The 59,564-nt window shown below is 49.1% G+C and overlaps 2 protein-coding genes and 1 pseudogene across 2 annotated transcripts in view; 1 reads left to right on the plus strand and 2 right to left on the minus strand.

The window, feature by feature from the left end:
• The window catches only part of NXNL2 (nucleoredoxin like 2), a 7,631-nt gene extending 1,038 nt beyond the window's left edge, over nt 1-6,593 (plus strand). Inside the window, exon 2 of the mRNA XM_032427475.1 lies at nt 6,425-6,593. Coding sequence (XP_032283366.1) covers nt 6,425-6,593 — 169 coding nt within the window. The remainder of the gene's footprint in view (nt 1-6,424) is intronic.
• Nucleotides 6,594-24,850: 18,257 nt separating this feature from the next.
• On the minus strand, nt 24,851-25,214 carry LOC116646727 (putative protein ZNF720). Its single transcript, XM_032427638.1, has one exon. The coding sequence runs from the start codon at nt 25,188-25,190 to the stop codon at nt 24,903-24,905; it is 288 nt and encodes a 95-aa protein (XP_032283529.1). The 5' UTR covers nt 25,191-25,214; the 3' UTR covers nt 24,851-24,902.
• A 4,353-nt stretch (nt 25,215-29,567) lies between these two features.
• Nucleotides 29,568-48,038, minus strand: LOC116646636 (annotated as a pseudogene).
• Between the last annotated feature and the right edge of the window lie 11,526 nt (nt 48,039-59,564).

Raw genomic sequence — 59,564 nt, forward strand, 5'->3', positions numbered from 1 at the left:
GGACAGAGAAGGTGGGAGGGAGGAGGTGGGAGGGAGGAGGGAGGACAGAGAAGGTGGGAGGGAGGAGGCAGGACGGAGCATGGTGAGGATCAGCAGGGCTGGCCGGCTGGAGTGAGCTGGGCACTGATTGTCGCTGGGGTCTGTGCTGTGGTGACAGGCTCCAGACTTGGGTGTACATTGCTCCTCACAACTGTGTTACCCCGGCACCCCTGTAACAGATGTGGAATGAGTTTCTGGGTGTGTTTTCTGGGGGCATGCTTCTTTTCTCTGGGGGCGGTTATTCAGTGGTGTAACAAGTGCCCTCCCCTCCCCTCCCCTCCCCTCCGCCTTAACACACGGGGTGGGTGATGCTGAGGAGGTGAGCCTCAGGCCTTCCAGGTGGGCGCCCGACTCTGGGAAAGTCTTACTGACGCCTGGTCTGCGTGACAGTGAAAATAAACCTGAGTGGCAATTTAGTGAGGATGAATCTCAGGGATTTGCTCGGCAAAGGATTCATCGTCGGGTCTCTAGTGCCTCTGGTTCGCTTAGCACTCAGGTCATGAGCAGCTTTTTGAACAAACACACTCAGTTTTGAAAGTGACAGGGGGACCGTGTTGGTAATCAGGCAGAGCTGGGGGTCTGGGCAGAGTCCAGCTCTGGGGTTTCTCGTGCGGTGACGTAGGCGAGGCATTCGCTGCCTGGGGTCATGGCGTTCCTGTGTCGTACGTGGGCTGCCCCGATTCGTGAGTTTGGAGCCGCGGTGGTGGTTGTGTCCATTTCACAGATGTGTCGCTGAGGCACTGAGCAGGCCGGTGCTCCGGGCTCTGGAACCTGACTCTGCCCTGGCAATCCTCTTCCTCTCCCTCTCCGAGGGGTCCCAGGGGACCGCAAGCCTCAGCCCCTCTGCTCGGCCTCACCCCGGGAGGGCCTGGCCCAGCTCCTCCTGGTTCTCCTGGGATGCGGTCACAGCCCTTGAGGTCCACTCCCTGCAGCCGAGGAGGTTAGGGCCCGGGCGGCCAGCCTGGTTTCCGGAAGAAGCCAGCCTCTGTTTTCCTTCCGTTAGGTTAGCTCCTTGCCCTTCTGCTTTCCAGAAGAGACCTCATGAGCTCTCCTTGCAGTTTCTATGGTAGGAAATGGGCTATTCAGTGGGAATATTTGGAGCTACGCCCTAAGCTCTGCTCATTGCAGCCTGGATACATGGAATCAGATCACGAACCCCATGGAAATAGCCACCAGCATGGAGCACTAAGGAATGTGGGATGCATGCGGGCGGCCTTTGGGGAAGTTTCCGGAAGTGTGTGGAACTCGGCGCTCTGCGTGGTGCCCTGGGGAGGTGGGGCCAGGACAGGAGTCACCTGGGCCCCGCTAGGTCGGTCATGGTCAGGGACCCCAGGCTGTCTTCCCTCAGGGTCCACCCGCTGGATGACTGCTGACCCACTGAGTCCCAGGATGAGGAGGGGAATTCAGCAGAGAGCCCCCACGGGGGTGCCCTGGGCATGGCTGGTGGCCGGATGGCTGGCAGGGACCACAGCCCTTCTGCCTGGGCGCACATTGCTTACTGATGTCCCTGTGGCGGGTGCCTGTGTGCAGGTGGGTGAGCAGCCTGAGCGGGGGGACAGCACCGAGGACGGGGTGTCCTGCCCGTCTTCCTGCCCTTTGTTATGGGCCCAGCACCCAAGCATCAGCTTCTGCTTCTGCCTGGAGGAATTCCTGTCTCCTGCTGTCACATGCAAGACCCACTCCATCGTGATTTTCCTGGACTTTATGATTGTTTCTTTTTTTTTTTTTTTTAAAGATTTTATTTATTTATTTGAGAGAGAGGATGAGAGGAGAGAGAGAGCACATGAGAGGGGGGAGGGTCAGAGGGAGAAGCAGACTCCCTGCCGAGCAGGGAGCCTGATGCGGGACTCGATCCCGGGACTCCAGGATCATGACCTGAGCCGAAGGCAGTCGCTTAACCAACTGAGCCACCCAGGCGCCCTTTATGATTGTTTCTTAACAACACTGGGGCCCACTTGGGCTCTGGAACCTCTGACCCTCCCTGCCTCCAGTCCGCTCGGCTCCGACTGCCCCCGCTATGGGCCAGGCGGATGATGCCTCAGCCTCCAGGCTGACAGGTTGGGGTTGGATGGAGAAGACAGCTGGCCGTGGCTTCGTTTCTCGGGTAGAGAACGGCTCCATTAGAGCTGTCCACTCGGTGGGGCCGAGCTTCTCGACAGGCCCGTGCTCCCTGCCCTCTGCCCAGCCCTGTGTTCCAGCTCCCCGGCCTCCTGACTCAGCACGTCCTTGTCAGGCACCGATTCTGCCGAGTCTGGGTTTCTCCTCTTTGCTACTTCCTTCCCTTAGGCCCTGGACCATTGGCATGTTCTCACTCATCCCCCCCGCCTCAGTGTCCACATCTGACGGACTCTTGTTCTGGAACCCGCCTCCTCTCGTCAAAGGCAGTCTGGTCCCACCGGGGATACCCCAGCTTTCCGGGGCTCAGTCCATGTCTTGTCTGCCCACACTCACCCCGTTACCCCCTTTGCACCCGTGTTCCAGCCAGACAGGGCAGCTGGTGTTCCAGACTACCCCATATCTTTCCCACCTCCAAACCCTGGAGCCCCCTTCCCCTCCTGGCAGCCCCAGCTCCTCCCCCGAGCCCCTGGGGATGCCAGCCCGTGTGAGGAGCGTCTCTGCAGTCTTGAAGGTTGGAGCAGACACGGTTCCCTGCTTGCTGTCTGGGGGCTGCGTCTTGGGTGGGGGCTGGGCCAACAGTCTGCCGGTGGCCAGGATGGGAAGAGGCCAGAACCAGAGTTGCCATGGCAACCCAGAAGGGTTGTGCCGGGGAGGAGGACGAGCTGTGTTCGGTGGAGGAAGGGATCCAGGATTGCAACAGCGCCCCATGCCCAGGGCAGGGAGGAACTCGGATCCCCCCAGACAGCCACAGCGCCCAGAGTTCTCACACCCGCGATGTGCACGGCCACAGGGCTCTCCTTTCCAAGCCACAGCCTGTTCCCTGGGGACACAGCGCCCGCAGCAGGTGCAGGTGCTTATGAGCCTCTCGGCCGGGTGGCTCCAAGGTGACGGCTGTCCCCAGGCAGAGGCTGCCTGGGCGGGGATCGGAGGGCCCACACGGCTGACTCTGAAGATGTTCTGGAGCAAACGTCTATTCCAGACTCCACCTCACTCCCCTAAGCCCGGCTGGCTTGCCTTGCGCCCCCCTGACGGTGTCAGAGCTGATTTTATGTCGCGAGGGATGAGAAGAACAGCAACGGCCCAAAGCTTAAACTGTGAAGGTTGTTGATTGGCTTAACTTAAACAGCCTGCAGCCAGGAGCTGGTCTCGAGGGCGGGGGAGGCCAGAGAGGACAGTTTCCTCCGCTTTCTGCCAAGCGTGCTCCGCGCTCAGGCTGCAGCCAGCGGCCACCTGGCAAGTCCAGTCTCCCCTCAAGGTGGCAGAGGGGCTGCCGCGTCTCAGGCTGCACATCCTCACGCCTTCCTCTTTCCTAGCACACACCCAGCGCTCTGCGGAGTCTCAGGGGTTCTGCGTCTGCCGGGTACCCATCAGCATGGCTGGGCTGCATTGGACAGCCCAGCTGGAACTGGGGGGTGGGCCCCCCATCGGTAACAGCCAGTGTTTTTTGAGCATTTCTGTGCCCATCCCTTGGCTGTGCCGTATGTCTATTCACCATCTCATCCTCCCAGCAACCCAGGGAGGTGGGTTCTGTTTCTCCCACCGTGTAGGTGAGGGCTCCGGGGAGGAGTGGCTAGCTGGCCCGAGTCCCTCAGCCAGTTCATGCCAGAAAGTGCAGGGCTGTGGGCGCTGGGCATCAAGCCGCAGGCTGTACCCCCCAGACTGTCAAGGGCATGGTTCTCAGCTTCCCTCCCCGGGGTCCCTGGACGGCGGAGGGAGGGGGGTGCAGGTGGCCCTGGGAGACTGGGGCTCCACCCCCACCACCAGGGCAGGAGACGCTCCCTGGTGGGGTGGCTCCTGCTGGTCTGGGGACCCCATGCCTGGAGCACCGCTCCTGCAGATGAGCTACTCCACGGTGGGGCCTGGACCAGCAAGCCGCAGTCACCACACGGGGAGCCTGGCAGGGATGTGGATGCAGAGTCAGGAGTGCGTGTGGGCTCCGCCAAGGGGTCCCCTCATCACCTCCAGGAGCCCCAGGGCCTCCGCCCGGCCTTGGGGGTAAGCCCCAGCGGGACCGTGGTGACGGGGTGCGCGCTGCAGGCCCTGCCATGCTGTTCACAGCGGAGGCCCGGACAGAACCTATGTGCCCCGGCTGCCGGACAGAGCCTCTCGCGGGCCACCGCCGTTTCCTGCAGCCGTTACGCCAAGGGCTACTGGGTGGGTCCTCTTTTCTTCGTGTTTGTTTTATGCTTTGGGGGAAAGCTAATTTCTTAGGCATTGCAAATTTCTGGGGTTGTGCGGGATTCTGAAAACACTGGGGAGGATGTCTCCCCGCAGTCACCTGGGTCACACCCCGCACCCCCCCCGAGTTGCCAGACCTGCGGGCTCGTGAGTGAGGCCCGTGTTGGTCCCCAGGTTGGCGTCTCTCCATGACCGTGCTTTGGGTTTGTCAGCCCTGGTGTCTGTTTCAGTAACGCTCACGTTTGTATAATAGCTGACTTGTTTCTCTCAGACGTTCGTGTCTCCTTCTCACGTGAGTAACTAGGGGACGCCGTGCAGACCGGCTTCTAGAAGCTGCTGGAGGGGCAGCCAGCCCGGTGCGGGGGTCCTTTGGGCACTGGCGTCCACGAGCAGGGCAGGGTCCACCGCGGGCCGGGACTGGCCACCGCCTGACTCCCGATGCTCCCGTGTCTTCCTTTCTCCCTCGGGCAGTCAGGGCCCTGCTCTGTGCACCTTCCCTGGGGCCAGGTCCGGTTTGTCTGTCCGTGGCTTCTGTGTTCGGCGTGCCTTTCCCAGTGTCTGCGCATTGGCACCGGGCCCGCTTCTCGGATCAAACCCACGGCTCGTCTACACAGAGGCCTGTCGTTCAGAAAAGTGTGTTTAAGACCACAACTTCCTGCGTCTAGTGGTGTCTGCAGCTGGGGATCCAGAGTGTATTCTGCATCGTTCTCTTCTAATTAGGTTGTAGTCATGAGTTGCTGTTTTACGGGTAACATATGGATATTTAGTTTTTAAACTCATTCCAAAGATTATTTCATATTGGTTACCAATTTCCATTATGTTATGGTCTGGTTAAGTGGTCTGTGTGCTATTGATTATTTGAAATTTATTTATTTTTTAAAGATTTATTAATTTATTTGAGAGAGAGCGAGCATGAGCAGGTGGAGGGGCAGAGGCAGAGGGAGAAGCAGGCTTCCCGCTGAGCAGGGAGCCCGATGCGGGGCTCAGTCCCAGGACCCCGAGATCATGACCTGAGCCGAAAGCAGATACCTCACCGACTGAGCCCCCAGGCGCCCCTGATTATTTGAGATGTATTAAGATCCCTGCGTGGCTGAGAGCATGCTGGCTTTGTCACCGCCTCACGGATGTTTGAAAACGAGGCCATCTCTCTTTGTTGGGGGGAGGTGGGATATATTTTTTCCTGCTTGATTTATGCGTGTGTGTTGGTCTGGGTTCCCCAAAAGCAGCAGGAAGGCCGTGGTGGGGGTCTCACCAGGAGATGTGGTAGCAGGAGGGTCTCAGGTACATTCTTCCTTCCACGCAGACCCACAGTCCTGAGGGTGAAGATGAGGGAAATCAGGTTACTGTTTATGGGAGGCCCGAGCAGGCTGGCCTTGGAAATGGGGAGGGCTTTTCATCAGCGGTCCTACCCTGAGGACAGTAATCCCGCGGACGGTTACAGGGAGAAACCAAGAAGGTGGATGCTCCTTCCCCTAAATGAACACAAATAATTTTGTAAAAAGGTCTCTCACAGGGTTGCACCTGACAGGAAACATAGCCAAGAAATGTGTCATCATGTTGATCAGCCTGTCCTTGAGTTTGCTGGGCAGAAAGTCTCACACGGCTTTGCAGTGGTCTAGAACCCATGGAGTTTTTACCTGGACCACTGTGTGGACCTGATGTTTTTCTGCTTCTTGAATGTAGGAGGGATATAAATTTATTGGGGGGGATCTGTGGGTTTAAAATTGCACTGTCCAGTATGTGGCTACTTAAATTTAAATTAGCTGAGATGAAAAATTCATTCTCTCAGGCCTGTAGCACCTTTCGGGTGCTCCGGGGTCCCACGCAGCTGTCGGTTCGGGCAGCTCAGGTTCAGAGCTGCTCCCTCCCTGCGGACGCTCCTCTGGGACAGCGCTGGCTTGGACAGGCCCGCAGCAGGGAGAGCAGGTGCCGAGGAGGCCAGCGTGGGGGAGGGCGCACCGGCAGGTCTGGTGCTGAGGCTTGGCAGGGTCTGCCAGCCCAGGGAGGCCCTGGTCCCCTCCGACGTGCACGTGGTGGTCCGCCCGGCCCCCTGCTGACCCGGCCCTCCCCTCCCTCTTCTCTCCTGCAGCGAGCTGAGGACCAGGTACCACATCTCAGTCACCCCCAGGCTGGTGGTTGTGAAACCGAGCGGGGAGGTCATCACCGACAAAGGGCGGAAGCAGGTCCGCGAGCGGGGTCTGGCCTGTTTCCAGAACTGGGTGGAGGCCGCCAACATCTTTCAGAATTTCTCCGGATGACTTGGGGGGTTCCAGGCTGGGGCAGGTGCGCGAGCACGGGAGAAGGGGAGCGGGCTGGTTTCCAATCTTTGCCCGCCCCGGGGGAGCTCATGTTGGAGCAGAGATGAAAACAGCGCCCAGGAAGAGTGCCCCCCACAGCCTGCGAGGAGTTACTGTGATTATTCTTAGCATAGCTTTCTCCGCGGGAGCTTGAGCAGGTTCACGTCGAGCTCCTGGAAATCTGTGGAAACGTGTATTTATACCCGCTCTTCAGGTGAGATAATATATTTATTGATACGTCTGGAGCTCTGTTTGTGTTGGTGATTTGCTCTCACCCCTGCATTTATTACTGAGGTTTGCGGAATCCACATGCTTTAATAAAGAAACCTGTTTCCAGCGGAGCCCCCGATCTCCTTCTTCCTCGCGGCAAACCAGGTGGTCTCACAAGGAGAGACAGGTGCTGCGGGAATACCGTTCTCAAGCGCTTGGTTCTGTGTTTCGAAGTCCCAGAGCTTTCCCAGGCTGTGGGCTCGGGTCTTCAGGATCCGATGCACATCTCTGAAAAGCTGCTGGTGGCTCAGCGAAGCAGAGGCCCACGCGCTGTCTTGGCAAAGAAGAGCAGGAGGGGTTCTGTCGGGGGTCCCCCACCAGCCCCTGCCCCCCTCGCGCTGCCTCCCCTCAATGCCTGTCACTCCCGTGCCTGGGGTCGGGAAATACCGGGTCCCCTCTGGCCCGGTTCCCACCCGCCCACCTGCTGGGACCCGGGGCTGAGGATTTGCTGCACGGCTGTCCCTCGGAGAGCACCGCACGCACACACACACACACTAAACACACACCACAGGACAGACACACGTAATACAAACAACACACGCACAGAGCACACGCCCCACGTGTGTCTCCTGAGCCCCTCTCCGCCTCCCTCCTCCGTTGCGTCCTGCGCTGGGTCCATGAAAGCACAGGAAGTGTCTGTCTGTCTGTCAGGACAGGTGTAGTACTTTTTTTTTTTAAGATTTTATTTATTTATTCAAGAGAGACACAGCGAGAGAGGGAACACAAGCACGGGGAGCGGCAGAGGGAGAAGCAGGCTTCCCGCGGAGCAGGGAGCCCGATGCGGGGCTCGATCCCAGGACCGTGGGGTCATGACCTGAGCTGAAGGCAGATGCTCGACCTACTGAGCCACCCAGGTGCCCCAGGACAGTAACAGTACTTTTATGTCTTTTTTTCTGTGTAGTTTCTGATAACCTGAGTTCTCTTTCCCCTCTTGTTTATTTAGGGGGACTACAGGGGACCCTGGTGGGTTTGGCGGACTAAGCAGAACCCCAGCAGATTTCAGAGACCGAAGGGGCCCCTGTGGGGTTGGGGGACTGTGAGACACAGTGGGGTTGGGTTCTGAGCTCCCCTCTAGAGTGATCTTGCTGGTTCATTCTGAAGGTGACCCCTCCTGCACTGGCCACGCCTATCAGGACATGTCTCCCATGTCCTGTTGTGGGCAGAGGACTGGCCACGGCTCCTCTGGGTGTCCTGGGCGCAGTCCTCTAGGCGCAGTCCTCTGATTCACCTGGGCTTCCCTGCCCCAGCCCCGTCGCCAGCACGAGAGGCCCTGCTGCCACCTCTGGGCGCAGGTGTGGAGGGTGTCCCTGGGGTGGTCTGGTGACCTCCGGCAGTGGTCAGTCGTCCACGGTGCTGGCCCTGGCTCGCACGGCTGTGGGCCTTGGGGTTGGCACCACCGCTCCCACCAGGCCTCCCAGCATGTCCTACTATGTTCGCTCTTCTGTTTCCCAAGATTTAAAACCCCTACTATGATTTCACTCCGTGAAGCACGTGTTCAAACCCGCGGGTTTGTGTGAGCGGTGAGAAGAGTTCATTTTAAGGTACAACACCGCCAGGAACATTCCTTTTTAAATTTTTATTTAATTTAGTGACCCGACCATGTGCTGTGCGAGTCTCCTTTTCTGCCTTAAGCTGCATCTCTCATCCTTACAAGGCCCCCAGTTGCACCTGCGTGTTCCCTGTCTGCAGGAGCGTGGCGCAGGGCTGTGTCTGCACACCGAGGGTGGGGTGGCAGGAAGTCACCGAGGGATAAATCTGGCTGGGGCTCGACCAGACCTGGGGTCAGAATCCTGGACCACGTCCCTCTGCCCCACGGGGGACCCCCCTGCAGCCCGTGGCTCACGGGCTCAGTCCCGCCACCAGAGACCCGCAGCTGGGAGACGGTAGGATTTCCACTGGTTACCTGCCTCCCGAGACTGCGCGTCTCAGACTCCACCTGCTTCCCCCCAAATACCCCGCCAGCATCGCTGTGCACCCCGCGAGGGCAGCCTGCGACTCTGTCCCCTGCCCGTCCTCTCTCAGTTCCTCTCATACGGTGCGTTTAGTGTCTGGGTTCGGTCCGCCAGGCTTCCTGGTTCTGATGCTGCATCTCGGGTGGGCGTGCGGCCTGGTGGCCGCGGGGACCTCTGGCGGCCGCGGGCGGCAGCGCGTCGCAAGGGGCGAGGAGAAGAGGCTCTCCCGCTGCGGTTCCAGGGAGAAGGCGGGCTGGACTGGGCTTGCCTCCGCTAAGCTTCAGAGAAGAGATCTCTTACTGTTCCAGGTGGATGCTGACCAGGGGGCGGAGGCCGCGTTCTCACCCGTGTTCTTTTGCTTTTCTGCTTTCTCTTTCTGCCACAGGGAGGTCCTTACGTCTGCGCTATGATGTTGGTTTTCTTGTTACGAATAATCATCTTTGGTCTGGGGAGAAACGCGTCCCATGAATACAGGGTTTGGGTTGGTAATTCATTCGGCAGGGGTCTGGGCGGGCAGAGGTGAAGCGCGACGGGGTGTCGTCTGTGCTGAGGGTGGTGGGGACCCGGGCAGGGTGCGGGCTTGGGCCGCCCGGGCGGGGTCCTGGTGGCACCTTCAGGGACAGCTGTCACCTGACTCCACCTTCAACTGAGACCTCAACTCCGTAGCGGGAGGCAGGTCTGGGGCCTTTCAAGAGGTGATTGTTTCTCCATGCCGTAGCAGCCGTCTGCTGTGAGCTGGGCAGAGGAGATCGTCCGCACTGAAGGAAGGCCGCGAGCCGGGGCGCGATGCCAGTATGGCGGCCCTTGCTGGTTAGGGTGACTCTCCGGGGAAAGCCCGCCGGGACGGCGCCCACCTGGTGTCCGGCAGCAGGCCTGGCTCCACGCCCGCCACTCAGCACACACTCACAAGCATCCCGCCCGGCGGGCTTTCCCCGGAGAGTCACCCTAACCCACTGGCTGAAAGAAAGGCCCAGCTGGACAACAGGGGATGGGGTGGGGTTGTCCACGGAGCAGATTCTGGGGGAAGGAAGAAGCATCGTGAGACTTCTGGACGACAGGGCCAGAGAAGAACATTTTTCAGAGCCATGGCAAAGCTCTCTGCACCCTGTGGGGTCCCTCTCTCCTCCTCCCTCTCCCAGCTTTGGAAGGAACCCAGCACCTGCGGACTCGAGGGGCTCCCCTTCCAGTGTGTGTGGGGCGCCCCAAGGCTTCTGCAGTGGAGGTCCCAGCCGGAGGGCCCACCGCCTCCGGGTTCTGGGGGAGGCTCTAACAGTGCAGTTGGTTAAACCCACACACGAACACAAACCACCTCTGCTGTCAGAGCTCATCCCAATGTGCAGAATCGAAGGATTTGAGATGTTCTCTCCTGCATCCCTACCCACCGTCAGCCGGGACAGGTGCCTTCCCTGTGGCCGTGAGCCTCCCCCACTCAGGCACGCTCCACACACTCCACTTGCCGGGCGCCTGCCTGCCTCCCCCCCGGGGCTGTTGGCTGAACAGGTCCAGAGGGTCAGTGCAGGGCCCCGAGGGTTGGAGGAGGGGCAGCTCTGGGGCCACAGGGGGCTCCCTGCCTGTCACTTAGACAGCCACCATGGTCCCTGGCTGGGCTCAGGGCGTCCACTCCCCACCTCCTGGAATGTGCCGTCCACACAGCAATGACGCCCATCCTTCACGTGGAAATCAGGTCGTGTTTTGTCCCTCCTTCCCAGCACTTCAGACTGTGGCCAGGTCCTCCTGGGACCGCCCTCCCATTTCTCTGCGTCCGCTTGCTCCTCCCAGACACACGCCCCATCCTTCCTCTCCCTGAGTGTCCTGGCCACCTCCTCGCCGTGCTCACGCTGCCCACGTGGCTCCTCAGAGGCTCCTTCCCTGACCCTCCTATCCAGGTGGCACCCCGCTCCTTCTGTGTGTCACTGGTGTGGACGGCCTTCTCTGGGTTGTCCGTCTGTCTGTCTAGCTGTCTGTCAGTCATTCATCATATCTAGCATCTATCACATCGATCTGCCTATTCTATCGTGTCTGTGTCATATCCGTCACCCATCTATCTATCTATCTATCTATCTATCTATCTATCTATCTATCCATCCGTCCATCCACCCATCATGTCTATCTACATCTTTCTCCCTGACCAGCAAGTAACTACTTGAGAGCAGAAACTGCATTCATATATGGTTCATAGAACTGGTATGTACTTGATGTCCATGACTATTTGTTGACTGAATTCTAAGATTTTATTTATTTATTTATTTAAGACAGACAGAGAGAGAGAGAGAGAGAGAGAGAGAGAATGAGCTGGGGGAAGGAGAGGGAAAGAACCTCAAGCAGACTCCTCATTGAGCGCAGAGCCTGATGTGAGGCTCAATCCCACGACCCTGAGATCATGACCTGAGCCGAAATCAGGAGTCAGACACTCAACCACCTGAGCCAGCCAGGCGCCCCTGACTTCCTGGACTCTAATGTCTACTGAGCAGGATCGTGGGTGGCACCCTGTAGATTACTGTGTCCGGCCGCACGTCAGTGGACTCAATGCTGGTCTTTAACTGTTGTTGTGATGAGCACCCTTGTCCAGGTGACTCCCAGCACCTTTGTTGGACACAGTGAATGTGCGCATGAATTGGTAAAGAGCGAAGGGGTGAGCGGTCCATCCCTTTCTGAGGTGCGTGCTCCTGTTCCGTCACCATGTAGGGGATAACCTTTCTCCTGCTGCGTTAGTCAGCTGTGCTTGGACAGCTCCGGCGTCTCTAGTCTGGGGGACGGTGCAGTGGGGCTGTTCCGAGGCCAGGTGCACCTGCTGCTTCCCTGACTCGGAGCCCCGAGCCTGCCTGCGTGCTCCTGTCCATGTCCAGCCCGCCTTCAGGGCCGCCCCTTCCTGTGCCCCTTCCAGGTGGCCCCTGCCACGCTGGGCCAGGCCTCGGGCCAGGGGAGCCTGGGGAAATGCTGGCCAGGCGCTCAGTGCATCAGGCACACTGTGGTGTGGCTTGTGCCCGTGAACTGTTTGGCGATGTTTCATTGTAATTAATTTATATCCCATTAAGTGGCCACCTGCGCCTCACGGCTATGTCTGGGACCGCGCCAGGGACGGCACACTCGGCAGCCCAGACTCCGTCCCCTGGCCGTCCCTAGGAGACCGCTGGTGCCGCGGCGCCGGCTCTGAGGGGGCCTGCGGCTAGTCCCGCAGGACCGGGGACGCTGCCAAGGACCCGGACGGCCGTCCCGCCCCACTTTCTCCGCGTGCTTGCGCGTACTCGGTCTTCCCAGCCTCACAGAGCACACTCTCGTTTGCCATGTCAGTGACACCTGGCAGGGCTAATTTCCCTGGCTTTGTCTTACTCTTCAGAATTTTCTTGGGTATTCTCCTGTATGTAGTTTTTCCACAACGAGCTAGGAGAAGCTGCTGAGATCCGCTGGTTCTCCGACTCTCCCCGAGCAGCCCTGAGCCCTTGTTCCTTTTCCCATGTGTGTGGTGCTATTGCCTTTGCAAAGAGAACGCTTTCCTCTCTTTTTCTCCCTGTAACTGGTTTCCATTTATAGAAAAGAGGCCCCTTCGGCACGTGGATCTGTCCTCAGCCGGCGTGTTGCTTTTCCCGCGGCGCTCAGCGCACACGGGGGCACCGGCGTCCAGCAGCGGCCCCTTTGCCTCCTTCCTTACGATCTGTCTCTCTTGTGCCCGTCTCTCTCCTTATATCGACTGGTAACCACAGTGGGGACGTGGTGAGAATGCTTCTGGTTCTTCACCTTCACGTTTGATACTTTTTTTGGTTTAAGATATCCTTTTTTTTTTTTTACCATAAAAAGAAAATATCCACTTATTGGTAAGTGTTTTTAAAATTTAATCAGGAATGAATGCTGAATTTTTCTTTTTTTTTTTAAGTAGGCTGCATACCCAGCACGGAGCCCACTGTGGGGCTTGAACTCAGGACTGCGAGATCGAGACCTGAGACAAGATCAAGCCAGACACTTAACCTACTGAGCCACCCAGGTGCCCCTGCTGAATTTTTTTTAAATGCCATTTTAGCTTCTCTGTGGACGATGATGTGGTTTTTCTTCTTGGACTTATTCACATGGTGAATTCGGTGACTAGACGTCCCAGTTTGAACTATCCTTGCATTTCTAAGGGATAGGTCCTACTTGGCCAAGGCTTATTATTATTTTAATGAGCTTTAGAATTAAATTTGTTAATGTTTTTTGAGGCTATTTGCAGAGATATTCATCTATAACACTGCTCATTTGGTGCTATTTCTTCAGCCCTATCGCACAACCCGATGTCACCACGCACCACGATGTGCCGCCTGCTTCTGCAGACTTTGGTGCCCATCCAGGGCATTGTCCACTCGCCTGTGTGGTGTGCACTGGGTGGCCTTACATAGGGTAGAACTCTGGGCTTTGCTTGTTTCGTACTTCTCAAAGATGTGTTTTTCTTTCGGCAAATAGAGAATATGGAGCCATGCCACCTGGGGTTCAGTCTTTTGCTTAGAAATAAACTCTTGTGCGCATCTTCGCCCATAAAGGTGTAGAAATGCACACATGCTCATCTGTAAACTAGATACTTCACCTTTCTCGTCGGCTGCTGGGGAGCAGATTAGATTACACACACACACAGACTTCTAAGACCAGTGTCCAGCACGCCGTAAACATTATGTAAGTGCTATTGTTACAATTAATGCTATTATTCATTTGTTAACAACACAGAATGCCAGGCTTCACTGGCGGAGCCCAGTTGCAGCTTGATGGCCTCAGATGGTCGGAGCTTGAGCTGCAGGTGCGTGGAAGGGTCCCCGCGTGTGGGCAGGAACATTGGGGCCCACAGGTGGGACGGCCTTCACGCTGATGAGGCACCTGGCGGACTTGGAACCTGGTTGTGTGTGTGAAAACTCTAAGTTTTCTGGGAGTGGATATCACATCTGACTGGAGACCACTTCCCCCTGTGCTGGTGAGGTCCTACAGTGAGGAATGCAGGTGCCCGCGGATGGGGGTGAGCATTCGGACAAATCAGGTGAGTCTGCGCAGGCTTTTCCCTGACTGCGGGTAGGGGCGTCGTGACACAGGAGGCCGGGAAACCCGTCCTGCTGGCAGATTAACTGGACGTGTGGATGGGAACCAGTAAAGCTGCCCAAGCCCTCATGGGTTGTTAATTCCAAATGGTGTGAATTAGACACTGGAGCGCTGGTACAGAATGTAACCTGGTGTGGGGTGTAGACGAGGCCCATGATGGAAGCCTGTGAGCACCATCCACCGGCTTCTACTGGGACTCTGGACTGGAGAGTTTTCATCCAAGGGGCAGGGACTAGCTTGCTGTCAGACCGTGGTTGGAAATGCCGTCACAACCAAAAGACATGCAATAATCTTGGGTCTGAAATACCCACGATGTCTCTGGTAACGTCTGAGCAACACTCCCGTGGAGAGGTCAGTGCCCACAGGAGTGCCATAATACAATGGAAGTGTTTGTGCGGGAACATGCAACGGGGGAGTGCAGAGAGTTAGCGTGCTCACAGCAGGTCGGCCCTCTCCTCGAAACGACCGCGGGCTGGGGGCTGGGGGCTTGGGGGTTGTTTAACGGGTGTGAGGAAGTTCTGCGGAAGGTTCACCACAATGCGAACAGACCGAGCCCTACCCAACTGTATGCCTACAAGCGATTAAGATGGTAAAATTTGGGTTTGGCGTATTTTACCACAATTAAAAGAGCAAAAGATCTGTATGGGTGTTTCTCCAAAGACGATACACAGATGGTCGATGGTACCCAGAGAGACGCGCACCATGATTCGTCAGGGGAGAAATAGACGGCGCTTGGCGAGCTGCCCCTTCCCAGCCACTAGCGGCTGTGGTGAGTAACGGTGAGTGACAGGTGTCCAGGACTGGGGCCGCGGGAGCCTTTTAGCTGCTGCAGGGGGCAAGATGGCACAGCCTCTCTGGGAAAGTTTGATAATTAAAACATTAACAAAGACCTACTGCGTGTTCCAACAATTCCACTCGTACATACACGCTGACGAGGACTGAAAACGTATGTCCACGGGAAAACGCGTGCACAAATGCTCATTGCGGCATTATTCATAAACAAATATTCATAAATGTTCGCAGACGGTGGAAACACGCCAAAGACCATCAACTGACAAACATGCACAAAACGTGGTCCGCGTACACTGTGCTGTCACCCACCGCAGAGGGACTGATGCATGGGCGCACGCCACGGCGTCGATCCTTGGAAACACGCTTGTATTGACCCACGCTGAGGTGGGTCAGTAGCTTGTCCATAAGGCTGTCATTGTCCCCGTCCTCTGTGTAATGAGTGTGCGTCTCAACGCGCTACTTGGGACACGACGCTGGGTCTCCCCAGCCTGCCGCAGCCTCGTCCCCATCCTTGGGAAGGAGCTTCTGTCCTCAGACCCCGCCAGCAGGGAGGGGACACATGCAGCTGAAGAGCAAGGGAAAGAAGGGGGCCGACTGGGCTCACGGTCAGTTCCCAATTCACAAGCTCCAAAATGGGGGCGTCAAAGACAATCAAGAAAAATAGCACCACTCTTTTCTGGTCCTAAGAGTGAATGCAGGTGGTTTTTTCTTTTTTAAGATTTTTATTTATTTAATTGAAAGAGGGAGAGAGAGCACGAGCGGGAGGGGCGGGGGAGGGAGAGAGAAACTCAAGCTGAGTCTGTGCTCAGCGCAGAGCCCAGTGCCGGGCTTGATCTCATGACCCACGGATCATGACCTGAGCCGACACCAAGAGTTGGACGCCCAACCGACTGAGCCCCCCAGACGCCCTGCCTGCAGGTGATTTAAGTGAAGGGACTGTTTGCCAGTCCATTTGTTTGTGGATGCATTGTTTGCAGATCCACAGAAGCGTGTTTCAAATGGACGTCATCGTTGTGCACAGCACTTGGTGACTTAGAAGCTTTTCTCCGTAGCTGGGAGGTGGCTGGCTCCAGGGAACGTTGGCTTGCGGGGAGCGGCGGCGTTTGGCGAGCGTCCTTATGGAGGCCCTGACTTCCTCTCCTGTTACCCCTTCACCCTAGGGCCCCCTGTGCGTGCTCACCCACTGGTTTTCTGTCCTTCACCTGGGCTCTGGTACGGTATTTGAGTTGAAGAGGTTTTGCGCCTTGCCACGAGCTGGCCACGTCTTTGTAAATAGAAGCAGCATTTTGTGTGGGGAAGGGGAGGGTGTTCTTCTTAGGTGGGGTCTGCAAGGTGTTAGCGTTTGCTGCAGAGTGCAGAGGCGTGAAACACCACCCATTTTCTTCAGCTTACAAGTCTGAGAGCTGCTTGGGCCTCTGCTGGGCTCTCCCGTGCGCTCTGGCCGGTGGGCAGCAGGCAGGCGGGGCACGTGGTTCTTGTCCCCCAGCAGGCACCCCTGGCCTCGTTCTCATGGGGATTTGGGGACTCCAAGCAGGTGCAGCTCTGTTCAGGTCTCTGCTCGGGTCACATTTGCTATCTTTCCACCTGAGGTTCTGCCCAAAGTCCTGTGGGGGAGGCCACCCGAGGGCCTGAGCGCAAGGAGGCAGCTTATCAGCCCTGTTGGCAAGCTGTCTGCCACGGGTGAGAGACAAAAGCCACCGCTGATATGGCTTTAAGCACCAAATGGTTAATACAATAAGGAGAAAGCAGTCTCCCATTTTATCACGTCCGTGTTGCGTCACTCTGTCCTTTCTCAGGTCCACATTAGAAACGTGTCCTGGCACCAACAAAGGTCCCATCGACAAACTAGTTCCAGAAGCTTTTCTGAGCCAGACATTGCACTTACAGTTTAGATGAAGCTGAAATTCTGTCATTGTCTTGGAAAATGGTCAGTTCTGTGCAATTATCCTATCCGGAGCTATTTCCCCCGAGAAGCCGTGTGAATACTCTCATGAACCCAAGCAGATCTTTACAGTCACACAGTTTTCTGCGGTCACCGAGTCTATTCTCACTGCTGGGATTTCATTTCTCGGGCTCCGGAAGCACAAGGTCCCTTGGGTGTGTCCTGTGTGAGCGCAGACAGATTCCACTCCCTGCCACGTGTCCGGGAACGGCGGGAGAAGACGTTTCCCAGCGCCCCCGAGAAAGGTAAAGAGCCATTGCTGCACCTGACAGGGGACCTCCGCATGTCTGCGTGGGCCCTCCCCGCCCCTCCTGCCGGATTTAGCGCCCGCCTCTGCTCTGCCTCCCCTCCCCCGCACCTGTTACTTCAGGTCCCACCTTTACCTCCAGTTGCTGTCCTTCTGCCCTTCACAGGAGCACGTTGGCTTGGTCGTCATTGGGAATATTTATTTATTGAAATGAATAAATACTAATGTAAAACAGGCTTGTAGTCAAAAGTGCTAAACGTAACTGAAAGTCTCACAATGACGATAATGGAAACGAATTCTAATTTTGAACAACTCCCCCCCCCCCCCCCCCGCCGCCCCACCATGCTCTGATCCCTGGAACACGATCCACCTTCAGAAATGTGCTTCCCAAATGGGATTTAAAACTGCCCCCAGGCAGGGAACAGCCCCTTCTGTTGCTAACAGAAACTGCAAGTTTATTTTCCCCCGAGACACTATTTCTGGAGTCTTCAGCTTGTCCCAGGCAGACAGGCGTGCACAGATGACGGTGGTCAGCCCTGGTCCGCAGCCCGGGGTGTGGGGCGGGGTCCAGGCCTCCACACCCCTGGGTGTGCGTGTGTGCTGGGGGAAGGGGGCCCTGTCCCCAGCTCTCCGGTGCGTGTGGGCGCTCTGGTCCCGGTGTCCCGGGTTGTTCATTTCTGGTCCCCGCCAGCAGGAGGGGCAGGTGCTCCAAGAAAGTGGGTGCACAGCATCCTGGGGCCAAGGGAAGGCCTGTCACTTACACTTAACACAATGCTGCGTGTCAGTTCTATCTCAATATGGAGAGAAAGGGCCGCCGTACTCTGCTGATGGGTGTTACCGTGGTTACTCACACAACGCTACTGCTCTCCCAACGAACCAACCAGCCAACCACCCAGCATTCGGACCACGACGGCCTGCCAGGCACTTGCTAAGCATCTGCAGTGGCCACGGGGCGGCGGTGTCCTCCAAGCATGGGGAACTGAATGCACTGATGGGGACGTTGTGGTTCCCGTGAGGACTGTGCCTGCCTCCCAACGTGGCGCCTGGGGCAGTCCTTGCCTAGGACCCAGCTTCTCCGTGGGGGCCACACCATTTCCACCACGGGTTGGGCATCAGTGACTATTCCTGGGAGCTCAGGCTCCTCGTGGCTTCCACTCGTGTTCTCTCTTCTAAAATAAATAAATAAATAAAATCTAAAAAAACCCAAAACCATACAGAGATATTGAGAGTGGACACCCAGACACTTGCCCTTGGATTCTACGAAAATGTCGAACTTTTGTGTGTGTGTTGGGGGGTGGGGTTTGCCCTCTATCTTTGTCTTGATCTACTTCGTTATTAACGAAACTTCATACTTTATTTGGATTCTTAAATTTGAATTATGGTGAAATACACATGGCATAAATTTACCACGTTAATCACTTCTGAGCGTACAGCTCCGTGGTGTTGAGTACATTCACTTTTCGGTGAAATCATCACCACCATCGTGCCCAGAACTTTTTTCTCCTTCCTACCCTGAAACTTCATGCCCTTGAAACAACTACCAAATCCCCCTTCCTCCATGGGCCACCATCTGCTTTCTTTCTCTATGACTGACAGCTCCAGGTGCCTCATCTGGGTGGAAAAATGCAGGATTTCTCCCTCTGTGACTGGCTTCTTCCAGTTAGCATCCTGTCCAGCATCCACGTTGTGGCGCATGTCCGAACTTCCTTCCTTTCCAAGGCTGGATAATTTTCTCTGGCGTAGGTGTACCTGGTTTCATCTGCTGATGCACAGACCTCGGAGCAGTGAGGACACATCTCCCCTCTTTAAGACCCTGTGTTTGGTTCTCTATTATGGCCGCAATGGGAACCCACATGATGACTGACTGTGACGTGTTGAAATTAACCCCAGAAAGGAACCAAAAGGGCCTTCTTAGTGTGTTGCTAATGGGGACAAGTTGTGACCTTTACATTAAAAAAAAAAAAATAGGAACCTCACGAAGATCCCTCAGGTTGGGGACATCTAGTTGCAAGGCTGCAAATATGGTGGCTTGGCAGCAGAGTTCTGTCTCCGACCTCACCGGGGTTCACACGCCTCTGTCTACATCTCCCCAGTTCCCGACCCCGTGAGAACTCCTGTCCAGATGTGAGACCCTGCAGACACTCGGAGTGTGTGGGTCACATGCATGTGGCCGTGCTCTGCTGTCATCTCTTACTGGTAACCTTCTGCATGGCCTGCGATGTCCTCCTGCCTCGTCTTTCAGATCTGAACTAGAGCGTACAAGTGAGCAAGGGAAGCCTGTGTCTATCCAGACCATGGGTCCTCCTTGAACCGGGAGACAACACGTTGCCGCAGCCCCCTCTGCAGAAATTGGTGGACATGGTGCCCAGAACGTCACACCAAGGAAGTGGTTGGGTTTGGACCCATCCGTCCATCCGACTGCGCTGTGGGGCAGGTGCTGCTGGACCTCACGTCCTGCTCTGGGGTCACCTTAGGGAAATGGGCCTCAAGTTTCGGACTTAGACGCCCCGCTCTGGAGTACTGTGTATATCGGGTGTGTGTATGTATAGCATCCACTGGGGATGATGCTGTGCTACCCTCCTGCTTCCAGTGGAAACTGGGAGGGAAGCTGAGATTGGAGATTGACCCCCAGGTCTCATCTGTGTGGACACCGCAGCCTCCTCGGCCACCCTGTGTCCTGCGGGACACCCTCAAGTCATAGGATTTCTCTGGTGACTGTTAGGAGTGAGCTGGACAGTTAGGTAGTCAGGGTCCCCAACAAGAAAACATGGAGTCAGGACAGCTAAAATAAAACAGCGCTGCCATCCTGTTCTGCAGCTTTGACAGGACTGCACTGACATTCTGTTTGCAGCCTTTGCAGAAATGACTTCTGCAAAATGTCCAAAATAAGACAGTTAGCCACAAAAGCATTTGTCAGTATCACGGGCAAGGGGCAATTAAGACCTAAGCCCCCAGATGTCAGCAAAAAAAAAAAAAAAAGAAGAAGACCATCAGCATGTAGACATGAACCTAAAAGGTAGACAGATACATAACCAGAGCCCCAACTGGCACGACTCAGTATACCCTGATTGCTTAAGAAAGTTCTGCAAAAGAGCACCTCAAAACCCCTACCCTTAGAAACTCTGTGGGCAACCCACTCGGGCCCCCCTCCCTCTCCGGGAGCTTTCTGCTCTTGCTCAGTAAACTTTGCCCTGCTGCCCACCTTCAGTCCTGGAACCAGCCTTGGGGAGTGTCCTGCACATGTGATGGATGCTCAGGGCAACCCTCTGCAGGTCTCTGGAATTGCCTGTTGTTCTCTTCTCTCTGGCCCCCTGTCTTGTGAACTGTAGCCACCTTTGTTTCCCTGGACTCCCAGCAACGTCTCCAGTTCAGGAAACCCACAAGCTTCCTCCTCCTGGGACTGTCTTCATGTCTGATAACTCATGTCTGATAACTCTCTTGGGTCAGTCCTTGGAGGACTCACCTTGTTGGTTTTCCACTTCTCAGGTACACTGTTCATTGCCTCAGGTCCAAGGGAGAGAGGCAGAGTAACTTTTCTGAGAACACATGATGTATAAGATGTGGAGCAATGCGAGACTCAGTTCTGTTTCAAGGACCTATACTTGTAACCTCCACACCACAAAGCCATTGAAAGGGCAATTTTTTTTTTTTTTTTTTAGAGATAGAGAGAGAGTGTGAGCAGGGGGCGGGCAGCAACAGAGAGAGAGGGACAGAGAATCTTAAGCAGGCGCCACACTCAGCACGGAGCTGGATGTGGGACTCAATCTCACAACCCTGAGATCATGACCTGAGCTGAAATCAAGAGACGCTTAGTCGACGGAGCTACCCAGGTGCCCCAAAAGAGCATTTTTTAAAAGAGAAATGTTACAAGCACATCTGTGTATAAATCCTTGCCCTTGACCAAGATTTTCAGCTTACCTGTGCCAGCGTGGAGCTCACCCTGACTTCTCACATATGGGATAGAAACTGGATGAAGCAATAACATGTTTCATCGATATGAGTGGGTCCCCCGGGCAGCAGGAGGGATATGGTGGTGGGTCTGCATGGGGAGAGCAGAGTCGGCCGTTGCTGTGAGATCTTGGCAGGCAAGAGGCATGACCTCCACACCAAGCCTGGAGAAGGCCCAGAACACAGCCCCAATCTCCAGCTGTGCTCTAGCCTGGGGTCTGGCTCAGAAGTTCAGAAGGCCTGATCCCGTTCCTGCGACTTTCTAATTACAGCCAGAAGGAGGCTCCAGGGGAGTCATTTGGAGGACTGTTTTCTCAGTTTTCCCGAGTGCTGGACAATAGTGCCCCTGCAGGAGGAGAGGAGATCAGTTAATTGATGACATATGTTGGTGGCCATAGGGCAGTGGGCTCTGTTCTGTGGGAATCCTTGTCGAGAAGGGCCCATGGAGGTTTCCCAGCTAACCTGGCTTGTGGTGGGAGCACACAGGGTGGGCTGGGGTCTCAGATCTGCCTGGGAAGGAACACTGAGCTGCATTTGAATGGACACAAGCCTCGGAACTGAATGAAGCAGCTTGGCCTCACCCAGTCCAGGTTCGACATGTCCCTCTCTTATCCTGCCCTTCTGGAATCCCGGAGCAAGGATGCTCATCCAGGCAGGCAGAGGGCCCAGCGCCATCTGGGGAAGGGCACATCTTCACCCTGGGATAGGTCAGGCTATGCTCACTGGAATGCAGATGTCAACTTTGTCACGTCCAACATGTGCCCACATCCCCTACCAAGCTCAAACTCAGTTGCCATAAATGGGCAGGGAGCTCATTTTCCCTGGCCTCATCCCAAGACCAGGGCACTGAGTTCCCAAAGTCTAACTTGGCTCAAATATCTTTACCTACTAGGGTTATTTTTCTGCTGCTGTGATGGAATTTGCCATTTTCAACAGCTGCGAGAAATTCAGAATTTATTTCTCTCAGTGGGAAATACCACAGTGAGGTAGATGGTTACTGGAAGCTGTTATTTTTCCATTGTATGGATCCTTAAACAAATGACCATAGTTAATATTTTAAAGGGCTTGATCTTTTTCTATAGGATGCAATCCATGGAGCAGATAGGTATATAGAAATAGATATCTCTTGTCCATTTAAATTCTTGTATTTTTATAGCTTTGAGGCATAATACAAATGGACAAGGAACCTGGCTAGCAGCAACCAAATATAGTTCCAACAGGGAGGTTTATTACTGCCTCTGGAAGTGAATCATGGCTGATGTTCTGGGCTGAGTTTGCTCCAGGCATGTGAGCTCACTCCATCAGATCTTGCCAGATATAGACTCGGAGAGCAGTCATGGCAGAATATCGACAGAAGCCACAGCCCCTCTTGGGTGTTTGTGTCCTTTTCAGAAAGTGGCAAATTCATCTTGGCACTCAGCTCCCTTAAGACAAAGCAGAGGGTTCATCCCTTGTTGATTTCTGGAGGGAAGCTCAGCTGCTATGAAAATACATCCCTAGTTGTATCTGGATTTATAGAATTCTAAGACAAAATTCTACCTTTTTTTTCCCACAAAAAGTACCCTCTTCCCTTACCCCATTACATGTCTCCCTTTATGGGATTATCAGCCATGATTATTTGATGGCAAGAACCACTCATAATGATTCATCTTTTTTTTTTTTCTTCATATATTGTATATTATATTGTCCTTCTTCTTCCATGGACAATTAGATATGCGAGTCCCAACAAATGAAGAAGGGCATCTCATATCTTTGATATAGCAACAATTAGCCACATACTTTCACACACCCACTAGGAATAAGTGAATTTCATGAAATGATTTGAGAGTACAAATACATTAATATTTGCTAGTCACAAATCCCAGATAGGATCAATGAAAAAAAAAGCACATATTGAAATTAATTATACTTATGTAAAAATCCATCCACTTAAACCTTTGAAGCATAATAGCACATACACTAAGTGTTTAACTTTATATTATTCCTTATAAGGAATATTTTTATGTAACGTCTGAATAGATTAATTCCCATACTGCCTTCTACTTGATTTCTGTGATATTGACATTTGATGTTCACTTACATACATTTCTAAATATTTACATCTTTCAAGTTACTTTCATTTATGTATTCTCTGGTGTTTGCTACAGTGAATATTTAAAATGAAGGTCTTTCCTCATTCATTATGTTTCTAGGGTTTGAATCTAGGATGCATTTTGGGATACTGAGTATAGACTGAATTCCAGTTAAAGGCACTGCAACTTTGTCTGCATTTTACAGTTTCTATCCTGTATGATAACTAAGATGTTGAGCAATTTGTGAATTCCAGCTAGAGGCCTGTGACACTCCTTATATTGTAATCTTTCCCCTCAGTATATGTGCTGCCGAAGCGAGCACTCTTTCTCCTCAGTATAAACTCTGAGATACAGAAAAGGGTTGAGCAGTTTAAAAGTTTCCCTTGTTCTTTACATTTCTAACTTTTTCCCCAGTATGAATTCTGTGATGTTGAATGAGGCTGGACCTCTTATTAAAGGCAAGGCCAAATTCTTTGTATTTGCAAAATCCACTCCAGCATACATTCTCTGATCAGGAAGCAGGGTTTAACATTGCTTAAAGGCCTTGTCACATTCTTAACAACTTTATGGTTCCTCTCCACTATGAATTCTTTGATGTGGAGTAAGGGGTGAGTAGTCTTTAAATGTTTTCTCACATTCTTTTACATTTGTAATGTTTGTTCCACTATGAATTCTGTGGTAATGAGTAAAGGTTGAACAGTGATTAAAGGCCTTCCCACATTCTTTACTTAGGTAAGGTTTCCATCATCAAGTATGAGTTCTGTGATGTTGACGCACGTGTGAGTGCTGGATAAAGGCCTGGCCACATTCCTTACATATGTAAGGTCTCTCTCCAGTATGAATTCTGTGATGTCGAGTAAGCATTGAGAGCTGGTTAAAGGCCTTGCCACATTCTTCACATTGGTAAGGTTTCTCTCTAGTAGGCATTGGTTGATGTTGAGATAGTGTTGAGTGCCAGTCAAAGGCTTTGCCACATTCTTCACAAATGTAAGTTTTCTGTCCAGTAGCGGCTGTGTTATGTATGTTTAGTCCTGATGCTTGGCTAAACATGTTCCCAGGTTTATTACATCTGTATGAGTTTTTTTCCATGTGAATTCTCTGATAATCACCAACATTGGAGGACTGGTTAACAGATTTCCCATATTCGTTATATTTATAAGGATTCTCTCCCAAAGGGATACTCTTATATATAATAAGGTTGGAGCTTTGATAAAAGACTTCCTCAAATTTATCAAAATTAAAATGGTTCTCTGGAAAATGAGTCCTCACAGGTTTATAAACATTTGAACACTGGTTAAATTTTTTTTGCAGATTCGCTACATTGAGCAATTCTGTTTTCATTGAATATGTTCTGGTAATTCTGTAGAGTCAACTCCTTGGTGAAGGACCTCTCAAATGGATCCCACATAGCACTTTGTTCTTCATTTTTAAATCTCTGATTTTCAGAAATATTTGACTCAAATGTCAATCCAATCCTACTTTCAAAATGGTTCAAATAATTATTTTCAGCATGAACTAGATAACTTTCCAGATTTTCCAACTTTTCGTTCTCCAGATATGTATGTTTGACCATTTGATTTAAGCCCTTGCTTACAGAAACAAACTGCTTTGCAGAAGAAGCAGGATTAAGAAGGGATGTTTTCCAAAGTGTTTTATATCCTTCATCATTTTGGGCAGTGAGATTCATGTTATGGACAGTTGTCTCAGTTTGGATATGTCCTTCATGATATCTTTCATGCCCTTCACTCTCCCCATCATTTTTCCAGTCTATCATTAAGTGTAAATTGTCAAGGGCACTATATTTATATCTACCCACTGCCACGTTTTGGAAAGAAGCTTCTATGCACAGCTTTGGCAGGAAATTCTGGGTGCCATTTGAAGATACAGCTCATTTATCTCTCAGGTTTAACCAAAGAGTGATAAAAATGATTCCTTTCTAGGTGGTGGAGAAAAAGAAGGAGGAGGCACACCTCATATGGGAACCAAGAGACTGAATCAAGGCTGCATGGAATCCAGCTTCAGTTCAATGAAGACCACTAAATATACTGGATGGATGGCTACTGTTTCCTTTCTCTTCACATCCCAGAGCTGCTTCTCTTGCTCCAAAAAGATGACCAGGTCTGGCTTCCACACAATAAGACCCAGGAAGAGGAGGTGTCCGTAGTTCTCTAACATCACATCCCTGTACAATTCCCGCTGAGTGTGGTTCAGGCATCCCCACTCCTCCTGAGAAAATTCTATGGCCACATCCCTGAATGTCAGCAGTCCCTGAGAACTGGCCATTTCTTCTTCTTTCACTTTGTCCTCTAGATTTCTTTGTCAGAAGAGATTCATCCATAATGACTCATCTTACTGATTGTTCTCTGACATGTAAAGTTTATCAAAGTATCAGAAAGGTTCAGGATTGGGGAATCTGGCTCACTCCCCCACCCACCCCAACCCTACCCTGTCAGCATCACCACCACCTCCAGGAAGAAGACAACACAAATCCTTCAGGATGGCTGCTAATCAGAGCCTCAGGAAACAATTCTCCATGACCCTGTCAGGTTGCTCCACCCTAAACAGGTTTTGCTCCAGGGAAAGGCTTTCTTGCATCTAACAGTCCCTTGTGCTGACAGTTGTATATTTTTCTTTCACCTGTTTTTTTAAGTTGAGGTATAATTGACATAGCATCATATTGCTTTCAGGTGTGCAATGCAATAGTTGATATTTGTATATATTTACTGTTTGCAAAGTGTAGGTATGGAATCACAGAGCACCAGTGCTGCAAGGGAGCTCAGTGCACAGCTTTGTGATACAACAGGAGCAGAAGTACGGGCCCAGTGAGGCCAAGTTCCCACAGATGGTTGGGAGCAGAGAGGCCTGGTCTCCTGGGCCTGAAGAGCATTTCTTTTCACCATATGGAATTCATTTGAAGATACATTTAAATCCCTCCCCAGACTCCATTTCTCAAGTTGAAGATGATCTTTTAGCCTTTCCCAAAACTTCAGATATTTTCTTCTTATTTTCTCCGAGTTCTCTGTACACAGATTAAGTTGTGGTGTGGAGACCATGCTGTTCTCAGAACAAGTAGCAGGCTCTGCTGTTAGTGTCTGGGATAATATTCTTATCATTAACAATCCATTAATAAAGCCAAAATATCTCTTGAGCTCTTTCGCACCACACGTCAGACAGTGATGTAGGCACTGAGTACATAGGAATGAACATGACAGCCCATCCTTCAAGGGCCTTGGAGTTTGAGGGAGATGTTGATAGCTTAGGGGTTGACCAAGGTATGAGGGAGGAGATGTGGCTTGGAGGGGTGGTTTGGGGCCCAAGAAAGGGTATCATCATGTCTATGGGGCTTTAAGAGAAACTTTAAGGGAAGTTTTTACAAAAAGTGGGGTTTTTTGCTGGCTCTGGAAGAAAGCACTACTTGGTGGGTAAGTGGAGCAACCCATTTTTAGCCTTCCCTACTTTGGTGTTTAAGCACCATTTTTAGCCTTCCAGTGTTCAGCAGTGTTTAAGCACTAAAGTAGTGTGTTTGGCATGACTTACATATGCGTGTGTGCACCTGTGTGCAGGCACATGTATATGTGTGTGTCTTCAGTAGCATTTTTTGGAGTAACAAGATCACATGGGTTTTGGAAAGATCACTTCGGTTGCAATGTGGAGAATGAATTGAAGGGAGAAGAAAGGAAAATCCATGTAGGCAACTAAAATAATAGTCCAGAAAGAAATGATGAAGATTTGGATGAAGCAAGGGCCATATCAGGAGAATAATCCACAGGATTCAGTGGCCCCTTGGATACTGAGTGTTGAGGATGAGGGTGAGGGCAGCAGAGGCTTCCAGGGTTGTGCTTTGGATGACGGGGTTGGACGGCTTAATAATAGGTTTGTAGTTCTTCTGTTACATGTTTCAGGGAATGTGGGCAGAATAGGAGGTTTGCAGTGGAAGATGAGGAATCCAACGTCAGCTGTGTTGAACTTGAACAGCTTGGGAGTGTCCAGTTTGCATCATCCTATGGGCAGAGAGACATATGACTCAGGAGAGCAAGGGAGAAGCCCCAGATAGATAGTATGAGGGGTGGAGTGGAACCAAGCAGTGGCCAGTTGGGTCCAAGGAGACATTAGGGGGTGAGAACAGGACACTTCTCCAAGGGTGGGCAAAGGGGACTCATGGAGGAGATGGAGGAGAAATTCCTGGACAGGCAGGAGGAGAACAAGAAGCATGTATGTGCTCAGGTTCTGTCTGGTGAGAGGTCTATTCCTGGCTTGAATGCTGATGGCCAAGATCTCTCTGTGCTCACACAGCCTTTCCTTGGGGCATGTGTGGAGGCAGAGAGTTGCGGGGAGAGGGAGGTGGGTGAGGGGGGAAAAGGGAGAGTGAAGAGGAGAGAGAGGGTGAGAGGGAGAGGGAGGGTGGGGGGGGGAGAGGGTGGGAGGAATGGGGAGGGGGAGAGAGGGCAGAGAGGGGAAAGGGGGAGGGGAGAGGGAGGAGTATAGGGCAGAGATGGATAGAGCGGGAGAGGGAAGGGGAGGGGGAGAGGGGAGTAAGGGACAGAGCGGGGAGAGGGAGGAAGATCTGTGTTCCTATTTGTTTACATTGAGACATAATTGCCATACAACACTGTGTGAGTCTAGGTGTGTAGTACACTAACTTGAAGCCATTATGCTGTAATATGACCGTCACTGGCATTAGCCGACACCTCTACTGGGTCACATAATTTCCATTTCTTCTAGTGATGGGAATAATTAAGACCTAGTTTCTTATCAAGTTTAATTTTTATAATAGTTTTTTGGGGGGGAGACTGTAACCCCTGTACTGGGTATTAATTACATCTTTAGGACTTATTTATCTAGACGCTGCAAGTGTGCATCCTTGAACAACCTCTAAACATTTCACTGTTACCCACACCCAGCCTTTGTAACCACTCTTCCACTCTGTCTTTTTAAGTTCAGGTTTTTTTTAGATTCCACATACAAGGAATATCATATAGGATTTGTTTTTCTCTGTATGACTTATCTCACTTAACATAACATCCTCAGGGCTCATTTGTTTTGTTGCAAATGGCAGGATGTGATTTTCTTATGGCTGAGCAGAATTCCACTGTGTGTGTGTGTGTGTGTGTGTGTGTGTGTGTTCTTTATCTATTCACCACTGATGGACACTTACATTGTTTCTGTATCTTGGTGATTGTGAATAATGCTGCCATAAACATGGGGGTGCAGATGTCTCTTTCATGACCTGTTGTCATTTCCTTTGGGTACATACCCACAAGTGGGATTGCTGAGCTGTATGGCAATTCTGTTTTTAATTTCTTGAGGAACTTCCATACTGTTCTCTCTAAAGTGGCTGGACTGGTTTACAATCCAAGCAACAGTGAACAAGGGTTCCCCTTTTTCCACATCCACACCAACACTTATTATCTCTTGTTTTCTTGACAGCCATTCTGATAGGTGTGAGGTGATATTGGGGCTTTGATTTGCATTTCCCTAATGATGAGGGATGTTGGGCACGTTTTCATGTACTTGTTGGCTGTCTGGATGTCTTCTTTGGAAAAATGTCTATTTAGTTCCTCTGCTCATTGTTTAATCAGATTGTTAGGTTTTCTTGTTATTGAGTTGTATGAGTTCTTTGTAAATTTTGGATCTTAATCTCTTATCTTATACATGGCTTATAAATATTCTCTCCCACTGTTTAGGTTACCTTTTTATTTTGTTAACTGATTCTTTTGTAGTGCAGAAGCTTTGAAGTTTGATGTAGCCCCCCTTATTGATTTAGTCCCTTGTTGTTTGTGCTTTTGGAGTCATATCAAAAAAGTGATTGCCAAGACCAACGTCGAGGGGCTTGTCTAGGAGTTTTATGGTATTAGGTCTTCTGTTTAAGTCTCTGGTCCATTGTGAGTTAATGTTTGTGAGTATTGTAAGACAGGGGTCCAATTTCATTTTTTCTCCATGTAGTTAACCAGTTTTCCCAGCACCATTTGTGGTGGTGTTCTTTTCCCATTGGATGTTCTTGGCTCCCTTATCAAATACTAGCTAACCAGACAAGCAGGGGTTCAATTTTGGGCTCTTTGCTCTGCTCCATTATCTACAGGTCTGTTTTTATGCCAGTACCGTGGTGTCTTAATTACTATAGCTTTGTAGTAGTGTGAAATCAGGAAGTGTGATGCCTCCACCTTTGTTCTTTCTGTGATGGCCTTGGCTATTTGGCGTCTTTTGTGGTTCCATACAAATTTTAGGATTGTTTACTCTATTCCTGTGAAAAATGCTGTTGCAATTTTGATAGGGATGGCAATGAATTTATAGCTAGCTTTGGGTATCAGGGACTTTTAATAATATTAACTCTTCTAATCCATGAGCCATTTGTTTGTGTCTTCTTTGATTTCTTTCGAACAAGTCTTGTAGTTTTCATTGTATTGATCTTTCACTTCCTTGGTTAAATTTATTTCTAGGTATTTTATTGTTTTTAATGCTACTGTAAATGGGATAGTTTTATGTTTTTCAGATATTTCATTGTTAGTGTATAGAAATGCAACTTGTTTTTGTTTTGATTTTATAGCCTGCAGCTTTACTGAATTCATTGGTTATCCAACAGTTTTTTAGTTGAGTCTGGGATTTTCAATATACAAGATCACATCATTTGAAAACAATGCCAAACTTCCAGTTGGAAAACCTTTTTTTTCTTTGTCTTGCTTGATTGCTCGAGATGGGACTTCCAGTACCATGTTGAGTAGGAGTGGTGAGAGTGACCATCCTGAGGCTCTCCTCCAGTTTTAATATTTTATTCAAGTTTTATTTTAAGTGATGATAATTTAAGCAGTTGAAGGAGGAGGGTCTAATTCCAAACAAAAGGGAAGACTAAAATGAACCCATTAAACTTCTAAAAAGCCAGCTGAGTGGTGATCATGCAACAGAAGTCTGATTTAGATCCCAAAGGTTGTCACCATGTGACTACAGTGATACACTCTTCCCATCTTGCAGCTGGAACTCTTGGCAGCTATGTCAGACTCTGGTGCAAAGGCAGCAGATCCGTAAGAGAGAGAATTAAGTCCTGAGTCGTGGCTTTCATCACGTCCGCCCTCTCTACCCCAAAACAGCACAGAGGAAACAGCTACTTTCCCTGACGACCACTTTGAGGAGGATGGAGTAAGAGGTGGTGATGTAGGGTAGAAAGAGGTCATGAAGATTCTGTCTAAAAACTCCTTTCAGACGAGTTTGTGCACAGCATCAAACAATGAGCCTCACCTCATTCAGGGCAGGAAACCCAGTTTGATTCTCAGAAAGTCACAATTTCATTCATTTACTCAATACAGATTTAAAGTGCCTATATTTTATCAGCTTCCACCGGCAGCCATTTCTCTAAAAAATAAACCTGAGCTCTTTAGAGTGGCCACCAAGTTCCCCCCAAGACTACAGGTGAAAGGATGTTTTTGGAATCGGATTTCTTATGTACCTTTGTAACCTTCAAGCTAAATCACCTTTAACCTGGAGGTCTAATATGATGTTCAACAAAATTGCATCCTGGACATACAATATTAAAAGGTACACTATGTTCCAAAGTTAAGTATACTGCAAAATAGTTTTAAACTGAACAACTGTCTAGTATTCATTTATGCTTGAAATTCCAGTCCCAGACCAGCCTGGTGTCCACTGGCATTGACATTTTTGCTTCATGGCAGAGCTGATGGCATCAGTTTGATACCTGGCTTTAGGATCTGAATATACCCTAGACCTATCAGGCTGGAATCATTCCCTTTGGCCAAGAAGCAGGTATCAGGGTCGATCTGATACTTGGCTGCTATTCCAAAGTGAGTGTTACCATTTCCTGCTGTTCATTCGAGATTGATAGAGGTTTCCAACTTCCTGTTCACCTTCTGGCAAAAGGAGCTGCTGAATTCTGTCCTGTCATTAACATTGATGCGAGGCTGGAATTCATCCATCTTGTAGCCAACTGCAAAGTTGCTCTGGGTCACTGGGGACTTTGTGGTCTCAAAATTCATCTGCTGGCCAGCCAGCCAGCCCTGGTAACTCAGCACACAGCACCTTGAATTGAAGGCCTGGTGTTGTGGTAGTTCAGGTTGATGGGCTTCTGCCTGTATCCTGCCTCAAATTTAGCATCTCCTACCCCACCACCCCCAGGGTTAGGCGAGCCAGATAAATCAAAGGTCAGCTTCAGTCCATGTGCAAGCTGATCTAACACAGTAATCTCAGTGCCTAGGCATGTGGTTGGGTTCCATTTCTCTGTAATATGGTACAGATTGGTTTCCAGACTGTGTGAGTTTTTGTTAATTGTGTCTTTTAAGGAATTTGGTCCATTTATATAAGATAGTAAATTTAGGGCTGGAGAGTTGTTCATGGTATTCCTTTGTTATCCTTTTCATGTCCATAGGATCTATAGTGATGGCCCTTCTTTTATTTCCGATAATAGTAATTTGTGTCCTTTTTTTTTTTGGTAACTTGGCTAGAGGTTTGTCAATTTTATTGATCTTTTCAAAGAACCAGCTTTTGGTTTTGTTGATTTTCTTTATTGATTGCCTCTGTCCAATTTTATAAATTTCTGCTCTAATTTTGCAATTCCTTTCCTTCTTACTACTTTGGATTTAATTTTCTCTTTTCTTTCCAGTTTTCTAAGGTGGAAGCTTAGATGATTGATTTAGATCTTTCTTCTTTTATAGTGTAGCTTTCAACAATATGAATTTTCCTTCAAATACTATTTTCCCTGCAACTTGCAAATTATGATAAGTTGTATTTTATTTAGTTGAAAATATGAAAAAATTTCTCCTATGACTTCTCTGACCCATTTGCCATTTAGTAGTGTGTTTTTTAATCACTGAGCATTTGGGGATTTTCCAGCTACCCTTCTGTTACTGATTTCTAGTTCATTACGTTGTGGTCAGAGAGCAAATGTATGATGTGTTTTATGCCTCAGAATGTGGTCTATCTTGGTGCATGTTCTGTTTGAGCCTGAGAAGGATGTATATTCTGCTGTTGTTGGTAAAGTATTCTTTAAATGTCCTTTAGATCCAGTTGATTGATGGTGTTGTTCAGTTCAACTGTGTCCTTATTGATTTTCTGCACGTTGGATCTGTCCATTACTGACAGCGGCATGCTGGCATGTCCAACAGCAATAGTGGACTCATTCATTTCTCCTTTTAATTCTAGTAGTTTTTTTTCATGTATTTTGACTCTCTGTTTTTAGGTACACGTACATTAAAGATTATTGTGTCTTCTTGGAGAATTGACTACTTTATTATCATATAATGAATGCCCTTCTTTATCCTGATAATTTTACTTGCTCTGACATCTGCTTTGTCTGAAATTAATATTGCTACTCCAACTTTCTTTCTTTATGTTAAAGACTTTATTTATTTATTTTTCAGAGAGAGAGCACAGGCAGGGAGAGCAACAGGCAGAGGGAGAAGCAGGTTCCCCGCTGAGCAGGGACCCTGATGGGGGACTTGATCCCAGGACCCTGGGATCATGACCTGAGCTGAAGGCAGATGCTGAACTGACTGAGCCACCCAGGTGCCTGCTTCTCCAACTTTCTTTTGATGAGTGTTAGCATGGTTTCTCTTTATCCACCCCTCACTTTTATTTTATTTTATTTTTTTGAGAGAAAGAGAGAGCTTGAGCAGGGATGGGGAGAGGCAGAGGGAGAGAGATAATCTTAAGCAGGCTCCATGCCCAGTGTGGAGCCCCACATGGGGCTCACTCTCACAACCCTGAGATCATGACCTGAGCTGAAATCAACAGTCTGGTGCTTAACGGACTGAGTCACCCAGGCGCCCCAGCCCCCTCACTTTTATTTGATCTGTGTCTTTGTATTTAGAGTGGGTTTCTTTTAGAAAACATGTAGTTGGGTCTTATTTTTAAAATCCGTCCTACAGTACTTTATTTGGTATATTTTGATCATGGATGTTTAAAAGGGTAATTTATATAGTTTGATTAACATTGGCCATATTTGTTTCTGTTTTAATTTGTTGCTTTTGTTCTTTGTTTTTTTGTCTTCCACTCTTTTTCTGCATTCTCTGTTTTTTTTAAAGATTATTTATTTTAGAGAGAGAGAGAAAGCACATGAGCAGGGGGAGGGGCAGAGGGAGAGGGAGAGAAAGAGAGAGAAAGAATCCTCAAGCAGACTCCCTGCTAAGCATGGAGCCTGATGTGGGTCTAGATCCCAGGATCCTGAGATCATGACCTGAGCAGAAATCAAGAGCCTGCCGCTCAACTGATTGAGCCACCCAGGCGCCCCTGCATTCTCTGGTTTTAATTGAACATTTACTTATATTAATTGCCTTCTCTTTTAGAATTTCAATTATACTTCTTTTATTACTTTCCTTAGTGGTTGCCCTTGAGTTTGCAATGCGCATTTTTAACTAATCCAGATCTGCTCTTGAATAGCACTGTGCCATTTCATGAGTACTGCCAGTACCTTACACAGAGTACTCCCATTTCCCCTCACACCCTTCATAACATTGCTGCCACTCATTTCACTGAGCGGTAAACTACAGTCACTAAATTTATTGTTGCTATTATTATTTTGAACAAACTGTTCTTTCTCTCTTATATCAATTAAGAATAAGAAAAATAAAATATTTTATTTTTACCTTCATTTATTCTTTCTCTAACACTCTTCCTTGCTTTATTTAAACCTGAGCTTCTGGCCTATATTTTCCTTTTTGATGATCATCTTTTAATGCCTCTTGCAAGGCCCATCTCTTGGTGCCACATTCCCTCCAGTTTTGTTTGTCTGAGGAGATCCTTATTTCTCCTTCACTTTTGAAGGATAATTTTGCTGAATACAGAATTCTAGGTTGGTGTTGTTTTTTGTTTTTTACATCTTAAATATTTTACTCCACTCTCTTACTTGCATGGCTTCTGAAGAGAAGTCCTGTGTAATTCTTTTTCTTGCTTTTCTATGTGTAACGTTTCCCTCCACCTCCTCCTCTGGCTTTTTCCAAGATTTCTTCTTTGTCTTTGATTTTCTGCAGTTTGAAGATGATATGCCCAGGCATAGATTTTTAAAGGTATATACCCTGCTTGATGCTCTCTTAGCTGTCTGGATTTGTGGTTTGGTGTCTCTGCTTAATTTTGGAAAATTCTCAGTCACCCTGCCTTCTGTATTTTTTCTGTTCTTCCATTTCTTTCTCTGTTTCTTCTCTTCTGGCATTCCCATCATTGGCATGGTATACCTTTTGTTATTATCCCACAGATCTTGGATAGCCCGTCCCATCCTTGTTATTACTTTTTTTCTCTTTGCATTTCAGTTTTGGAATTTTCTATTGGCATTTATTCAAGTTTATTACTGTCTCTTCCTTCGTTAGCCACTCTGATCTATTGATCACTAGTCAAAGGCATTAACTTTTGTTACAGTGTTATTTTGATTTCTGCTATTTAAAATAATTCTTTCTTACAGTTTTCATCTCTCTACTTTCATTGCCATCTGTTCTTGAATGTCGTTCACCTTTTCCATGAGAGTGTTATACATAGTAATCATGGTTTTAAACTCTCGGTCTGATAGTTCCAACATCTCTTCCACATCTGAGTCAGGTTCTGATGCTTGCTCTGTTTCCTTAAACTGTGTTTTGTTCCTTTGCATGCCTTGTGATTTTTTGCTGAAAGCTGGACATGTTGTACTGGGTGAAAGGAACTGAGGCAAATGGGTGTTTAGTGTGCAGCTTCATGTTTCTCTGACTAGGAGTCGGGCTGTGCCTACTGGCTCCATTTGCTGTAGCTGTCAGAGGCTGATAGTTCCTCTGGTGTCCCTGTTGTTGTCTCTCCTGTGTGTTTGGGTTTCCCTAGAGACTCTTTTTAAATAAAACCTGAAAGATGTAGTTATTTCCCTTGTATTCCTCAGTTATTATATAAGAGAAAATTTTATAATCCTATGATTAGACCTCAGTCTTTTAGTGAGCTCCCCCCTACCTCTGCCCCAGGGCCGTGATCTCTACAAGTGTTCTTTGGGTTTTACCCCCTTAGATGAGACAGGCCAGAAGGAGCTGGATTGGGGTATTCCCCTTCTTCTGTGGAAGGCTAGAGCTGGCTGTGGTGGTGTGTTTTTATCCCCCCAAGTGATAAGCTTTGGGAAATCACATCAGTTAGATCTGGTGATATAATTTCTCTTGAGGACTGGGTGTGTAAACAGCAGGTGCTCTAATGTCCACAACAGCCAAAATATGGAAAGAGCCCAGATGTCTATTGACATGAATGGGTAATGAAGATGTGGTATATATACACAATGGAATATTACTCAGCCATCAAAAGAATGAAGTCTTGCCATTTTCAATGATGTGGATGGAACTAGAGGGTATTATGCTAAGTGAAATGAGTCAGAGAAAGACATACCATATGATTTCATTCATATGTGGAGTTTAAGAAACAAAACAGATGAGCATAGGGGAAGGGAAGGAACAATAAAATAAGAAAAAAACAGAGAGGGAGTTAAAGTTTAGTGTGCTAAAGTTTAGTAAAAGACTCTTAACTCTAGGAAACAATCTGAGGGTTGCTGGAGGGGAGGGAGGTGGGTAGGGGATGGGGTAACTGGATGATGGGCATTAAAGAGGGAACATGATGTAATGAGTACTGGGTGTTATATGCAACTGATGAATCACTAAATTCTACCCCTGAAACTAATAATACACTATATGTTAACTAAATTGAATTTAAATAAAAAATTAAAAAAAAAAGAACAGGTGCTCTGGGTGTATTTCAGAATTGCTACTTTCCCTTCACCCTGTCATAAGCAGGAGATGATTTTTCTATCTTCACTGTGAGAACCTGGCATGGCTCCTGCCCATCTCCAATTTTTTGAGCAGTGCTTTGCCCCATGACCTCAATTCTCTGATCGGCCTAAGAACAGTTGTCGATTTTCAGTTTCTTCTTGTGAGGATAGGAGTGATGGCTTCCAGGTTCCTTATATGCTGGATCAGAAACCGGAAGTCTCCTCCTCCACTTCTGAAGGTTAGTTTTACTGGATATAGAATTCTTGCTTTTCAGTTTTTAAATTTTAGTACTTTGAGTACATCATCTCACTATCTTTTGGCCTTTCTGTTTTCTGATGATAAATCAGCTGTTGACCTTGTTGAGGATGCTTTACATGTGATGAGTCAGTTCTCTCATGCTTCTGGATTCTTTGTCTGTGGCTTTCAGTAGTTGGATTATGATATATCTGGTGTGGCTGTCTTTTAATTTATCCTGTTTAGATTTTGTTGCACTCCTTGGTCGGTAGATCCACATCTTTAATCAAATTTGGGAAATTTGCAGCCATTATTTCTCCCAGTAAATGTTCTACCTCTCTCTCTCTCCCTTCTCCTTCTAGGAATCTCAGTAGACATATGTCGGTGTGCCTGATGGTGTCCCCCAAATATCTGAGGTTTTGTTAATTTGTATTCAGTCTTTTGTCTTTTCTGTTCCTCAGATTGGATAACCTTAATTGTCTTATCTTCAAATTCATGGATTCTTTCTTCTGCCTGTTCAAGTCTGCTATTGAACAATTTTATTTAATCTCCCATTTTAGTTATTGTACTAATTTTAGCTCCAGAATTTCTGGTTGGTTTCTTTTTATAATCTCTTTCTCTTTATTGATAGTCTCTATTTGATGGGCCATCCTTCCCATACTCTAGTTTTTTCACACAGTGCTTCCTTTATCTCTTTGAGCATATTTAAAATAGTTGACTTTATGCTATTAATAGTAAGTCCAACATCTGGACTTTTTCAGTTAGTTCTTACTGATTGATTCTTAACCATCTGCGTATGGGCTATACTTTTTTTTTTTTTTAAGATTTTATTTATTTATTTGACATAGAGAGACAATGCAAGAGGAGGAATGCAGTGGGAGTGCAAGAGGGAGAAGCAGGCTTTCTGCTGAGCAGGGAGCCTGATGCGGGCCTCGACCCCAGGACCCTGGGATCATGATCTGAGCCGAAGGCAGACGCGCTTAACGACTGAGCCACCCAAGTGCCCCTGGGCTACACTTTCTTGTTCCTTGGCATGCCTTATAACTTCTGTTGAAAACTTTACATTTTGTCTGTTATAATGGGACAGCATTGGATTTTCCCCCTTCCCCAGGTTTGTTGTTTTTGCTTCTTATTGTAGTACTGGTTGTCTGTTTGGTGACTTTTCTGAACTAATTTTGTAAAGTCTGTGTTCTTTGTCAGTGTGGCCGCTGGAGTCTCTCTGTTCTATTAGCTCAGTGGTCGGCTGATCATTCAGCAGAGATTCTTTAGATGACCGGGACCAAAAAACCCTCCCCGTCTCTGCTGAGGGGCTCTGTGTTGGGGCATAGCTTCAACAATCAACGAGACAGTTCACAACTACACCTTAGCTTAACTTAGCTTTTACAGAGCCTCAAGGTCAGCCACAGGTGAGAGCTATGGTCTCTCCTGAGCCTTTACACGGCCCTGGGCATGCATGTGGCCTTCTAGATTCCCAGAAATATGTGGGGGCTTTTCAAAGCCCTTATTCCAATACCCAGAGCTCCTCATTCCCTGGTCTTTCCACCCCCACCTTTTAGCCAATCTATTGTGATCTGTTATCCACTACCTCATGCATCAGTGACTAAAACATTTGCCTAGAAAGGTTTTCGACAAATGGCCCCAGATAGCAGCTTTATCACGAGGCCAGAAATCCAAGCCTTTAGAGCATGTCTCCCAGGGAACCTCCAGACAGATCAAATAATGGCAATTCTTTGCAAATAAGGTCCATTCTTCCCCCTCTGGTGCCTGACCCAGGGATGCAGACTGTTATTTTAAAGGCTAACACTCATTGACGCATTGGGGGATGGGCTAGGGTAATATGAAATGCTGCTTATGGAGATTCAGGCATTTTTTTGGAATAAGTGCCCCCCAGGTTACTGCATGGTTTTGCGTAGATTCTAGAGTTCCAAATGAGTTTATTTTGCCTGTTTTTTTTTTTTCATTGATTTTTATGCAGATGTGGATTTTTGGATTTCCTTACTCTGACAATTTTTGTTCTCATCACCCACGAGTGAGTTTCTTAAGAGTAAATAGGTTCTGTATTTTATTTATCTACATGCTGAGGAAACTTTTGGTCACAGGATAGATGTTTGCTACATACTTGTTGCATAAAGGATTGCATGGATCAGTAGGAATTGAAAACAGAGACATTTGAGAAGCTTGGCCATGACTGGAAGTAGGTATGTGGTGCCTGGAGGGGAGATAGTTTTGAGGGAGTTGTTTTTTTTTTTTTAATTGAACACATTTATAGGATGTGGTGAGGAAACCGCTGGAGTGAGAACATTAAAAAATCTGTATTACTACATGGCTGTGTTCACCATCTTTGTTTTTGGCAATGGTGTGACTCTGGCCCTAAGTCAGCCTGTGGTTCCCTTCATCCTGAGCTCTTTCCTTTCACATCTGTCTGCTTAGAGTCTCTACAGTAGATGTTTATGGAAAAATATATTCTTTCTTACAGTGCTTTTTTGAGATAAAATTCACATACCATAAAATTTCACTTGTTTTAAGTGTACAGCCCCAGTGATTTTTAGTGTATTTATAGAGTTGTGCAACTATCACCACTATTATCCAATTTTAGAACATTTCCAGAGCCTCAGAAGGGTCCCTTGTGGCCGTGTGCAGTCCTCCCCATCCCTCGCCCCTAGTGTCTGGCAAGCATGGGTCCACTTTCTGTGCTCGTGGAGTTTAGGTTTTGTGCTCACTGAGGGAGCTCGAGCGTGGTTCCGTGTTCCTTCTCAGGCAGAGCTGAGACCCCAGCCCACCCTGTGTGCTCCCACCACAAGCCAGGTTAGCTGGGAGACCTCAGTGGGCCCTTCTCGACAAGGATGCCCGCTAGAATAAAGCCCACTGCCCTAAGGCAACCAACATGTGTCGTAAATTAGCTTATCTCGGGGCGCCTAAGTGACTCAGGTAGTTAAGTGTCCAACTCTTCATTTCAGCTCAGGTCATGGTGTCAGGGTCGTGAGATCGAGTCCCGCATTGGGCTCTGTGTTGGGCCCGGAGCCTGCTTACGATTCTCTCTCTCCCTCTGCCCCTCCCCCACATCCCCCTGCTTACACGCTCTCTCTCTCTAAAAAAAAGAAAAAATCAGCTTATCTCCTCTCTTCCTACAGGGCACTAGCTATGGAGCATTCTTGGGAAAACAGAAAAACAGTCCTTCAGATCACTTGCCTGTAGGCTAAATCCTGATTGAGAGGGCTTTAATGAGAAAGGATGGGGAATAGGATCAAGCCTTCAGAGACTTCTGAACCAGTCGTTATTTTAACAGGTCATTACAAGCTGCCTCTCCACGCCCCGGTACTCTGTATCAGGTACTGTGTGGAGCTAAGGATGTAGGATTCCTACCCTGGAAGAGCCCATAGCCTCTCAGGGTTGCTGATGACAGGCTTGCCCATGACATTGTCAGACAGGAAGGTAACAGATCTCCAGGTGGTGGGAAGACTCTCCTTCTTGGATGGCTCACTGGGAGGAGAGCTCTGTGGTCCTAGAAAATTAAGCAGGCTGGGGAATACCAGGCAGACATTGTCCTAATCTGTACTCTTCTGGGGAAGAATGTTTTAAATTTCTCCCAACATATTTGTTCATGGAAGCCAAAGATCAGCGTTTTATTAGGAGGGAGCTGTAGTGAGCTGGAATGAGTCTCATCTTCAGTGGTGTGATCTTGCTCAGGAAGTGGACCTCCAGATGGTCTTGGACTCCTTGGTGAACCACCAGAAACACCAATTCATTTAATGAAACATACAAGTTAGGAATGTGTATTTGCATACCGTGAAGTAATCTCGGGCACATGTGAAAACACATCACGAAATACCACAAGGCATTTCATGGAATGTCCTGCTGTGTCTGGTTTTTCTAACAGTCATTTGCTATTCATTCGTTTGTTTTCTGCCAGCTCTTGTTGGATAATTGGTACCAGGTTTCAGATTTTAGGAAAAATGTAGGATTAAAAACTCAAAATTGGGAAAATTCTATCCAATATTTGTGTATGCATACGAAGGGGCAAAAAATTGGCACCATTTAGTTTTATCAGCAGGACACCTCGTTCAGGGCAGGGAGAGGGGGCAGGGTTTGAGAACCACTCACTACAAGTCGCTGGGGAGGATTGTGTAGGAGTTCTCTTCAAAGAGTGGAAGCCCTTCTTTATCGACTGCCTGCTGGCCATTCCTTATCCTTTTCCGTGGGGAGCTGCATCCCCGCCTCTCACTGCCTCACTCTGTGATGGGCATACCAGGGGAACCCAGTCGGCTAAGAGTTCTGGACCCAGCTGGTGCACTGTAACCTGGTGGCAAAGATCTCTTTTGTTTTATTTTCCTTATCTGCAAAATAGAAATGATAATATTCCCTTGCTGATGTCTCAATTTTTCCCATGAAAGTCAAGTATTAATGAATAAATATAAAGAATCATTAATTGTTTTGCCTGGGGATTGTGTAGTCATGATTCCGTCTCTCCCTGGATGGATTCCCAGTGGCTGCCTCCATGATGGTTCCCGGTGGCCCCACCTTGTGGGATGCATGCCCCATGTGTCAGCCTCTCACAGTGGGGTTGTCCTGCGTGTCCAGAGTGTGGCAGGAGTGATGTTGTGCCCCTTGAGATTAGGCTACACAAGGCACTAGTGTGGCTCTGTCCTCTGGGGAAGCCAGCTGCCTTGTGGCCACAGCCATCCTGCGGACCATCCCGCCTGATGAGGCCTCTGGCCAGCAGCCATCCGACTGACTTCGAAGTGGCTGTTGCCTAGACGTAGATGTTGCAGCCTTTCACGCCTTCAGATGACCGCAGCCCCAGTCGCTGCTTTGCTGGAACCTACAGAGATCCGAAGCCAAAGAGACGCGGCTGAGTCGTTCCAAGCCTCTGACTCTCTGAGTTAATAAACGCTTGCTGGTCTCCTGCTCTGTTCTGGGGTAACTTGTTATGCAGCGTTAGGTAACTGATACAGTCCTCGAATAGAAAAATGTGTGTATTTGCCCATAGAACGTGTGCTGGTCACTTGGAGGCCACTCAGCTTAACCAACACTCGAGAAACAAAAGTGAAAGCGAATGATGGAAGGGCGGGAAGGTAGGATGTAGACGTGCCTGTGAAGGTTTGTTCCCCACTGAGGCCGTCTGTCCTGCACGAATGCCCAGAACGACACCGTAGGTACCTTCCACCAGCTTCCGTGACCCGCCAGCAGATGTGTTTCCACCTGACAGCCTGAGGAGTTTCCTCCAGAGGAGGCCTGCTGGCGCCTCTTCTGCGCAGCCCGGCCCTGCGTGCCACCCTCTGGTCATGGCAGCCTCTGGAGGGACAGGGGACACCAGGAGCCCAAACGCGAGAACCTATAACGTCAGTGTGAGGAGATCATCCTGTCTTCCCCGGACAGCCTCCCTCCACGCCTTCCTGTGTCTGCACGTGCTCTTCGTCGCGCCGTCGGCCAGCTCTGGTCACCGCCCTGCTGACCCCAAGGGGCTGACAAACAAGTGGCTGCCCCAGGGGCATGGCCACGGCAGCTGTCTTCATGGCACGGCTGGAGCTTGCAGCTCCCGGGATGTGCAGCTGGCCTGAAGCGGATACAAGGGAAGGACGGCAGCAGCGGACACACGCTGAGCCCACGAGAGCAGACGGGACACTCGTCCATCCTCGTTGCCTCTGCCCCTGCTGGCATGCCCGTCCCGCGGAAGTCAGGGCCTCTCACCAGGGAGCTACACACACACCTCTGGGGCAAGCGGGCCATAGCCGGAGCCCACGAGGGGTTGGCAGGTGAGGGCCGCGGGCGAGCTGCTGCAGCAGGGGGTCCTGTCTGTGGGGCCCTGACCAGCAACACGCCGGACACGCGGTTCAGCGAGAGGTAGTCCGGCCTGGCCGTCGCCGCCCTACAGAACCACCCCACCTGGCCCCAAACACGTCACACCATTCAGGACCAGACAGAAGGAGCCCACTAAAGAAGCACTTGGTTGTTACTTGTACTGCAAGACTAGTAGTGGGAGTTTTGATGTCAGGCCTCTTTTCTGTTCCTAAGAATTATTGAGGATCCCACAGATTTTTGTTTATGCAGGTTATGGCTACAGATATTCATCCTAAAAATTAAAGAAATTGGAAACTATTTATTTATAAATGAGAATAATAAACCATTACATGCTATTATAAATGACATCTTTTAATAAAAATATCTATATTTTCCAAAATTAAAAAAATCTGATGGGACAAGAGGGACATTGTTTTACATTTTGAAATGCAGTGGGCAGGCTGGAGACCTGCGAGCTGGGGGTGGGTCTGAGCCATAGGCCCTGAGAGCCAGAGCGCAGAGGCACCTGCTGGTCCGGGGGCAGGAGAAGACCCTGTCCCGCTCAGCAGTCAGGCACACAGGGAGTCACTCCCCTTTCTGCCCTATCCAGGCCTCCGTGGACGGCTGAGCCCCACCCTCACTGCTTTCCTCAGTGTGCAGATTCAGGTGTGAACCGCCCAGAATAGTGTTGAACCACATACCTGGGCCCCTGTGGTCCAGGCCGGGTGACACATAAGATTGGCCATCACACCCCAGGAGTGAGACAGAGCTTATCCTGGTCTGTGGCTCCTGCAGACCCCCGTCCTGGTCTAGAACTGGTGTAAGGGAGCCTGAGCCCACGTGGGGGTAGGAGGAGCACCACGTGGAGGAGGAGCACCATGTGGACTGGTGCCTGGAGCGGAGACCAAGGCTGAGGAGGACAGTCCTGGCTCCCTGTGCCTCCAGATCAAGTCCTGGGGCTCCCCCCGTCGGCAGCTCCACTGGCCACACCTTCTTTACCTTTTCATTTGTCGGTGGACAAACAACTTTGGTCATTTCCATATCTTGGATTGTGAATAATTCTGCAATGAACATGGGAGTGCAAATATCTCTTCTAGATCCTATTTTCATTTCCTGTGGATATGTACCCAGAATGGGATTGCTGGATCTAGTTCTATTTTTCACTCCTTGAGGAACCTCCACACTGCTTTCCAGAGCGGCTGCACCAGCTTGCGTTCCCACCAACAGTGTAAGAGGGTTCCCCTTTCTCCGCATCCCTACCAACACCTGTTGTTTCTTGTCTTTTTGATGAAGGCTGTTCTGACAGGTGTGATATCTCATTGTGGCTTTGATTCGCATTGTGGAGATGAGTGATGTCGAGCATCATTTCATGTGTCTGTTGGCTGTCTGTATGTCTTCTTTGGAAAAAATGACTCTTCAGTACCTCTGTTTTAAATCGGATTTTTTTTTTTTTTTGCTATTGAGTTATTTAAAATATTTTGGACGTTAACCCCTTGTCAGATATATGATTTGCAAATATCTTCTCCCATTCAGTAGGTTGCCTTTTCATTTTGTTGATAGTTTCCTTTGCTGTGCAGAAGCCTTTAAGTTTTGCTTATTTTTATGTTCCTTTTGTATTTGGTGTCAAATCCAAAAAGTCATTGTCAAGGAGCTTACCCCCTATATTTTCTTCTAGGAGTTTTTATGGGATTAGGTCTCATGTTTAAATATTTAATCCATTTTACTTGACTTTCTGCGTAAGATTTAAATAGGGGTCTAGTTTCATTCGTTTCCATGTGGCTGTCCAGTTTCCCCAATACCATTTACTGAAGAGACTGTCTTTCCCCCTTGTATATTTTGTCTCCTTTGTCATAGATTAGTTGACCATATAGCATGGGTGTATTTCTGGGCTCTTGGTTTTCTGTTCCATTAGTCTGTGTGTCTGTTTTTACGCCAGTACCAACCTGTTTTGATTACTTCAGTTTTGTAATATAGTTTGGAATCAGGAAGTGTGATGCCTCCAGCGTTGCTCTTCTTTCTCAAGATTGCGTTGGCTATTTGGGGTCTTTTGTGCTTCCCTACAGTTAGTAGGCATTTCAGTCTGGAGGAGTCGTGGGCCTTGCATCTGGGGATGTGCTGAGGCCGGTCTAGCAATAGTTCATCTCAAGCGCAGAAGAGAAGCCCCTGGGAATTCACACGTTGTTTGTTCGTGTCTCCGTGTCACGAGCCAGCCATGACAGATAAATGGTGTTCATGGTTACCGATGCACCGACAGACTGGAGCTCCTGGGGGGGGCGCTGACCCAGCATTTCCCTGAGAGTACAGGGCTGGGGCACGAGAACCCACGGGACCACAGGTGCTCACAGGGCATCCTGGACATCGATGCTGGCCAGGGGGCGGTCCCTGAGCTGGTCATCTCTGGCCGTCCGTGATTTGTGTCCCAACGGGCCATTCAGCCAGCAAACATTCACTAACACCCACTCTGAGCCAGAAGTGTGTGAGTGCATGGAACGCCTCCATGGGCAAAAAGGCAAAGATGCCTACCCTCTAACGGGGACACGGGTAGTTATGATAAACGCAAGCACACGGATCATCATCACATGCCGTCAGGATGTTCTGGGTGCCAAGGTGGGAATGAGCAGGGCAGGACGCGCTAGACTAACCACCAGGGGGCAGCCTCCTCCAGGCTAGCCCGCGCTTCTCCTCACCGTGCTGGTCCCTAAGACTGCGGGGCCAAGAGTGGAGCCCAAGCTCGGTGTCTGTCCCGATACAGGCCGGGACACCAGAGGGCCCTAGAAAGGGGCGTAGGAAGTGCAGACTCCTGCTTGACCGCCTGCCCCAGCCCTCGACAAGCAGCTCCCAACCCCGGATCCCCAATCTGAGGGCGGCCCTGGGTGGGGCAGGCAAACCGACCTTCAAAGCCTAGCCTGTCCTTTTTGGGAAAGTGGGAGCCAGAAATAAGCAACCGTTCTCTTACAAGTTTTTAAAATCATATCATCAGCTGCTCTTTTAAACTCCCCCAAGTTTGGGTACTTAATAACAGAAACACTAAGCATATTTAAACACTTTCCGATACAGTTGAAGATCTGGAATCAAACTTTAAAAGTAAAGTTTGAAATGAGGTAAAAGTCAGAACAGTCAGTGAGGATCTTGATGAGAAAAGTATGTCCCCAGGCTGGGATGATGCTGAACATTTTGCCACCAAGAACATTTCAAAGGAGGCAATTAGCAATGAGTTGCATCTACGGGTGTTTAAATAAGATATGGGCAAGGTTAATCGTCCCCATTCGCACAATTGCATTTCTCGGCTCGCCTGGCAAATGCCCTCCCTCGAAATCTTCTTTTTCTGGTGGTGGTTCCCTTTGCTCTGCATGGCCCGGGCATCTCACCATGGGCAGAGCTGCTTTTCTGTCCTACTTTCATCCTCAGACTGCATTGATGTGTAATGTCCTGGAGTCGGTTTTCTGTGCAGCCCTATTTTCTTCAGCATACAGAGCAGTGCTAACTTCAAACATTTACAGAGTTGTTTCTCCAAGGAGAAGCACACGCTGGAAAGAAAAATGAAAGTTTCACTGGGTGAGGTCACAGTGGCAACTGGGGGCTTGCGCTGCAGAAGCGTTGTCTTATCCAGGACAGTCCCTGGACGTCCAGCTACGAAGCGGTGTCTGCGCAGTGTGCTCTGGGGAGAGACGGTGGTTTCTGAGGGATCAGCACAACGGGGGACTTGCTGTTGTCTGGTGAACCCGATGAGAGACAAGATGGGAAGGTAAATACACACACACACACACACACACACAAACACACACACACGTTTTTAAATCAGTGCGTTAAGGATCATGTCATAATGCTGCTTTTCAAACTTCTCTTTTTTTGTTTTTTGCTGTCTTCTCCACTCGTCCCTCTGGAGACCCATCCGTGTGTCCGCACAGGTGTGGCGACCCCGTGGCCTGCGGCCCTCGGCGCACGCATGGGTGCACTCAGGGGACGCTCACCTCGCAGGTGCTTACCCACGTGCTTGTTCACAGGGGAAGGGGCTGCGTTGCATTGTTCTGAAAGCGGGGTAGTAAAATGCTCTGTTCTGGTTGGTCTTCCATGAACCTGAATTTATTTGGCACCCTTTAAAAAGCATTTAATTGAGCTCCACCTTTGGTCACTATGAACAATGCATCAGTAAGTACTTGTGTCCTTGCATTTTAAAAAACACTATGTTTTTTTAGAGCAGTTTTAGGTTTACAGCAAAATTAAGAAGAAGGTGCAGGGATTTCCCGCATTATCCCTGCCCACCCCCAGAACCCACCATCAACATCCCCACCAGATGGTGCATTTGTTACACTGAATGGATCTGCATGGATGCATCATCCTCACCCAGGTGCATGGCTCACGTCGGGGTCATGCTTGGTGGTGTGCGTTCTGTGGGTTGGGACACATGTATGATGATGTGTATCTGGCCCTACAGTGTCATACAGCGTAGACGCAGTGCCCTAAAAATCCCCTGTGCTCCACCTGCTCACCCCCACCCCCCCAGCTCCTGGAAACCACTGATCTCTCTACTGGCTCCAGGGTTTTTCCTTCTCCAGAATGTCAGAGCATTGAAATCATAGACGCCCTTGTATTTTTATTTCTATGGGGTAAATGAAAGGTGGATATAGAAGTTTAATTTCGATTTTCAATTGCTCTTTGCTCATCTTTATCCGCTGTAGATGCTGGAAAGGTAAAAACCTGCCTGGTAAAGCGTCACAGCTGGAATGGCCAATAGACCGAGCCTTCGGAGACGAGCCTGTCCTGACGCTGCTTGAACTGCAATTGGTGCTGAGCCGGGCACAGAGTCAGGAGAGACGGAGCCGGCTCTGTAAGTCAGCCATTAGCTCAGCGAGCGTTCACTGAGCATCTACTATGTTCTGGTAGGAGGTTTGAAGGACATAGAGACACAGATACAGACGGAGATGCTAGAGGACAAAGGGGCGTGTGTGAGCGGTTTGTAGGACGGTGCCAGGTGCCACGGGGCCGTGACACACCAGAGCGACCGTGGTCTGGGTCGGACGTGCTCACACAGGCCTAACGAGGACCTGGAATGGGAAGGGGGAAGCGCCTCCTAGGCACCAAGAGCACTGTGGAGGTGGGCAGGAGCCTGGTCTGCTTCTTGGAATGGAGAGGAGCCAGCGTGGCAAACGGCCAGCGCCGGAGACACAGGACGGGCCAGGCCAGACGCGGCCCTGCTGTTCCTTCAGGGCTTTTGAACTCGGGGGTGAGGAATGGATGTTCGGGTTGATGGTTTCATGATGTAGCTTTCCCCTATTTTTAAGTTTATTGTAAAACAGCATAGCGATAAAAATCACTTTATCTACTTTTTTCCAGATTTGCCTGATTATCTTTTTAGAATAAATTCTAGAAGTGACTCAAAACGGATGCCTATTAAAGTTTTGCCGCCTGTTCCCAAGCTGTCACCTCCAGCTGCTGTGGGGCAGAACCCCCCCCCCAACGGTGGCAGGGCTGGGCCTTGCCTGGACCCCGTCAACCCCGCGCCGTTGGTCTTTTAAGCACTCCCAGTCCATCGGGTGGGAAATAAGGTTTCATTATTTCTTGCACTTCTTTTACTGGGCTTGTGGCTGAATTTCTCTGTGATGCTACAACATTATGGAACCCTTGTTTCTCTTTAGGGGTTTATATTTTCCTAAAATGAGCTGTGGGATTGAATAATAGGGATACAGAATGGATCTAGGGCTCTCTGTCTTTTAAAAATACCGCTTCCTCTGGTAGCCGCATGAATCGCTCCTCTCTACAGACGTAAGATACCCCTGGGGTGCTTGAGTCCTACGTTCCACGGTGACCTAGTGATGACATTGAAGAGGGTCAGTCAGGAAGGTGTCTTCAGACGTGAGCTGCGTGACCACTTCTCTCCTCGTAGGGGTACAGTGAGGAGCAGAGGACGTGTGCGGAGAGCCTGGCACGACATTCTTGCTTTAAAAAATGTTTCCACCAAAAGCTGCTCTTCTTTCCTACTATTTGTTCTCAGGATATTTCTATGGGGATCTATAAACCGATGAGCCAGGAGCCTCAATACACCGAAAGAAAAAATTGTAGCCCTGTGTTTTTAAAAGACAGGCATGTCATCAGCACAAGCAAGATGAAGTAACAGATGTGGGAAAACGTGATAATTCATTATGAATTCTGTGATTCTCACGGCGGGGGGGGAAGGTGAAGGCAGGAACCACATTGTCTTCCATACCGTGGGCGCTTACCTGGTGCCGGGCACTGTGCGGCGGGCACCCGAGTGCATGTTCTCCATCACCCCCTGACGTGGACCATGCAGTTTACACTGCGGAAACCGGTCATAAATCTGGAAACTGGGAAGCGCCAGTACGAATGCCCGGATAAGCCAGCTCTCTGGCACCTTGTGTATTCCCGATTCCCTCCGTCGACAGTCGCTCATGGCCATCGAAGTACCCAGTGGTCGGTACAAACCCAGACCTTCAGTGTATACATATACTGACAAACAGCAGCTAAGAGAAACAAGAAAGGTTTTTGAGAAAAGAAACCCATTCTTTTTTCTCAAGAAAAGTGCTTCTATTCTTTTGTGGTTTTTCTGGAAAAACCACAAGGTTTCCACAGAAGGTTCCAGAAAAACCATTGCCCCCAAAACAGCATTCTTTAAATACTGAAATGAATGCTGATTGGATTGCATGGGATTTCCATGGCAGGAGCGCACGTGTGACCTTGGGGCCCATAAAGAATGCTTGTGCACGGTGAGTCCTGCAGGCTCATGACACTTCACCCTCCGTGCTCTGAGCACCGAGAGGCGTGCGCAGCAGGACCGCATCTGCATCCTCACCCGGGAGCTACTCCCTGCATTGATCTCTCCTGGGCCTGTCAGTTTGCATCTGAACCCAGGGAACTGATGAGGTTGCAGATGGATGAGTCTGGAAACATCCTCCATGAAGCAGTTTCCTTCGGTTCCTTCATCTTCCTTGTGCTTTAAAATTAATGAGGAGGTAGCCCGGCCACTGTGTTAGCCGCACAAGGACCAAGTATTCTTGTTGTGGGGAGCACGAGCGAGCGGTTACATTTCCAAATACTTACTGTGTTTCCACAGAAGGTACTTGCTCATGGGTGATCTTGGAAATACTTCTAATGCCTGAGGATAATAAGCTGTCTCACCATGTGCTCCAGAAACTTGACTTTGCCAGAAATATGGGTTTTCAAAGACAAAAATATGGCATAAATTAAAAAATCATTTCCGGCCAGCTCCCAATGCCCATTCACTGAAAAAGAGAGTTTAGATTCTCTTGGTTCCATTTCATGGATATGGCAGGAAGTTAACCATGCAAGTCAATCCAAAGTAGTAGCTTTGCTTTGTTTCAGTTGTAGCAACGGGGAGTATATTAGTCAGAATTCTCCCGAGAAGCAGAACTGATAGGATATATATGAATATTCCTTCTTTCCTTCCCTTCCTTCCTTCTTTCCTTCCCTTCCTTCCTTCCTCCCTCCCTCCCTTCCTTCCTTCCTTCCTTCTCCCTCCCTCCCTCCCTTCCTCCTTCCTCCCTTCCTTCCTTCCTTCCTTCCTTCCTTCCTTTCTTCCTTCTTTTATTTATGATAAAGAATTGACTGGTGTGATCATGGAGACTAAGTCCAAATCTACAATAGGGGCCCAGCAGGCTGGAGACCCAGGGAGGCCAACAGCGTAGATAAAATCTAAAGGCCATCTGTCTGCTGGAGAATTCCATCTTACTCAGGGGAATTTTTTGTTCTATTCATGCCCTCAACTGATTGGATGAGGCCCACCCACACTAGGGAGGGCAAAGTTAATGTCATCCAAAAGCACCAGTCCTGAAACACCTAGAATAATGATTAGCTAAATATCTGGGCACCCCATGGCCTGGTCAAACTGACACATAAAATTAAACATCACGAAAAAGATGACATTTAAACCTGGAAATGGGGGAGCATAGGAAAACAGAGTAAGTCTGAAGAAGGCTCTCCATGTCTTTCTTGCATGAAATCCTCATGCTGTCAGAACCCCACACATGAGGAGGGCTGGCCAGTTGGAGGCAGTTCAGTTTGGGGCATTAAAGGAAATCTCTTAGGCGGCTTGTAGAGCATGGGAGGCCAGCCTTCTCCAGTAATTATTCAATGTAATTACTCAATTTTTTATTCTAGATTAAGGCATCACTTTGGTTTGTCTTATCAATTCTGGAGAAACAAGAGAAATTAATAACTTTGAATTCCTTTTTCACTAATTTGCTTTTCTCATTATTCTATTAATATAGAAGTGATGGAGTTTTTAGGAAAATATTCTGTACAGCAGGCCCTGTAAAGAAATTAGTGATTATTATTAAACATCCTGAAGCCTGCATATCCCAGTGGGGGCCCTCCCTTCACATGGCTTCTCCAAGGGGCACAGCACTTTCACCAGAGTTGCTGGTATGGCTCCCAGAATACCTGGACCCTTTGGGAATTACTTTCAGAATGTGCACGGATGGCCTGAGTGCCTCACTCTTCCCCTTCATTCTGTAACATGAGTTCGAAGTTAGAAATAGTCAAGGCTTAATAATACCAAGCCTTATTAAGAAGAGTAGTCCCGAAGCTGGGTAAACAAGTTGAAGTAAAACAAATAGACTAATGTTTCATCCTTGACCTACAAACTGGTCACGGAGTTGGACCCACATGAGGACACTCATATAAGTTGCACTCCATTTGGAGGTGAGGAGCTCCGGGAGGTACTCAGGAACTTCCATTTTATTGATTGTGAGAACCTAGCAGAACATTTAAGGTCTGTGCTCCATCTAATGAGTCTGATGTCCTTTTTGAAAAACAGTCCTACCTGCTGGGTTCCAGGAGAGTGGGCATAGCATTTAGCACTGGGGACGTGTAATATCTCAGGATGAAAAACCAAGGCCAGTTTTAGCTTGAGTCTTGTGTGTGGGCCCTAAGTTCCTTGCAGTTCTGTTCCTGGTGAGTCTGTCCTGGGCTCCTGAAAGGGAGGCCTGGTCTGTGGAGAGATCTTGGTGGCCACCTGCAGATGAGGGGCGACAGGTGGGTCTCTAAATATCCCAACCCAGCTTCAACCCAAACAGCTTTTCTTTCATTTGCTTGATGTGTTTTGTATCAGAGGCCCACATAGAATTTTATTTGAAAAAAAAAAAAACATGCCAATAAGAAGCAAAAATCATAAGTAAAAAATAAAACAGAGAGCTTTGAAACCACTTGTGCAGTAGAAAAACCTTGTGTTTTGAATCTGAAATCTGGGACTAATTGATAAATTTTGAGATTTTGATCAAGAATAATAATTCTGAGCCTCAGTTTCTGTAAAAATGGGCATGTAGCATTTAATTGCTATGAAAAGGAATTATTGATGTGCATAAAATTCTTAGCATCATATGTGGTAGAAAAAGCTTGTACTAGTTAGCACTCAGGTACAGCTGCTGTAAAAACGAGACCCCAAAATGTGGCGGCTCACAAACCACAGGATGGTGTTTCTCTCTTAGGGCACAGCCCCCAGACGGGGAGGTTCCCATGAGGCCCCAGGATGCAGGCCCTGCTTCACTGCTGCCCCCAGCTCCCCTCAGGCCCTCCTGTTGTGGCTGGAGGCTGAGGCAGGAGGGGAGCAGGCATGGAGCAGCCTCCTCTGTGGGGGACGTGTTGTCCCCCATCACTGTGGGGGACGAGATTTGCCCCCCATCACTGCTGCTCCAACTCTGTCCCAGGGCCATGCTCAGCTGCAAGGGAGGCAAATCCCGTCCCTGCTAAGAGGGCCCGGAGAGCACTGTGCTGGGAGGAGGGCTCTGTTACTAAGGGGAGGAAGCGGGAATAGGTACAGTTTCTGTTTTTAGCAGCTGCTCTTTCCCCCTCCCCAAAAGCATTCCAACATGGACACCTCTGAGTCCTTTTTAATATTTGATGGGAAAAGTGAAAACCAGACTACAAAAATACCAAAATATTTTTTTCCTAACCAGCAATAACCAATTACAAATGTATAGACTCCACAATCGTCATGGGGCAGAAAGGTAAGGAACTATAAGTCAGGAAGAAGATTGACAATTAGATGCAGAAATCATTGAGACCCCCAAACAGGCACTTTGAGAAGGAATATCTCCAAATTGCCAATAAACATGTAAAATTGCTCAACTTTATTGGTCAGAGGGAAATGAAATTAGAACCTCAATGTGATACCATGGCAGGCCCACCACAGCGGCTCCGGTGAAGGTCACGGACGACACCAAACGGGAGCACTTTGAGCCGGCAGGTGCGTGGGCTCATTCACGCGCTCTGGGAAGCCGCTCAGCAGACTCTCCAGAGCTGACACATTTGGAGCTTATGACCCAGTTACTCCACTCCTCGGTACACAGGTGTGTACGTGTGTTCACTGCACAGAATGATTCAAAGCAGCACTATTCATAATAGCCAAATCGGGAGCACTGAAAAGCCCATTGAGGGTAGGATTTACCCACTTCATACAATGGAGTAACATTGGCAGTGAGAAGGAGAATGGGTGAACCTCCCAGGCTATTTTGAGTGAAAGAAATACAAAAGAATGCAAAGTATATGATTCTATGTCTACGAGGTTTAAAAAGTCAAGACTGACTAGTGGGCTTGGAAGGCAAGACAGCCATCCTCCCAGGAGGGTGTGGGTGGGGAGGGGGCACAAATGTGCGCCAGGTGCTGCCACATGAGTGTGCTTCATTTGAACATCCGTGGAGCTGCACACTCAGGACTCCTGGACCATTTGTATGTATGCTGTGCCGGAATAAGATGCACATTTTGGAAAGCTAATGAAATATACTGTGTCCATTAAAAGTGCTACATGAAGCAACAGTAGGAGGAGAAGAAAGTCCTCTTGGAAACAGAATAAGCAAAATGAAAAGTTTAATAGGGATTTTGGAAGATAAACCTGACGGATCTCACAGAAAATACAACAAAAGATAGACTCAGAAATTGAAAAAATGTAAGAAAACTATGTAAGCAGATCAGGACAGGACATTCGGCATTGGCTGATGAAAGTTCAAGCAAGACAAAATGAAGAATTCGAAGGGGGAGAAACTCCCAGAGAAGTAAGAGATGCTCCAGGTTGGGGAGATGGCTGCTGGGTTGCTCAGAGCAGGTGCGGAGGACGGCCCTGCCCGCAACACCTGGGGCCCCATGGGGTTGCCTGATGCTCTCATTCCATCCTCCCCAGATCGATCTGTAAGTTTAATGCAATTCCTATCAACACGCCCAGAAAGATTAATTTTGGTAAACACAAGCAAGCTTACTCAAAATTTATATGGCTAACACACTTGGGAAGAAGAAAAAGCTGAAGCGCCCAGTCTGGCCAGCACTGAGGCCACCGTGTGGTGCGGTGAGTGGTAACAGTGTGGCACCGGAGAGGAACAGAAACAGCACTCCGTGGAACAGAGGAGAGCACCCAGAAATAGGCCTCCACAAGCATGCCGAATTGAGTGTCGACAAATGTGCAAAAGGAATTCCACGGAGGAGAGGTAACCTTTCCAGCAAAGGTGTGAAGCAACTGGCTACCCAAGGTAAAGAAAAGCAGAAGGGCCTTGGTCAAAGCCTCGCATCTTATATAAAGATTAACTCGGAATGGATGTCAGATCTAAATATAAAATGTAAAACTAGAAAAACTTAGAAAAAGATAGCAGAAAACCTTCAGGATCTAGGGCTGGGCGGAGAGCTCTTGGATTTGATGCCAAAAGCGTCACCCATAAAAGGAAAACTGTTACATTGGATGTCACCAAAATTTTAAAATTTTGCTGTTACAAGGGTGAACAATGTACAGACTGGGAGAAAAGATTTGCAAACGACACAGTACCTAGAGCGTTCTAGGACCTAGAAACTGTAAGGAACTTGCAAACTCGATGGCAGTAAACCAGTCCAATTAGAAAGTGAGTAAAAGGGGCACCTGGGTGGCTCAGTTGGTTAAGCAACTGCCTTCGGCTCAGGTCATGATCCTGGAGTCCCGGGATCGAGTCCCGCATCGGGCTCCCTGCTCGGCAGGGAGTCTGCTTCTCCCTCTGACCCTCCTCCCTCTCATGCTCTCTGTCTCTCATTCTCTCTCTCAAAAAAAAAAAAAAAATTTATAAAAAAAAAAAAAAAAAAAAAAAAGAAAGTGAGTAAAAGACGCAAAGAAACAGCTCCCCAAGGAGGACACGCAGATGGCAGACAAACACGAAAGTGCTCAGCACCATTTGCCACCGGGGAAATGCCCATTAAAGCCACAGGTGAGAGAGCGCCAGACCTCCACTGGGATGAGTAGTGAAACCAATGACAAGAATTCCAAGTCCGAGCAGAGAGACTGGACGGACGGCTGACTCACAGCTGGCTGATGTACGCTGGGATGGCCGGCGTGGTGGCCGCCGCGGCAGATCCCTGTACGTACGTAAAACTACCACGTGGCCAGCCAAAGGACAACGTTTGTTCTCACAAACACCTGTGCTTCAGCGTTCATGGCAACTTTATTGGTCATCACCCGAAACTGGAAACAACCCAGCTACCGTTCCCTGTGGGAACGGTGGAACGGAGTGGTGCGCCCACACCAGGGGACAACAGTCAGCGACAGAGGACCAGTCTAGTGACACACACAGCAGTGTGGATGAGCCCGAGGGGGGACCCAGGCCGGATGAGAGAGAGCCACTCCCAAAGGGTACATACCAAAGGATTCCATGTTTATGATTCTTGGAATGACACAATTATAGAAAGGGAGCACAGGGTGGTAGTTGTGAGATTTAGGGACAGGTGGGGACAGGAGGTGTGGTTATGGCAGGCAACGGGAGGGATCCTTGTGACGATGGGAATGTGTCATTGTCTTGACTGTAGGGGTGAAGGCAGGAGCCTGTGCACGTGAGAACATCGCCCCTGCCCCTGTTACCGCACAGGAGGATCTCCCCATAGTCCCTTTCTCTGATCCCACATAACCATTATGGGTGGTTCATTGTGTTCCGCCCAGAATCTGTATGCAAATCACATCCACATATGCATATGCAAATGAGTCCTCGCACATATGCAAATGCAAAAGTCCTCCCCAGTGTGTATTTTACAACATGGAAGCTCTGTGCATTGATTTTCAACTCACTTTTTTTTTTTTTTTTAAAGAAAGAACCCCAACCATCTGTATGGGCGTTCTTCCAGGTCCTTACGTGTATTCCTCTCATTTTTCTTAGAGTTGTGTGACCTTGCACTGAGCGGCTGAGCCATTAGGGGTCCTGCTGGGTGGGCATCTAAGTTGTGCAGAGCGGCTGAGCCATGACCTGTTAGGGTGCCGCCTGGTGGGCATCTAAGTCGTGCAGAGCGGCTGAGCCATGACCTGTTAGGGTCCCGCTGGGTGGGCATCTAAGTTGTGCAGAGCGGCTGAGCCATGACCTGTTAGGGTGCCGCGGGGTGGGCATCTAAGTCGTGCAGAGTGGCTGAGCCATGACCTGTTAGGGTGCCGCCTGGTGGGCATCTAAGTCGTGCAGAGTGGCTGAGCCATGACCTGTTAGGGTGCCGCGGGGTGGGCATCTAAGTCGCCTCCATTCATTTGCCTTTACAAGCTCTGAACAGCGTTGTGGCCACAGTCTTGAGAACGTGTGCAATTATTTGTGAACTGTGGATTCCTTTGCATTTCTTCCATGAACTGCCGCTAGCTCTTTGGATCGTTTTTGACAACACCCACCCCTCAGAGCTTTCTCGGGGAGACTAAGACTTGGGGAATGCGGGGGACCTTCTATTTCGTGTTGAACTGAGTCGAACTTTTTCCCAGGTGACTGAGCACACATTGCGTTGGGCAGGACACCGTAATTCTTATGTGATCCTACGATTTAGCTGCAGTTCACGATGAGAATATGGGACCTGCAGGGGCGAACTCACATTTCCAAGGTTAATACACCAAATGGTATTAACAGCTAGATTTACTAGTTTTAACTGAAGGTGTGCACCCCACACAAGGAGCAAGTCTGCAACGTTAACGAGAAAGAATGACTCCTCGCCTAGCTGGATAGTTTACTAATGTGTAAAAAACCCAGAAAGCTCTGGGTTTTTCCTCTTCTGTCCCCAAAAAGGCCTTGCCTCAGGGCTGTTCGCAGGGTGGAAATGAGTTGCAAAGCTACTCCACATTCCTGGTGTGAGGTGTGTGTTAGTGTGTGCGTTTGTGTGTTTTACACGACTGTGTGGGTCACTGTTTGCCGGGCTTCCCCAGGAAGGAGCCTGCAGGCACAGAGGGAGGGCTCTTGGGACAAAGCAGGAGATGGTGACCTTTCAGGAAGAGCCATTTCCCAGCCCAGGAAGCCTGGGTGCATGGTTGGAAGCTGAGTGGGGTGGGCCCAGCGACCTCACACACCTGCAGGGAGGTGGGCGGCTTCCACCCTAGGGGGCAATGTGGACCCAAGAGCAGATGACCTTTCAGAATACGCTCCTCTCCGCCAGGTCCTCAGGACCACCATGTGGCCCCATGGAGAGCTGGGGGCAGGTTCCCATGCAGACAGAGATTGAATTTTCCTCCAGCTGAGTGGGATGAAGATTTTGACTCAGAGTTCATTTGATTTGGGGGAAAACATGAGACATTTCTAGCATTCCCACGTTAATGTTTGCAAGTTCATTTTTATTACTCAGGAAGAATGTATCTTAGGCAGTTACTATGTATCCAAGGTATTAATCAACAGAAGATGCAAATGAATAAAATATTTTTAGCTTAGTGTGCACATGGATAAATGGGTACCAGACCGCTAGACAATGAGGGTTTGATTGAAACTTTGCATCTGGTTCCTATTAACTGAATTGGAGACAAAATCCTCATTCAGGGTTTCCTGCCAGTTAATTTAAAAAGCAATTTGGATTTCATGGGCCTCAGCTGAAGTTTGGTTTCAGGGATCCCATAGGCTGTAATGAGCTAGCCAGGCTCCTAATTTCTTTTCCGTATTGTAAGAACAATAATAGCCACCTCTCAAATACGACGTGGAGCATTCCACTGCACATCCGTTGGACGGAGACCCTCATTTCCGTAACTTCCCCGTGGCGGATCCGTGGGATGCCGTCGACTTCTTGCTGCTGGAAATAATGACAGCCACGCCTGCTCTGCAGTTGTCGCAAATCACGATTGCCTTCCGAGGGTCTGCGCCATCTGCCCTCAGCAGGACCTGCCCCCTCCCAACAGCCCCAGAGCGCTGGCCTCTCTCCTTACTTTCCACGTGGCTTGGCAAAAGGGTGTATCATTGTTGTAATTTATACTTTACCATCACTAATGATTCTGAACATTTTCCCATGTGCTTATTAACTAGCCGCTTGGCTGGTGTGAGGAATCCATTTCAGCGGCAGCTGGCTCGTGCATCTCAATCACTTCTGCCTGATGTACAAGGAAAACGCAGAGCCCCATTTCCCTGACCTGATCTGGTCTGCTCACACAATGGGACAGGAAACTTAAGATTTTCAACCCATGGCACCTGCAGCTCAGAGCAGCCCCTTCCCCGGGTGTGCTCAGCTGCTCCGAGGACCCGTGTGCATCGCCCCTCTCCTCTGCTGATGTCCACGGAGCCTGTGGGCTCCTCGCCTGCTTCTGGCTCCTGCCCTCCCCCCCACCCCACCGTCATCTTAGAAACCATATTCCCACACAAAAGCAGGGGCTTATGTGCGGTGGTTTTTTGACTCATTTTTAACTGGTTAACGATGTAACCAGCCAACCTAAGCTGTTTAGAAGGCTACTTAAGAAGCTGGGATTTCTACAGTCTGTCCAGAAAGGATGCCTGGATGAGGCTGCTGGTGTATCTGAGTGTGTGGCCATCACCTGCGGTCTTACTGGGGACAGAGACAAAGCCCCCTGATTCAACTTCCCTGAGATGGTCAGTTTTCGGTATCAACTTGGCTGAACTACAGTCCTCAGTTAGTCAATAAAACACTCATCTAGGTGTATCTCTGAAGGTACGTTGCAGATGTGATTAAAGACCTTCATCAGTGGACTTTAATTAAGGAGGATTAGCCTAGATGACCCGGGTGGGCCAGATCTAATCAGTTGAAGGGCATCACGAGCAGAGCCTAGGCTTTCCTGAGGGAGAAGAAATTTGCCATGGACAGACAGGGGCCCCAGCCCATGCACAAGAATTCCTGCCCTTACACACAGGCCGGTCTGACAGAGTTCAAACTTGCCTAGTCAGACTCCAAATTCATGTAAACCGATTCGATTCCTTGTGACAACCCTCTTAGTGTGTACCTCCTAGTGGCTCTGTGCTTGAGGTTGAGCCCTGGCTGACACCCAGCAGCACCCTTGTCACCTGCCTCTGCCCCTCTCCCCCCAACCCCCGACTCTGAGAGCACTCTCCCCACACCCCATCGTCCAGTTTCCCTGGAGCCACATGGATACAGAGAAGAATAGTCAGTTACTATAAGAAACCATAAACCAGAGGCATCTTGAACTTTTCTACATGTCCCCCTCCCATCCAACATTTCATTACGAGAATTTTCAAACTACAGAAAATGTGAAAAAATTGTACCAAACACCTGTTCAGCACAGATTCTACCACTGACATTTTATTACATTTACTCTTATCTGTTACCAATTCACCCATGTATTCCTCTACTCGTCTGTCAACTGTCTTATTTTCTTGATGCCTTTCAAAGTAATTTGCAGACTTTAATGCCTTTCTTCCTCAGTACCTCAGCATGTACATCATTAATTAGAATTTAATATTTGTGTATAGCTCTTTTTTTTCAAGGAAAAGTTTATATAACTCAATGCACAAATTTTAAGTGTGCCCTTCACTGTGTTTTGACAAGTGCATCCACCTGTGTGACCTGAACTTCATCAGCAGGACATTCGCATCACCCCAGAGTGCTCCCCATTCCTTACCCATCAATCCTTGACTCACCCCAGAAGCAACCACTGGGCTGATTCTCTTTTACTCCAGAGATTAGGTTTCCTGGTTCAAGAAATGAGTTAATATGATCATAAGGTGTGTGCTCTTCTGCGTCTGGCTTTTTTCACTCACCATAATATTTTGAGACCATCCGTGTTGTTGAACGTATTAGTTGTTTGTTGCACTTTGCAGTTGAGAAATATTTCATCATATGACTAGATCACTGTACCTTCTGTTGAGGGACAGCTGGGTTGTTTTGGGCTGTTATGAATAAGGCTGCTGTGAACATTTCATTACAGTCCTTTCTGTGGACATAGATTTTTCATCTCTTCGATCCTAGATATTAGTCGAGGATGGAAAAAGCTGTGTCACATGGTAGGTTTATGTTGAGTTTTATCTGAAGCTGCCAGAACATTTCCCAGGGTGGTTGCACTGTTCGACACTTCCCCCCATAGCGCTTGGGGGTTCTGACGGCTCCGTGTCCTCGCTAGCATTTGATATTGTCAGCCTGTCATTTTTAGCCATTCTGGTGGGTGTGTAGCAATAGCCCTTTTTGGCTTTAATTTATAGTTCCCTGATGACTAATGATGGTGAGTCCTTTTTCATGATAACACTGTCTTGATCATGTGCTTACAAACCCCTGAATCCACCCCAGCTTTGTGGGGGCATCCTGGAGAGCTTGTCAAGAGTTACATTCTGAAATTCTCTTTTAAACAGTGTCTTCATGAAGTGTAGGTGGGATTCTTGACTCCAGCGAGGAATCTGGAAACAAAGAGCCTCACACACAGTCCAAGTACCCAGTAGAAGTGGCATCCTAATAGGGCAAAAGAGCCTAGGTCTGGAGTTGGGTAAGAGGAAGATGAGTAAGGGGGCCAGTAGGATCGTGGGGCCAATGGGATCATGGGGGCCATTGGGATCATGGGGGGCAATGGAATCATGGGTCCGGTAGGACCATGGGGTCAATGGGATCATGGGGCCATTGGGATTAAAGGGGGCAATAGAATCATGGGGCCAATGGGATCATAAAGGGCAACTGAATCATGGGGCCAGTGAGGACCATGGGGGCCAGTGAGAATCATGGGGGCCAGTGAGGACCATGGGGGGCAGTGAGGGTCATGGGGGCCAGTGAGGACCATGGGGGGCAGTGAGGA

The sequence above is a fragment of the Phoca vitulina genome, unplaced genomic scaffold (genome assembly GCF_004348235.1).
Source record: "Phoca vitulina isolate PV1807 unplaced genomic scaffold, GSC_HSeal_1.0 scaffold37, whole genome shotgun sequence".
Classification (NCBI taxonomy): domain Eukaryota; kingdom Metazoa; phylum Chordata; class Mammalia; order Carnivora; family Phocidae; genus Phoca; species Phoca vitulina.

Excerpts from the sequence above, each read along its gene's own strand:
- LOC116646727 (XM_032427638.1), bottom strand. The coding sequence starts at position 25,190 with ATGGCCAGTTCTCAGGGACTGCTGACATTCAGGGATGTGGCCATAGAA.